Source organism: Thermobia domestica, chromosome 5 (genome assembly GCF_964235325.1).
Source record: "Thermobia domestica chromosome 5, izTheDome1.hap1.1, whole genome shotgun sequence".
NCBI classification, from domain to species: domain Eukaryota; kingdom Metazoa; phylum Arthropoda; class Insecta; order Zygentoma; family Lepismatidae; genus Thermobia; species Thermobia domestica.
In genome coordinates this window covers 281,231,231-281,303,319 of record NC_137458.1, presented here as the reverse complement: position 1 = coordinate 281,303,319, position 72,089 = coordinate 281,231,231, and positions in this window count along the sequence as shown.

Below are 72,089 nucleotides of genomic sequence, written 5' to 3'. Positions count from 1 at the left end.
CAACACAAAACATCAAAGCAGTTCGTGAGAGTGTTGCTAAGACTCCAGGAACATCAATTCAGCACCCTGGTCAAGAAATGGACATTTCGAGAAGCTCTCTACAGCGTATTCTCACGAAAAGATTTGCAATTAAGGAACTCTCTTCCTGTGCGTGGTCAAAAATTGGACATTTCGAGAAGCTCTCTACAGCGTATTCTCACGAAAAGATTTGCAATTAAGGAACTCTCTTCCTGTGCGTGGTCAAGAATTGGACATTTCGAGAAGCTCTCTACAGCGTATTCTCACGAAAAATTTGCAATTAAGGAACTCTCTTCCTGTGCGTGGTCAAGAATTGGACATTTCGAGAAGCTCTCTACAGCGTATTCTCACGAAAAATTTGCAATTAAGGAACTCTCTTCCTGTGCGTGGTCAAAAATTGAACATTTCGAGAAGCTCTCTACAGCGTATTCTCACGAAAAGATTTGCAATTAAGGAACTCTCTTCCTGTGCATGGTCAAGAATTGGACATTTCGAGAAGCTCTCTACAGCGTATTCTCACGAAAAGACTTGCAATTAAGGAACTCTCTTCCTGTGCGTGGTCAAGAATTGGACATTTCGAGAAGCTCTCTACAGCGTATTCTCACGAAAAGATTTGCAATTAAGGAACTCTCTTCCTGTGCGTGGTCAAGAAATGGACATTTCGAGAAGCTCTCTACAGCGTATTCTCACGAAAAGATTTGCAATTAAGGAACTCTCTTCCTGTGCATGGTCAAGAATTGGACATTTCGAGAAGCTCTCTACAGCGTATTCTCACGAAAAGATTTGCCATTAAGGAACTCTCTTCCTGTGCGTGGTCAAGAATTGGACATTTCGAGAAGCTCTCTACAGCGTATTCTCACGAAAAGATTTGCAATTAAGGAACTCTCTTCCTGTGCGTGGTCAAGAAATGGACATTTCGAGAAGCTCTCTACAGCGTATTCTCACGAAAAGATTTGCAATTAAGGAACTCTCTTCCTGTGCATGGTCAAGAATTGGACATTTCGAGAAGCTCTCTACAGCGTATTCTCACGAAAAGATTTGCAATTAAGGAACTCTCTTCCTGTGCGTGGTCAAGAATTGGACATTTCGAGAGGCTCTCTACAGCGTATTCTCACGAAAAGATTTGCAATTAAGGAACTCTCTTCCTGTGCGTGGTCAAGAATTGGACATTTCGAGAAGCTCTCTACAGCGTATTATCACGAAAAGATTTGCAATTAAGGAACTCTCTTCCTGTGCGTGGTCAAGAAATGGACATTTCGAGAGGCTCTCTACAGCGTATTCTCACGAAAAATTTGCAATTAAGGAACTCTCTTCCTGTGCGTGGTCAAGAATTGGACATTTCGAGAAGCTCTCTACAGCGTATTCTCACGAAAAGATTTGCAATTAAGGAACTCTCTTCCTGTGCGTGGTCAAGAAATGGACATTTCGAGAAGCTCTCTACAGCGTATTCTCACGAAAAGATTTGCAATTAAGGAACTCTCTTCCTGTGCGTGGTCAAGAATTGGACATTTCGAGAAGCTCTCTACAGCGTATTCTCACGAAAAATTTGCAATTAAGGAACTCTCTTCCTGTGCGTGGTCAAGAATTGGACATTTCGAGAGGCTCTCTACAGCGTATTCTCACGAAAAGATTTGCAATTAAGGAACTCTCTTCCTGTGCGTGGTCAAGAATTGGACATTTCGAGAAGCTCTCTACAGCGTATTCTCACGAAAAGATTTGCAATTAAGGAACTCTCTTCCTGTGCGTGGTCAAGAAATGGACATTTCGAGAAGCTCTCTACAGCGTATTCTCACGAAAAATTTGCAATTAAGGAACTCTCTTCCTGTGCATGGTCAAGAATTGGACATTTCGAGAAGCTTTCTATAGCGTATTCTCACGAAAAGATTTGCAATTAAGGAACTCTCTTCCTGTGCGTGGTCAAGAATTGGACATTTCGAGAGGCTCTCTACAGCGTATTCTCACGAAAAGATTTGCAATTAAGAAACTCTCTTCCTGTGCGTGGTCAAGAATTGGACATTTCGAGAAGCTTTCTATAGCGTATTCTCACGAAAAGATTTGCAATTAAGGAACTCTCTTCCTGTGCGTGGTCAAGAATTGGACATTTCGAGAAGCTTTCTATAGCGTATTCTCACGAAAAGATTTGCAATTAAGGAACTCTCTTCCTGTGCGTGGTCAAGAAATGGACATTTCGAGAAGCTCTCTACAGCGTATTCTCACGAAAAATTTGCAATTAAGGAACTCTCTTCCTGTGCATGGTCAAGAATTGGACATTTCGAGAAGCTTTCTATAGCGTATTCTCACGAAAAGATTTGCAATTAAGGAACTCTCTTCCTGTGCGTGGTCAAGAATTGGACATTTCGAGAAGCTCTCTACAGCGTATTCTCACGAAAAATTTGCAATTAAGGAACTCTCTTCCTGTGCATGGTCAAGAATTGGACATTTCGAGAAGCTTTCTATAGCGTATTCTCACGAAAAGATTTGCAATTAAGGAACTCTCTTCCTGTGCGTGGTCAAGAATTGGACATTTCGAGAAGCTTTCTATAGCGTATTCTCACGAAAAGATTTGCAATTAAGGAACTCTCTTCCTGTGCGTGGTCAAGAAATGGACATTTCGAGAAGCTCTCTACAGCGTATTCTCACGAAAAATTTGCAATTAAGGAACTCTCTTCCTGTGCATGGTCAAGAATTGGACATTTCGAGAAGCTTTCTATAGCGTATTCTCACGAAAAGATTTGCAATTAAGGAACTCTCTTCCTGTGCGTGGTCAAGAATTGGACATTTCGAGAAGCTCTCTACAGCGTATTCTCACGAAAAGATTTGCAATTAAGAAACTCTCTTCCTGTGCGTGGTCAAGAATTGGACATTTCGAGAAGCTTTCTATAGCGTATTCTCACGAAAAGATTTGCAATTAAGGAACTCTCTTCCTGTGCGTGGTCAAGAAATGGACATTTCGAGAAGCTCTCTACAGCGTATTCTCACGAAAAATTTGCAATTAAGGAACTCTCTTCCTGTGCATGGTCAAGAATTGGACATTTCGAGAGGCTCTCTACAGCGTATTCTCACGAAAAGATTTGCAATTAAGAAACTCTCTTCCTGTGCGTGGTCAAGAATTGGACATTTCGAGAAGCTTTCTATAGCGTATTCTCACGAAAAGATTTGCAATTAAGGAACTCTCTTCCTGTGCGTGGTCAAGAATTGGACATTTCGAGAGGCTCTCTACAGCGTATTCTCACGAAAAGATTTGCAATTAAGGAACTCTCTTCCTGTGCGTGGTCAAGAATTGGACATTTCGAGAAGTTCTCTACAGCGTATTCTCACGAAAAGATTTGCAATTAAGGAACTCTCTTCCTATGCGTAGTCAGCAAGCTTTTAGTACTTGAGTCAATTCAGCTTTGTAAACATGAAGATACAAATCTTTCGTGCAACACCTTACGTCATAAATGGCGCAAAATTCAAATCTTGCATGAAGTTTTGGACACCGATTATTATAAGAAAGTTCTCGAAAACAACCTACTAGTGCGCATTTTGTAAATTGTCAAATAGGGTTTTTATATTGTTTCTTATTATTTGCAAACAATAAACGTAGTTAAGATCCTAAATAATAATAATAATAATAATAATAATAATAATAATAATAATAATAATAATAATAATAATAATAATAATAATAATAATAATAATAAAGAAACGTATAAAGCATTAGAAATTAGTTGATAAATCCCTGTTCTTAACAATGTTTACTTCTATCTATAAACGATTTTACTCATATATATGTTACTTTTTTATAACTATTACTTTACAAGATATGAGTGTTGTAAAGAAATCTCAATAGTAACGATATCAAATCTGATCTTCTACACTATAGCTCGATAAATACTGGCATAATAAGCAAATAAATTATACTAGTAAATAGACTTTCTTTCATTTTGTCGGTATACCTTGTTTTTATTCATTGTGTCAGTTCGTGGGGTCGGGTATGTATGTAATCGCTCGCGCATTCTCATTGAGCGCCTCCGTGCAACGAGTGGTAGTAAAGAGTAGAAAGAAAATCGTTAAGCGTCATACGTGGGGCACGTGTCATATAAAAATTGACCCATGAAGGGAATGTGAGAGTTGGCGGAGTAGGGAGAGCTTTCCAGTACGTATCATTACGTCTAGAGAATCCATTGCTAATGCTCGTAAACAGATCAATCATATCATAAAACACTAGTATTTTCCGAAACTACGTCTTCTAAAGAACATTTCATTTACCTAAACAATCATTACATATTGTAGCCACATTGCTCATTACCTACCTAGCAGAGAACTTGAAAAAAAAAAAAAGTAACATTGTAGAAGGTTCAAGGTTGCTCATATAAAAGCACTTCGTTGTTTACTGACCTGCGCATGTCCTTGTAGCGAAGTGAAATTCATAACTAATGTAGTAGATCAGAGGAGATAAAGAGGGAGACGAAGGGAGGTGAAGCAAGGGTTGATTTCATATATTGTACTTTTGCGTGACACGAGTAAAAATTTCTCCCAAGTATTGATTACCTATGAAAACCTACGCTTTTGCCACTCACATTGGGCAAGGTCAGGACACAGCAATTGGTTTATTTGTGACTCGTGTCAGAATGTTTAGGGAAGAGGTAGGGGGAGGTGAAATAAGCCATTAAAATAGCATGGAGATCAATTTTTCTTTTCTAGCATTTAATAGCTATCCTAAAACCACACGACAATAGTTCTGAAGCGATAAAACTTTTGTAATATACCGGTGTTATAGATTTAGCAGAATACACGTTCAGTATTACACAGAAATATGACTTTCGCTTTGAGAATTGGATTTTATATATATATAACGAAGAATCTACCGTTTAAAGTTTTGTCATGTTGGTATTAGTTTGTTGCAAATGAAATGTTTAATTAAAAAAAAAAGAACTCACCTCAGGAACACATCAGAGCGACGGGCTAAAGTCACGTGTCTTAACGTCACAATCTCACAGCACACGTTATGCAAACAGGCTGGCGTATCCAGACAGTCAGGAGTCAATGCATTGTTGTACAGGGTCGAATAAAAATGCACCATGAAAGAACACGCACTTACAATTGACTTTTCTTTACGAATTTATACTGAAACATTCTGCACACCAACTCGCAAATAGTGTGTTTAGACCAGGAATGCCGAATGAATGCACCATTCGCCACTGGTTACTCAAATTTCGTTTCGCTGACAGTATTGTAATATTAGCCTCATGGGCACCGACCAATATTATTTCGGCATGCGTGTGCCATTACAGATAAGTTAGGCATGCATCCAGGGGCGAATCCAGAATTGTCTTGATCGGGGGGGGGGGCGAAGATATACAGGGTGTTTCGAAACAACACCGACAACGTTGGGGAGGTAATTCCTGACACCAAGATAAGTCAAAAAGTATAGACTAACTTGGGTGCACAAATGCTTCCTTTCGGAGTTATAGGCTGTCGAAAACATGAGAAAATGAAATTTAAAGGTCCATACCTCGAAAACTATGGGACTTGCCGTAATCAAGTCAAGACTTCACTTAGGAACTAATACGTGTGCTATCCTAAAATACAAGTTTCAGAATCCTAAAGTACTCACGCAACAATTTTTATAGAGGGAGTTTGACTACGGACATATAATTTGAAGTGCTCCCCAACTACCGCTATAAAAATTAAAGCGGAAGTACCCCAGGATTCTGAAACGTGGATATTTGGATAGGGCACATATTCATTCCTAAGTGAAGTTTTGACCTGACTACGGTAGATCCCATAGTGTTGGACCTATGGACCTTTAAACTTCATTTTTTTTTCATGTTTTCGGCAGCCTATAAGTCTGAAAGGAAGCATTTATGCACCCAGGTTGGTCTATACTTTTCGTCTTATCTTGGTGTCAGGAATCACCTCCCAAACGTTGTCGGTGTTGTTTTGAAACACCCTGTATATATCAGGTGTTCTAAAAATGGCGTTCACAGAATACAGGGCACTTTTCTACAGGTCAAAATAAAGCGAGCATGTTATATAATGGAATAACCTCTAAGCTTCCTTCAGCCACTGTGTGGATTCAAAATTTCAGTACGTGGTAACGTCGACACGTCATAGATTAATTTGGAACCATTAGCATTGTTCTACAAATCCATCAAACAGTTTCATCGATTGCTACACTCATAAGTGATGCTTGTGTCGAGGTCTATCGACTTTAACTGTAATCTGAAAAGAATCTATGCAACATTTTGATGGATTGATAGATCTTCTCTATGGCTCTTTATCTACGACTTTGCCACATAGTGCAATTCGGGTTTCTAGATGAGGACCCGAAAGGTATACAAATGTGTATATTTTTCGCTTTATTTTGACTTGTTAAATAGTGCCCTGTGGTTCGTGGGTGCCATTTTTAGAACACCATACATATATGCGTGTGTGTGTGTGTCATATTTCTCTTTATGTTGCTATCTTGCTAGGTTCAACTTGCAATATCAACTTTCAAGTTCTGGTATTCCCTATATTCGATATTTGTGTATAATATATCAATTTACTTGCTTCTCTTTTTATGTTATCGCTTGCTAACAGACATGCTTAGGTTTGTTATACTCTGAAAGGAAATATATTTTGAATACATTATGAATTGTAGCTTCCCAAAATTGAAGTCAAGAAATGGAGTAAACATAAGTTGTAGTTTAATACGATTTAAAGAAAAGAGGGAGCTTCTACATTTCAAACGAATCTGTCTCGTATTACCTTAAAATTTCGATCCTTTATATGAATAAAGAATGGGACAAGCATCAAATTGTTCAGTTGCATGCATAACGTGTCCTTAAGTACGTGTCCCAGCGGAAACACTTGTTCCAGCCGAGTAAGTGTCCCAGCGGAGTTAAGTACGTGTCCCAGCGGAAACACGTGTTTAAGTATGTGTCCAAGCGGAAATACGTGTCCCAGCGGAAACACGTGTTTAAGTACGTGTCCAAGCGGAAGTACGTGTCCCAGCGGAAACACGTGTTTAAGTACGTGTCCAAGCGGAAGTACGTGTCCCAGCGGAAACACGTGTTTAAGTACGTGTCCAAGCGGAAGTACGTGTCCCAACGGAAACACGTGTTTAAGTACGTGTCCAAGCGGAAGTACGTGTCCCAGCGGAAACACGTGTTTAAGTACGTGTCCAAGCGGAAGTACGTGTCCAAGCGGAAACACGTGTTTAAGTACGTGTCCCAGCGGAAACAAGAACGATGCCGAGATTTTGAAAGGCGGAAGATAACTGGAGAAAATTGCAAGTTCTCGATTACTTATACTTACTGTATGATAACTTATTTTCTGCAGTTTGTATAAAATCGTCGTTCAATTCAATTTCCAGCCGCTTGCTTTTATTTTGACAAGTATTATTCTTTTATTATAGGTTATGTCTGGCGGACAGTCTGAGAAGGTTTATGATCATTCTCTTTGATGCCGAGAATGACGGGACGCATCATTACAGAAAAACGTCTCGAAAAATTCTCAAAGTTTTCTTGCAAAATTTACACCTTCGGCCTCGGAATGTCTGTATCACTTCATTCTTGAGCAAAATGATGTATAAATATAAGGGGTAGCGCCCAAAATATTACCGATTATAACTCTTAAGGATATTAGCTTGTTTGTAGTAACTGTGAGCAGATTATTGGTTAAATATATACACAGTAAAAAAATGGTTGTGTTAATTCAACTCAATTTTAACACAGGGCAGTGGTTCCAGCGTGCGGTGTTAGTTCAACACATAGCCCGTGGTGTTGGCGCTTAACACAGGGGGTGTGTTACGTCTTTAACACACAACCGGTGTTGAGCCGTGCCGTAAGCGTTCATGAAACACAAAATTACTCCCTCAAAATATGTTAAATCGCCTATATGCGTAACGTGTTTACATTATGCTGAGTCTAAAAAAGACATTTTAAACAAGTAAAAAGAAAATACTGTTATGGCGGGGGGAGGACACGAACCACCAACCTTTCGCTTACTAGCCGCGTGCTATTCGACTTGGCCAAGGAGGCGATGAAGAAAACGTCGCTTGTAGAGAGATAAAATCTTTTTTCCTTTTTTCTCCCAATTTTTTCGCCCCCCCCCCTTCCACATCACGGCCCTGACTACCGGCATTTGACACACAACTCCAAATGGAGAGTGAGTTGTTCTAACCATTTGTTTGTGTTATATTTAAACACAATCGTTTTAACACATAGGCATGTCGTTGAAATAACACAACGATTTTTTTACAGTGTATATATAGAAAAAAGTTATACTTGTTGGCTCGTCTCGCTGAAATAAAACAACAGTAATTATATTTCCTCTTGAAGAGAGAGTGCGCACCCTCCTTCTGGATTCGCCACTGCATACTTCATACCACTGTCGGTGGGTGGCTCTGTGTAATCGGTTAGCTGAAAAAGTTGACATGAGTTGACCCGGCCAACACAAATTGGCGTCTGGAGGTCTGAAGTTCTTTTAGTGTATGGAGTAACTTGGAAGATTTCCTGCATAGGATTATCGCTTCTCATGGAGTACGGCATCGAAAGTGTCATTAGTCATCTCAACAACCACGAAAACTATGAATTCGACACTAATATTGGTCATTTTTAAAAATTATTTTCACATATCACCTCCTTCTCATCCGCACCTAAAGATATATTATACCCACAGTATTTTTTTCCAGCTTGTAAATAGACGGCGAACTTAGTTGGTTTTACTATAATTATGAGTGGGTGAGCATGAAAGAAAATACGCAACAATGAAGCTTATGTACTTCTACCCCGCGTAGCGTAGTCGCTAACACTCTTGTCTTTGGTGCGAGCCGACCCCGGGTTCGATTCCCGGTGGGAACACTCGGTCAAGAAAGTGTAACAGCTTTTCCAGACCAGCCATCCTGAGTGAGGTTTTCTGGGTTTTTCTTATTCAGACCAGGTAAATGATGGGATGGTACCAAATATACAGGTCCCAGGCCACTTCCTTCCTTCCCTTTTCTCGGATAGTATGATCGTCGAGGGTCGTGATCTCTCAAACATGATGGGCTAACATGGCCGTAGATGCCCAGCGCCCAGAAATCTAAATCTTACTTAATAGCCTATTTACTTCAACCTTCACGGTGTCAAGATCTTCTGAAGAGATCTCCAGGTTTTGCTATTTTTTTTCGTCATTCCACATAATCCCCCTTACCTCAAGGATCCTTCTTACATTTTCATTGCACTTTATCCTTACTCTTTCCACTGGGTTTCACTCCCATACTTTTCGCGGTATCTTGTTCTCCATTCTTAGTACGTGTTCTAGCCATCATCGTGTATTTTGTATGTACGTTTTTTGAGCTGTTACTTGTAGTGAGTTCCTGATACTTGTGTTTCTGATTCAATTTATTCTTCGTTTATTCTCTACTCTCCTTACGAGGAGGTATCTCATTTCCATTGCCTGTAGCTGATTTTGTTATGTTGTTCTTAGCGTCTGTATTTCAGAGCTGTATGTTAGGGTGGGATCGAAGGTTCATTTGTACACAGTTATTTTTGTTTTCTTGCTTCTATCTGTCTTTTGGAATGTTGAGAGCCCCGTAGAGTTTTCCTGGTGACCGTATTCTATTTCTTATCTCTACATCGATCATCCCATTTTTGTTTCTTATTGACCACAAACATTTAAATGATAAACTTGTTCTAACTGCTGGTCTCCGCAGGTGATAGTGTGTAGCTTTGGTTTCTTATTGACTATGATTTTTTTTTTTTTTTGTGCTTATGTTAATTTTCATGATTTTCGTTTCTTCAGTTCATCTTTCCTAATGTTTAGGTCAAACTGTAAATCATTTTTGTTCGTCCCTATTATTATAACATTATCTGCAAATATTATATATATATATATATATATATATATATATATATATATATATATATATATATATATATATATATATATATATACCCTTTTTCGATTCACTTATCTTAAATTTAACAACTAATTTAATTTATTTACTGTTTATACGGATTTTTGTCGTAAATTCTTTACACGTGTCTTCCTTTTCCTTAAATGCATGGCTTGTCACTATGGCTGCATTATACAGTATTGTTTCGATTTCCTCGCTAAAATTTTCTCCATTTTTTTTAATTTAACAATTTCTGAAGGTAAACGTGAATTGGAAGATTCTTTCTTCTAATATGCAATTTTTTGGCAAAAACAGATAATAGTTCCTTTCCTTTCCGTTCATCCAATACCACCGTCTTCTGAAGTAACTCTCAGAAATCCAAGAATGAGAGACAGCCTTCTCAACATTGGTCGGTTAAATGTTGATTTAAGAGTGATACACCCTGCGACACGGCTTTAGCGGGATTGGGGTGGTAGACGAGTACAGATTATAAACAGTTCTCTCTCAGAACAGAGCCATCTAGTGAATGAGAAAGCATTTATTATCTACTTTCAAGGCAATTAAGTAAGTATCTACTTTCAAGGCGATTAAGTAAATATCAACTTTCAAGGCGATTAAGTAAGTATCTACTTTCAAGGCGATTAAGTAAGTATCTACTTTCAAGGCGAGTAAGTAAGTATCTATTTTCAAGGCGATTAAGTAAGTATCTACTTTCAAGGCGATTAAGTAAGTATCTACCTTCAAGGCGATTAAGTAAGTATCTACTTTCAAGGCGATTAAGTAAGTATCTACTTTCAAGGCGATTAAGTAAGTATGTACTTACATTGTGGTAATAAAGAGATGCCATAAAATTCCGTCAACTTTTGACGGCCCTTGTATTTTGACCCGAGATACCTTTCACTCAGAATGTTGAATGACATTCCCACATTCTCTCAGCTTAGTAGCTTATTCTAGAAGATGATTTTAGAGGCTTTTTCCCCTAAAATCACAGTACAGCGAGATGGTTGAATGTAGTACGAGCCGAGACCTGAATTTAATTCCCGGTATGAGCTCATGTGGCTTAGACCCCCTGTGAAGTTAGGTCTATGTCTTACATAGCCTCGATGCTGGAAGCGACACTAAACTCAATCTAACCAATAAAATCAACCCAATCCATAGGTATTGAATGGATAGTTATATAAGATTGAAATCGAATTACAAATCTTCCTCTCAAACTTCCCAAACTCCACGTAGGTCACAGTGTACGAAAATACTCAAAAGAAAGTGAAAGCATGAATTTACATGAACAAAGCACTTTCATTTTCTTGTTATTGCTATATTACTATACATAAAATGCCTGTTAGAGTAATATTGATGGTTGATCGACTCCAACACCACGAAAGAAATTGATGAGTTTGCTGAATTTGGCAGCACGTCCTTCAAACGAAAGGGAAGGAGGTGGAGGGTGGAGGAAAAGACAAAATAAAGGCATAAGAAGAGAAAAAAGTATAAGGCTTTCACTGGTGTCTGAGTGAGCGCACAGCTCTCTGGATCGATCCTTCAACACAAAAACACCTACTGCCATTCACTCATCCGATACTGCCAAGGCGGTAGCGAAAGTTGCTGATAGCAAAGTGGGAGACGTGACAGCATGTCCGTTTCATTTCCATAGGCAACTATCAGAGAACTATTGATGTTTTATCGTTACTCTTTTTTTTTTTTGTTAAAAAAGTCAAACACGAACTCTTTTACAAAAGAACTAGTTGGTTATTCTTAGCTTAATATTGATCAAAACATTTTCTTTCTTTCTTTCTTTCTTTCTTCTTGAACAAGTTCATGGTCACATCTAATCATATTTATGCATAATGCTTTTTTTATAAAAAAAAAGAAAATAAGGTAGAATACATTACAATCAAACAACAAATGAAATGAAATGAAATCTTTAAGTTTTAGGTCCCACGGTTATGCCGGCTAGGTTAAAGGAGACGGTGATGATGAGAAAAAGTGGGAGGAAACGAGAGAACTCCGAGAAAATCCATGCACACGGTGTTTGTCCACCACAAAGTTTATTTGGCGCGAGCTGGAATCGAACCCAAGATCCAATGCACCAGAGGTGAACGCTCTACCACTGACCCATCGCGGTCCCACAATCAAACCCAAAGTTTTCCACTTGTCAATTTCTCTTTTAGCTATTCAAATATAAAGGGGAGTCCATAGTCTGGTGGTCTGAGGACCTGGTGGTTAGAGGTCCTCGGTTTGATTTCCGGCCGGTGTTTTTCCAATTTTCGGCGTCACGCAACGTCGTGAGGCAAACTGGGGAGTAAGTTAAAGACAGAGCGAAGCAGCGCGCTGACCACGTGTTTGTTGCTAGGCCTGGACGTAGTTCAATCGGTCGCTAATAGATGGCGTTGAAACGGCTCAAGCCCACAAAGGGCTGTTATGGTAAGTGGTTTCGTTTGGTTTTATTCAAATGTAAATGTCATTCTTTTAAATAGTAACTGTGTCACTTTTAAGACTACATATATCATTGTCAGGAGTATGTAACACTGTTAGAATCGTGCTCCCACTAAGTGAACTTTGTGGTGGACAAACACCGTGTGCGTGGGTTTTCTCGGGGTTCTCCCGTTTCCTCCCACTTTCTTCATTCCACCATTTCGCTCATCTCTCATCATCACCGTCTCCTTTAGCCTAACCAGCATAACTGTGGGACGTAAAACTCAAAAATTTCTTTTTTTTTCTGTTAGGATTAGACAATCTATTATATAAAAGAGAACGCACAAATCCTTTGTTCCCTCATCACGCTAATACGGCTGAACCAATTTCTTTCATTTTTGGGGGGTTATTAGGATTTGGACCCTAGATGGTTTTTATCATATCACTTTAATTTTTAATTACCAGTGTCTTGAGATAATTGACCATTCAAGTGTCCATAACGTACAAATCCTTTGTTAGTTCATCATAGGTATAAAAATAAACGTATTTATATGCAACCCGCATGACCGTGTCACTCGGCGGGTTAACATAAATGACAGGCGCTATAATGTTAACATTTACTGCAATTTGAAAGCGAAAAAGTAAAAATTATCTAAGTAACAAAGTTTATTGCGTTCCGGGGTGACCGCAGCGAAGCGGGGTGAACGCTGCTAGTCAACAATATAGGTTACTCAATATGCTAGTTAACAGCATTTATTGCTTTTTACATATATAGTATATGAACAAATAAAAAGTTTTTCCAGCGAAATAAATACTATCATTTATTAGACTTATTACAGAACAGGCTACTGGCAAGAACAACATACGGTTTAGCGTCATTAAAAAAATACTTTTCTGCGTTTTTTTTTGTTTTTTTTTTAAATTAAGCATGACAATTTACCCTCAACCATTTCATTTTACTCAGCTCAATGTGACCGATTGATTGGTGATATATATATATAAGGAGCCGGAAGTTACTGATTTTTTTTTTTTTTTTTTTAATCGAGGACACAATGTCCATCAAATACACATAATATTACACTTCGTACTGAAACAAAGAAAAAGTAACTCTAACTGCATGCTTTATATATATATATATATATATATATATATATATATATATATATATATATATATATATATATATATATTGCCAATTTTAAACTTTGTCTTTTTTTTTGTGTCATTTTCCCTAAGTATCGATGATTTGTGGTAAGTGGTAATTTTTCAATTTTTCTTTTCTTTTTGACATTGTTTTAATTTTCGTAGTATGCTCCAGACATTGCAGGGAGGTAAATACATTTTCTCATAGAATGACAATTTAAAATACTACTACTACTACTACTACTATTACAACAACAACAACAACAACAACAACAACTACTACTACTACTACTACTACTACTACTACTAATAATAATAATAATAATAATAATAATAATAATAATAATAATAATAATAATAATAATAATAGGAAAATGAAATCTTTCAGTTTTACGCCCCACGGTTATGCCGGTTAGGCTAAAGGAAACGGTGATGATGAGAAATGAATGAAATGGTGGAATGAAGAAAGTGGGAGGAAACGGGAGAACCCGATCTAAAATAATAATAATAATAATAATAATAATAATAATAATAATAATAATAATAATAATAATAATAATAATAATAATAATAATAATAATAATAATAATAATAATAATAATAATAATAATAATAATAACTGAACTGAACTAATAATAAAAAAGATCTGAACTACAGATATGTCTTTGTTCTTAAGTTGTCAAGGCAATTGTTTGATGTACTCTAACCATATATAAAGTAAGCGGAGAAAAAAATATTGGAACTTTCATTTTTATTAAATATTTCCAAAATTAACTTTGCGTGGGTGTATTATTTTTTTTAAATAATTAAATTTGTTATTTATTTTTTGATGGTCTGTATTTTGATGGAAACAGGCAACGTGCAAAGAAAGTTCTCGCGCCCCTCTCATCCGAATGTGTCTCTGATTTTCATTTTCCGATTTTCACATACAATTTGTTTAATTCTAAACAATATTTACATTATTTACGTGGAGACATTATTTGTTTATATTTGCAGTGACACACAAGACACGGAAACACACAATGCCACAAAGTACACAGAGAAAAATCCATTCTCTGGACAGCGGTATATTGTATATACAAATATACCGTATCCTCTTGCTTACTATAGAAATCAGTACGGAACATAGGTTATCCGTATGCTACATAGGCACTGCCCTTAGATGTTACATCATGCCGTTGCAGGGTGTCTGACATCTAACAGTTTCCCGTATATCACATGTATATACTTATGTTACCTTCGTCAACTATATGTTATATACGTCCATTTGTATGTGAGATTCTGACCGCCTACATTGTTTCATACAGAAAGTACGTATAGATGGAACACTTATACAGAAAGTATTATAAAACATGCGTTTTCAGTTATACGTCTGCTGTACGTTGTCTAAAAACTACAGGAATTACGCATGTAATCTATCTTTTTAAGTACACCATCTACAATTTTTATTCTCAATGTAGGTCGAGATGCGGAAAACTAGTGCATTTTATGCTGAATAATGTACTGTATTTATCTTATGCATTAAATTGTTTAAATTTATATATTTTATTATGCTATTTTAATTTAAAATAAAACATATGTTTCAACTGAAGAAACTACGTCACTTTTGTCTGGTATCGTGAAATATGATGCCCATCATTTAGTATATTTGTTGCATATAGATGTTTGGATTTTGAGTTATGTGACATCAAATTTGGGGTTCACTGAACATTGTCACTGTCAATCAGTGCCGTGCCATGGAAAATCAGCGCCCAGGGCGAGAGTATACGACGGCACCCCCATACATATATTCCAAGTAATTTTTCCTTTCTTTTGCCCCTTTTTCTCCCGATTTTTTCGCCTCTTACATCAGCGCCCGGGGCCGTCGCCCCACTCGCCCCCCCATGGCACGGCCCTGCTGTCAATAGATGTGCGTCTGTTATTTTCAATATAATAAATAAACAATAAGCCAGTCAGAGTATGAAAAAGAGTAATACATGATCTGCAAGGACGTACGCAGGAATTTATTTCGGGAGGGGTCTAAAGCGTTTCGGGAGGGGTCTAAAGCGTTTCGGGAGGGGTCCAAATACAATTTGAGGCTAAATTATATGAAAATTTCTAAAATTACTCCTAAAAGTAGACTGCATTTACAAAAAAGCGGGATTTCGGGGGGGGGTCCGGAACCCCAGGACCCACCCTCTGCGTACGCCACTGATGATCTGGAAACATACGATCTTGACCAAATACCATACTTTATCAGTTTTAGCGTCTTGTATTATTAAAGAATTTGTGTTAATTATTTCATGGCCAATCTACAATTTAGAATAAAAGACTAAATCGATCCCTACCTATAAATAGATAAATTTTAAGCACAAAAATTAAAAATTTCAAACGAATTTCGCAGTCTAGCGGATGAACCTTGTACATGAAGGAGATGGATTTTTAAAAACAAGTATATAAACTGTAAAATATAGATGGTGGGAGGACAACTAGGAGAACAATATAGTCCACTATACTCTTACACCAGGCCCGTGTCCACGGGGTCTAGGGGAGCCGCCCCCCTAAATTTTTGCTGGTCCCCTTAAAATTTTCACGGTAGGCTTGCAAATTAACTATAATATGGTGATGAACTACGTATGGTTGGATCGGGTCCTCCAACTTCAGCCGGTCCTCCTACATTTTGGGGCTGGCTACGGGCCTGCCTTACACATCTTGGTATCGAACCAATGATTCTTTGCATCAGTATCTAATTTTAAGAACGAATGTATCAAAGCTATCTATTACTTGATGAGCATTTTAAATTTTCAACTAGCGTGCTTGCTTCTGTGTGTGTCATGGTTTAACGTTCGGTCGCTGAAAACGCAGAATTTTCGATGTTGGTCCAGTAGAGTGAGTTATATAACTGTGAAGGTGTAGCGTCATTGCAGGGTTTACTTCGGGAAGGCAAAGCTCACCGATATAGTTTCATGTTTTACATTAGTATATTATTGATTAAAATATACTATAATCTAACTTAAGGGAGCGTCTCTTGCAGTCCCCAAAAGATGCCCCTGTTCGAAGTTATTCGAATGAAGAAGTGAAGGAATTGTGGATCAAGAGAACCCACAACTAATAGTGTCGGAACATGAAATATTGATTTACGCAACGAAGCTTAGCGTGCGCAATGTAAGTAACTAGGAGTCATTCCTGTGCTGAAAGAGCCAATAATAATAATAATAATAATAATAATAATAATAATAATAATAATAATAATAATAATAATAATAATAATAATAATAATAATAATAATAATAATGCCGATATCGAGTCATACTACAAACACCAGTGAAATCCAGTGCCCATGGTTTTAAGTCTAACAGTCGGCTTTTAAAGTAAGAAATGTGCTGTCAGCACATTACAAATTCCATTGTTGCTGCTGGATTACTTGGCTGATTTATGGTATTCAAAAAGTTTCCCTAATTATCCTCTTTACACTGGGTAAACGGCAGCTATACTACTATTATCATCTAGTCCAGGCGCGCGCTCAGAATTTTTGTTCGGAGGGGTGGGTCCAAGCTTTTTGGGGGGCACAAATACTATAAGCCACTACGTTTATGTAGTATGGAATGGGTATTATTCTACACCCGAAAAGACGGTAAAAAATTGTAAAATACTTTCATCTACAGAAAGAGTATAGACGAAATATAAGATCAAATTTTCATACTACTTCAATTCAGGCCCGTATCCACGGGGGGGGACAAGAGGGGGTTGGGTCCCCCGAAATTTTGGCTGGTCCCCATAAAATTTCACGGTAGGCTTGCAAATGAACTATATAATATGGTGATGAAGTATAATATGATTGGGCCGGGCCCCCCTAACTTCTACCGCCCCCCCCTAAATTTTTGGGCTGGCTACGGGCCTGCTTCAATTGTTTCCGTTAAACAAGTATAGTTTTATTGTGAAAGTGTACAAATGTATGTTGAACTAGGAACCTTTTTGGGGGGGGTGGAGGTCCGGAGCCCGTGTACCCCCCATGGGTGCACCCCTGATCTAATCTTCCTCTAATGATCAAACCACGAAGTCAAGGGAGCCAATTTCTCTGTAAATTGGGGAGGGAAAGCATTCAGATGCAGAAGGTATATATATATATGAGGATTTTAAGACAAATAGTGTATATTCATAAATACGATAGGGGAGTCCACATGAGCTTTAGGGGGACCCGGGCCCCCCAGGATCGGCGCCCTTGCACGAAGTACTGACTTGCTTTCTTAATCTCCAATGAGCAAGTAGTCCTGACCAAACTATGGTGTGAATAAGAAGGTTATCTCCGACTGTCGACAGGTAAAAAACTATAAGAGCAAAAATAGTAAACAAAAATAGTGAGAAGGTGCTTTTAGATATGAATTTAGTCTTGCAATAACGGATTCTATCTTTCTTCTTAACTCCGTATTCAAACCGAAAGTAATAGAAATAAACAATTTCTAATTTTAGCATTGATCACTGTACAACAACTAAGAAACTATATTTTTGAAATGAGTTCAGTGTCTTGCGTATGGATAACACCTCTACCTAACTTGTTTGTATTGGAGGAGGACACGGTGACTCCGTGGTAGAATGCTTATCTCTGGTGTGTGGGGTCTCTGATTCGATCCCCAGCTAAGTAAGATTGTGGTGGACAACATTGTGTGCGTGAATTTTTCTCAGGGTACTCCCGTTTCCTCCTACATTCGCATTCCACAATTCTTCCTTCATTATTCACTTGTCTTAATCATCCGTCTCCCTTAGCTTAATGAACACAACTGAAAAAATCAATTTAATTTCATTACTTAACCTGAACTACAGGCGGAAGTGGAAAAATCTACAATTTCCGGTTTCAAGATTCAATCCCTATCGTTTGAAAATTCATCATACTTTAATAATGAGAATCAAAATTCACTTATTATTATTATTATTATTATTATTATTATTATTATTATTATTATTATTATTATTATTATTATTATTATTATTAAATAAAAGGCCATAGGTAGGTATAGAGAAGACAAAATATGAACCAAATAAGAACCCTCATTGAAAAAGAATAAATATCGATTACAATTCCCGGATATCTGCACATGTACCGTAACGGATAAAAAGAAAAGAGGAACCCTTATGCAATGTGTTACGTTTTATGCCCCTTTTCACCTCAAAGTTCAATAACAATGTACAAACTTGGATGGCACGCAGAATGTGAAGCAGTACTTTGTGCTCGAAATAATCAATGTATGTTTACTCTCTTATCGTAATGTATTGACAAAGTCACGCACCATATATGTTCTTTTTCTCTTTACCTATACTGTGTATAATATGTTGTCATTGTACAGCTGCCATCCATGTTATCACTTCCGACTTCCGGACGCAGCAAGTAGCCCAATCACAGTGGCGGTGATTGACCTGGGGTGACTCAAAAAAACAAGGGTGTTATGCTCAATTGCGCCTATAAAAGTTGCAGGTACCTGCAGTTATTGACTTTTCTCTTTAAACGAAAAAAAAATAACATAAGAAAACATGTTTTTTTTAAAAAAAATCACAAAATATCCAAAAACTTATATAATTTGAGTTAATTGCTGCTCAGTTACGTGTAGAAGATGTATCAGGGCATATTTGTTCTTCGTTTCAGATAACATACCGTAACAACCACTTTTTTTTTTTTTTTTTTTTAAGTGTAAAATATTTGGAAACACCTGCTGATGTGTTGACAAAGACCCAATCCATTCATCTGTTTCGGAAAGAAATGTAGTACGTATACAGAGCGCAAGTGAATGTTAGAATCATCGTTGTGCGCGATATATTGTAAAATAGACAAAAGAATGGATCCAATATATCTTTAAAGCACAGTATAGGGAAGGAAAGACGAGTAAAATAAAATTCTAGTTTGAAGAAAACAAGTAAATTTTAACTTTAATCCAGAATTCTTTTTGTACTCTTAAAGAAGATGATGAAGAAATAACTGGGAAAAGAACTTTCAAAAACAAGGTACAGAAAAGGGGAGACAGGGCGTCTCAAAAGTCCCCTGACATCGGGTAAGTCTGTTATTATCTGAGTTACAACAAAATGTAAGAGAGGAAACCGTCTCCAAATATGATGTTTTCAATCTAAACTAAAGGATTTTTTTAAAAATCGGACGAGCTGTTTGGGCTGTACATTCTTTATGTGCCCAACGTTAAATGAAAATGCAACGTTACCACTTACCGGGAGATGGATAAATTTTGTAAGAGTATGGTGAATGGAGAGTGTTTCAAATGGGGGCTGACCATCGACACGTAGCGTAAAAGACAGTAACTTGATTCACTTACGATATGGGTCCAGGTAAATGGCAACGTTGCGTTTTCATTTAACATTGGCCACATAAAGAGTGCACAACTCAAACGGGTCGTCCGATTAAAAAAAAAAAATCCCTTCAATTTAGATTGAGAACATCATATTTGGAGAGGTTTTCCCTCTTACATTATGTTGTAACTCAAATAATAACAGAGTTGCCCTATGTCAGGGGACTTTTGAGACACCGTGTATGTGTATTTTGGTGCAACAAAATGTAAAAATAGGGTGTAAGCGTATAGAAGCAATGAGCGCTCTAACAGATTGTGCATAAATCCATTAGAATTATTTACTGCTAATGCTTTTACACTCATTTTTTCATTTTACCTCACCAATAAATTTGTTTCTCCTATTTCTTCAGAGTTTATAAATACATTGTTGTTTTAAAGACTTTGTGCGGTTAATTTCTTTTACTTTTTTCTTTCTTTCTTTCTTTCTTTTTTAAATAAGATGTTCTTATATTCAATCAATTTTTGAAGTCTATTGTAGTTCCGTAATTTGAAACGCAATTCACGATATCCTGGAGGCAGTGTTGGGTAAGTTACTTGTAAAAATGTAACGCGTTACAAGTTACTTTACTCTCTCTTAAAATGTAACGCGTTCCTCAAAAAAGTAACTGTTACTTTACTTCGAAAGTAACGCGTTACTAACGCGTTACTTTTAGGTCCGAAACTTTGAATATGTGGAAAAAATCTTATTACTTCAGTTTTCCGTACTGCTATTACTACCGCTATTATTATTATTATTATTATTATTATTATTATTATTATTATTATTATTATTATTATTATTATTATTATTATTATTATTATTATTATTATTATTATTATTATTAGTGCACGTTCTGAATCGATTTATGTAAATGCAATGACAAATTTTTACTTGACAACTATGTGAACATTTTAATGTAATGTAACATTGACTAAAATTCCATACTGTGTTACTCGTAGGGATGGGCACGAGTGAATTCGAGCAAGTTTTCTTTGAAACTTGATTCGACTAGAAACAGACATCTTTGAGCTCGACCCGAGAACTAGGCTTGAAAAATTTCCTCCAACTCGAGTCGAATTCGGGTCGAGTTTCGAGTCGAGTCGAGTCAAATCTGGTGTATAGTTTCGAGTACTCTCTTCAAGTATCTTACATAGACAATATAATTATTATTAATGGTACTACTACTACAACTACAACTTCTTTTTCTTCTTCTTCTTCTTCTTCTTCTTCTTCTTCTTCTTCTATTATTATTATTATTATTATTATTATTATTATTATTATTATTATTATTATTATTATTATTATTATTGTTATTATTATTATTATTATTATTATTATTATTATTATTATTATTATTATTATTATTATTATTATTATAACAACACTGTGTATAAACATGAAAGATAGGCGGTTTATATATGAATACTACAAAAGTAGTTGATTGCCAACCTCGGTAGTCGTGAAGTCTAGGAGTAAAGGACATTGTTCACGAGCTTCTGAATTTGGGTTGAGGGTCTAGGTTGAGTATTCGGGCTCGAGCCAAATGTTGTTAAAAGTTATAGGGCACTGGCCAAATATCTTCAAAACTGCTCGGCTCGGGTTTAGAATTGTCAACGACTCGAGCAGATCGGCTCACAACTCATTCATTATCGACTCAAACCGAGAAGTGAGCTGAGCCAACAACTCACCCAACCGAGCCGGCTAGAGAGAGCCCTTCGCTCAGTTGAGTCGAACCGAGCAGATGGCTTATCCCAACCAAGCCAGCTCAAGCCGATAGTTCACCCCAAGCGAGCCGGCTCGAGCCATCGGCTTAGTTAAGCCGAGCCAAGCTAAGCTTGTTATAAAAAATCTCTTGTAGTCTCGCTATCGAGACGAGAGGAGATGCGAGCAATGTCCCCTCTCGTGAGCAACACTAAAAGTATTCCATATTACTGCTTAGCTTACATTTCTCATGGCTTTCGCTTTCCAGTGTAATCAGGCCATGATTTCAAAACGAGTTAAAACGAGCGAGCCACTTATCAAACTCGACTCGACTCGAAACTCGACGCCAAAAACAGTGAATCGGTTCGGAACTCGACTCGAGAATATTACTTTTGACTCGACTTGGATTCGAGTCGAGTTTTAGCTTGACTCGTGCCCATCCCTATGCGTTAGAAAAAATGGTTGCTTATTATTTTTCTGCTAAAGTAATTATATAATAATAACAATGTTGCTATGTAAAATTAAAAATACAGAATATAGAGAAACATTACACTACAACTGACGAAATGAGAACACATGAACTGGGGGTGAATCAAAATTGCCAATAACTCTAAAATCGATACATGCTTTTTAAAGCTAGTCGTTCCAAACTCTATAATCAACGGGACTTTAGGATATGCAAACTGATCTAAAAGAACCCTAATATTACATACCATCAACATTACATCAATAAAGTAGGCCTGCTCATCAGAAAACCGTTTATTCATATTAAACCCTTACTGAATGTCGTTCATTATAGCACCCTAATTGTTGATAAATACTTCCCGCCGGGACACCACTTTACTTTTAAAAACAACACCATTCAAAGTAAAATAGACTACCAGTACCATTGCACTCGTAGTTCACTCATTGAATGTGTTGATTTGGAGCTGTCAAAATCTAAGACAAAATCTTCCAGGTGCTTGCAATCAGTACACGTGATTTCCCTGAGGTTGTCCTTATCTTCCAAAAGCAGCAAGTGGCACTATATTTTGTTGTGTAAATAAACAAATCAAATTGTATCTATGAATGTATTTGCATCCCTACCAACGTAAAGTTCGTAAGGCGAAACGGGAAAATGCACATCGAGATTTCCCGTTCCGCCTTGCATTAAGATGAAAAGTGAAAACAGGTTTTACATACTAATTTCATTGCTAGAGGTCATAAGGCGAAACGGGAAAAGGCGAACAGTGTAGACATTGTCGGTCACTGACATCGTTCATGCTCCATTGTTCCATTCTGAGAAATTCACTTACAGGAAAGAAACATTTGTTTCCGAAAAAAAATATACATATATTGTAGTTACTCATCCGAAATGTAACGCGAAAAAGTAACGCAAACTAGGTACGTTACTTAAAAATTTGTAACGCGTTACCGTTACAGTTACTTTGGAAAAAATGTAACACGTTACTAGGAAACGTTACTTAAAAAGTAACGCGTTACTTGCGTTACGTTACTTCCCAAGACTGCCTGGAGGTTATACTGAGCATGCCAACTTCAAAGAAATTTTGGTTGCGTAATGGAATAGGATATGCACTTAGTAGTAGAGAACATTAATAACTTAATTATGGCAAAAAAAAAAAAAGTATTTAGCGTATTGAGAGCATGGAGAGAGATAAAGTGACATTACTTAGGCTAAGGACACCTAAGAGTTACGACTGAAACGTTAACTTAAGATGATATTTACTTGGATTATAAGATGTCACACCAAAGAGAAGTGTACACAAGCAGGTGTGTATTTGGGGAAGGGGGGCATGAGGGGAACTAATGGTGGTTCGTGGTTCCTAAACGATCCCCTGTCCCCAAATATATTTAGTAAATGCTTGCATCAAATAATGTTGTTTAATACTTGCATCAAATGAAGTAACAGAATATAACAGAATATGAAAGAAAATTAAAAAAAAAAAAAACACGTTACACTTGTAAAATAATTAAACAACTGAAGTTAATAATCTCCTTTGTACTCTTGTTTGCCTAACTAGATACACACAGTTCTAAATTTATTGCTATACTATTGTATAACATTGTCTGAGTCTGATCTCGTTTTTCGCTAGATTCTTTAAAACCATTTATAACCATATAAACGCAAAGAAAAGGACTTCCTTAACAATGATCGTTTTCTTATGAATTGCTTATTCGTACATTTCCTACAACCTGTAATTATAACTTCATTCACTGACAAAAGTCTATTTCAAAAAGGTAACATACATAAAAATAATAATATATTCGTATATATGTGTGTAATATGTATACATGGTGAGTTGTTAACGCTTTCATAGTCTGAAAGAAGACTTTTGATTTGTTTTTAGTATGTGAAAAACCACTTAACCCCCGAAATAGGCATTCTCCCTCTCTACAACAACTTGCTGGCTACTCCCCTGTAAAGCACAAGAATTAACAGACAAGAAACTACTTGTTGAGAATATACGTAAAGCTTAAACTGAACAGTGTAAGTTTTAAAATTGATTTACTCTCACTAGTTCTTGAATGTATACATTGGAGAACTCGAGTGTGCAAATCCTAAGTTTTAGGAGACTACAATATGGGAAGTAGTTTTAGGAGACTACAATTTGGGAAGTACCCAGGGATGTACTCAGGGGTGGGTCCTGGGGGTCGGACCCATCCCCCCGAAATTTCGATTTTTTATGTAAATTTGGGCTAATTTTAGGGGCAATTTTAGGAATTTTAATATAAAATACCCTCATATTGAGTTTGGACGCCCTCCGAAATAAATTCCTGCGTACGCTACTGACTGAAACTTTTTAAAGATTTTACGCTTTCAGAATTAATGAATGTCACTCGGAATGTCACACTCTTTCAGACAAACGTTATTTTTGTGTATATGCCTTACTATAATAAATGTCTTTTCCTATGATATCTTGCTTAAGGGGGGTATTTTAAACTCCGAAACACGCCACTGGTAGCTGATACACAAGATTAAAAATTAGGCAAGAATAAAAGAAGTATTGCATAATGATTAATAGATATCTGTCCTTTTCGGAACCCAGAACAAGGCCATCACTTTTCTTTTTCTTTATTTTCAGTTGCAAATTCTTCAAATTACAGTTACAATTACGAAATAAAGTTATGAAATTATGGATTTTTTTAATTCTTGTAACCTTTGCAATCATCGTTTTGTTTGAAATTAGCATGACATTATAATAAAGCTTATACGTATGAAATAGTAACCATTTCCTAATTGACTCTTTAACTTAAAGTTGGTTTTTAGTTACTACATATCCAATTTTATGCAACAGCTCAAGGATTACTGGTAGTTTCAAAAGCATCTGTAATAACAAGAAGAGAAGGTAGTATTATGAACATATGAATGAGAGAGGGAAAAAAAAAGTTGTTAGGCATTGATCTTGGGCGTCCTTGTACAGAAAGCCTTTATTACGCAATACAAGAAGTGATTCTAATCCTCTTTCAGTTTCTCCTTCAACTTAAAAAACTTGTTACATCATTATCTACTATTAGTATTGTTACTGCTGGTACTTCTTTCTGGATTATATTAATTTAATTTTAGTACAAATCTTGACTGCAATTTTCACTGTTATTTTTTCAATATCTATATCTATCTATACCTATATATATATATAGGGTGTTTCAAAACAACACCAACAATGTTTGGGAGGTGATTCCTGTCATCAAAATAAGACAAAAAGTATAGACCAACCTGGGTGCACAAATGCTTCCTTTCGGAGTTATAGGCTGCGGAAAACATGAAACAATGAACTTTAAAGGTCCATAGCTCCAAAACTCAGGAAACATTTTTATAGAAGAAATTTTGACTGCGGACATATAATTTGAAATACTCTCCAATTACCTCTATACAAATTGTCACGCAAGTACCACAGAATTTTGAGAAATAGATATTTGGATAGGACACATACTAGTTCCTAAGTGAAGTCTTGACCCGACTACGTTACGTTCCATAGTTTTGGAGCTATGGACCTGTAAAGTTCATTTTTTTCATGTTTTCGGGAGCATTTATGCACCCAGGTTGGTCTATACTTTTTGTCTTATCTTGGTGTCAGGAATCACCTCCCAAACGTTGTTGGTGTTGTCTTGCAACACCCTATATATATATATATATATATATATATATATATATATATATATATATATATATATATATATATATATATATATATATATAGGATAAACCTGGAAGATGTGCACAAACTCCGGGGGGTGATTCACCATAGAGAGAAAAGCAAAACTTTGCATGAAGCAACTATAAGGAGGGGGAGGTCTTTGCACGTATAAAACATAGATACCTAACAGTATTGCCAACTCAATAAAAAGTTATGTTTTTAAAAATTACTCTTCGTCAGATTATTACAATTTTCAAATCAAACAAAAACCTCAAATACCAAATTTGTTATTCAGTGTTACAAACTAAGGATGGAAGCCTGTATCATACATACAACACAACGGAGATGGAAAAGATAACACACATCAAAAGTACCTTAACATTGGATATCATGGTCATGATATGACTTGTTTCGAATGAATAGGAGCGAAATTGCAAGGATTTCAAAATGTAATTTCTTCAGAACGTTTTATTTCAAAAACATGCTCATAAGCATCATATTTAGTTACTTGTATGATTTGCAATTAGCAAATAAATCATTTTGTCATTTACAGCACTTCGATATCTCAAACAGTTTCGGAGATATGAAAAGCATAGCTAATGTTCGCAATACTGTTTAAATCATGTAATTGCAACAGCTTGTTGTAATTGTAGCTACTAAAAACTATTGGTTTAATGCTACAAAAATTAGAAGGAAAGCAAGTATTATTTTAAATATTTTACACAAATACGCCATTTTCAATAATGTTGCGAACTTTATTAATGCTTGTCATAACTCCGGAACGGTTCGAGATATCGAAGTACTGAAAACGACAAAATTATTTATTTTTTACTTCCTAACCACACAAGTAAATATATACTATAGTTATCTACCGATGTTTTCGAAATAAAACGTCTTTAAAAAATAAAATTTCAATCCCTTGTAACTTCGTTCCTTTTCATTCGAAACAAGTCATACTATGACCATGATATCCAACGATAAGGTGCTTTTGATGTGTGTTATCTTCTCCATCTCTGTTGTGCTGTATGTATGATACAGGATTTCAAACTTAGGATATTTGTGATACTATAACATCCTTAGTTTGCAACACTGAATAACAAATGTGGTACTTGAGGTTTTCGTTTGACATATTGATTTGTAATATGTAATAGGAAAAAAAGCGTAACTTTATTTTGAGTTGGCAACACTGTTTGTTATGTGTTTCTGTTTTATACGTGTAAAGATGTCCCCCTCATAATAGTTGCTTTGTGCAAAGTTTCGCTTTTCTTCCTCTTTTGGTTTCTCCGTTATCACGGCTGGACATTAGAAATGATGCACCCTGTATATGTGTTTTTATAATCTTACTATTTTTACTTTTTTTGATATGATACCTGTCGATAGCCAGATGGACGAACAAAGAAGTTCTAGAACACTTTCCATACTAAAAATAGCAAAGTTTGAAAGTCTAGAAGAACAGGTTCTTCTACATGTTAGATACAACTACAGGGTGATTATAAAAATTTTATCAATTTCTGTGAGAAACGGATATTAGAATTAAACCAATAATGATAATGTAACTCCTAGCGCATAATACTCAGAATCCACCCGAATCACTGATAACAATCAGAGCAATACACAACAAAGTTCCCAACTCAGCCTCCTGGTTGATTGTATCATATATATATAATGACAGTCTCTACTTGTTGCATGTCAGCTGACACCCTGGGCGTACAGAAACGTTTCATATCCTGCACTTTGCTAGTGGTTTTGACTTTTAGTATCAGTGGTTTAATATTTCGTCGTTGCACCTCGAAGAACCGCTATGTATTAAAACTACAACTTTCACGCGTTCACCTCTGTTGCTTGGGGTCCCGGGTTCAAACCCTGTTCCCGCCAAGTGAACTTTGTGGTGGACAAACACAGTGTGCATGGGTTTTCTCGGGGTTCTCCCGTTTCCTCCCACTTTCTTCATTCCACCATTTCATTCATCTCTCATCATCACCGTCTCCTTTAGCCTAACCGGCATAAGCGTGGGACGTAAAACTCAAAAATTTCATTACATTTCATTTTCAGGAGAAGCAAAAAACATGCCAAACTCTTAAAGTTTTGCCAAATACAAGGAAGCACTTGAAAAATATAATAAAATTGGTTATGTGTATATTATGCACTGGATATTGTTGTAGCTTGCTTCAACAACATTATGTTATTATTCTAGTGTTTACGCAGCATATGTTGCCTTTTGCGCTTTGTCATCTTTTGCGCCTTTATAAGCACATAGGGGATCAATACGTTGGTGATGAGAACTTGAAACCTTTAATTTCAATCTATTATTTTTTTTCGCAGTTGTGACAAAACAATTGATTATTCACTTACTACATTAAAAGGGGCATTGCCTGATAGCTTTCAGGTTTATTTGCGCGGCGTAACTCATTTTCGACAAAAAAAATGTCACATAGCGATTCTTCGAGGCGCAGCGACGACTGGTAGGAGGAAGTTTATTTTATTTTTAATAGAATTTGCGTTCACATTTCTCTTGAATTTCCCTGTATGTGTCTCCCCTCCCCCCAAAAAACTCATAAATCACAGCTATTTTTCCTTTCTGGATAGTATCTTTATGACCACCTACAAAAGAATATATTACTATGAGTTAGGAATTACATTACCATTATTAGTTTGATTGTGCTGTTTTTTTTAACACAAATGGACCAAAACTTTATAATCACCCTGTAGTTTGGAGATAAATATTTAGATATAGCAAACCGTGATTACATCTTGATTGACACAGTAAAAAAAATAATAAAAATATCCACAGCACAATTCCCTGCTGTACGTATTTATTAGTGTTTATTCCAAGAAGTACTTCATGTATTTTCATTGACGGAATAGAGTGTGAGTCATATCCAGTTGTTATGTTATCACTTGCAAAATGGTAAGGAAGTAGGTCTAACGGAAGAACGGATATCTTCTTAGCCCCGCGTTCAGATCGCTTCCTAATGAAGCAGAAGTAGAACAACGCCAGCGACTGACAATTGCACTGACCAGTGACGTAAAATGCGGTTTTGGATACGTAATTGGTTTATGCGTTACAACAGAAAGAGTGAGAAAGAAAGAACTGACTTGTTTCTTCTTTTCAATTATATTCTGAATGTTTTCTTTTTCCTTCGTAGCATCATCATTAGCGGCAACGTCATACGTATTCTCCCAATAGTGGTACACTGCAACAAAGGTAGTATTGTCGATTTAGGGATAACAATATTCAAATACCTGTCCCCATCTATGCCAAATCTCGGTGGTAATCCTTCCTGCTGGTAGACTGGTTAGCATCCCCTACATTACTGCAAGGAACTCAGGTTTGATTCCCAATGGGAGAGCACTGAACGCAGTGCGAAGGTTTCTGATTCCTCCTTAAACTGTAGGTCCGCGTCTTATATAGCTTTTGTTTTGAAAAAGAGACGCTAAAAGCTTCAGGAAACAACAATAATCTTGGGTTTCAAAAAATGAAACTGTATCACATTTATACAATGCGTTGTGATATTTTGCAATATGGTCACTTGTGCCCGTATACGGAGGTGCTCATTACTCCAAGTACTCTACTTAGACGCCATCCCCTCCAAATATCCATCTTTCTCCCCACTAAAAAGTAATAGAGGAAACAGTCCAGATAACCTGCTTTGAATATTAAATTTTATTCAATTTTACCAAGCGTAGTAACTCAAGTGGTAGAGAGTTGGCTTCACATTCGGGAGGTCGCGGGTTCGTTTTCCGTTGAAGACCCTCCTGACCGAGTTTTTCCAGGGTTTTCCTCAGTCCTACCAGGCAAATGCCGGGAAGTAACCTAAAAAAATAGGCCCTGGTCAATATCTTCCTAAATCCTTTCCATTGTTGTTGTTGTTAAATATTCAGTATAAAATGGCCTCTGAGCTTTCTTCTGGTGATTGTTAAATAAATAAATGAATAATCTATATCATTCGTTCATAAAACCATCATTATGATATATTAAAATTGAATTGTGCTATTTTCTATGAAAAATTATGCTCTCCCCAAAATATCTCATGGGGACAACCTGATATGTAAAACCCGCCTGTGCGCACCCCTGTCTGTACAGGGAAAAGATGAGATTCAACTCCCGCTTTAGATTGTATGTATATATAGACCTATACAATATAGGATATGCCTACATATTGTATGTTATATGTCTATGCCTGGGTGTCATGCCCGAAGCCACATTGTAGCTCACTTACTCTAACGTTGCTAAGTGGAGCCGCTAAGGCAGTTAGCCAGAAATATGGTAGCCAGTTTCTTTCCTTCGAGATTCAAAATGAGATATGACAAATTGAAGGTTCAGAACTAGAGTAAAAAAAAAAAAGGAGTAGTAGGTATCTAGTAGTTACTATCTAACTAACTCTATGGCCTATGGAACCCGGAGGTTCAATGCCTTGTTCACAAAAGTTCTCCACTGACTTCTATCCTTAGCCAACTGATCCAGTTTCTACTTTGTTTTCCTATTTCTGCGAGATCCATCTTAATATTATCCTCCCATCTGCGCCTAGATCTTCCTGATGGTCGTTTTCCGATTGGATTTCCAGTTAAAACTTTCAAAGCGTTCTTATTTTCTTCCATCCTAGCTACATGACCTGCCCACCTAAGCCTCCTAGATTTGATGACCTTAACAATATTTGGTAAACGACATAAATTATGCTGTTCCTAGTTATGAAGTTTCCACCGTTCCCCATTCTCGTTTCTCTTGGGTTCGAATATTAGTCTTAGTATCTTGTTCTCAAACACTTTCAGTCTGCATTCTTCTCTCAGAGTAAGCAACCATGTTTCGCAACTATACAGCACAACAGGCACGATTATCGTTTTACATATTTTAAGCTTCAAATTCCTCGACAATATTCACGATGGCAAAAGTTTTATCATATATCAAGTATAATTATGCCTTCAGTGCTAGTGTTGCCCGTGAGACGAGACGAGACGAGAAATATGAATGTTCTCGTCTCGTCTCGATTCTTGGAAATATTTTCTCATCACGTCTCGATATTGTCTTGATTCGTTTTGTAAATTTACGTGCAAAATTTATGCCCTCATTTTAATTCTTAATTTAATCTTGAAGTTATCAGAATCCCTCTGGGACATTCCATGTCAAATCAACAAGTCATCAGACTTAATCAGCTGAGATTTGTGTAAAAATTGGTGTACAGCTTTATTACAGTGGGAGATGAAAAAATCCCAAATATTACCTCTCCTCCCTTGAAAGTGTCTCCATACAGGGTGTTCAAAAATGTCAAAAAATTGCATTTTTTTCAGTTACAGTGATTATTAAAAATTGTTATAAAATGGTTAATAAGTGCACTAGAGACGTGAAACAAATACCATTGGAAAGCTTAAAGATTGCTCTGCAAGCTGTACTATATTAAAAAACCTGCCAAATAAAAAATAACACTTTAAAAATTCAAATTTAAATTTAAATTTTGAATTTGGCATAGAAATGTCCCTCTGAATTTGTTCAAAATTGTTCAGATTGTAGCCTCATATGTGTACTAAAACACCACAAAGTTGCATTTTGGGCACTCAATGGGATCCGATTCAAAATTCAACATAAACCAAGCATTGCACGATATTGACCATGTGAATATCTGGGTTCAGATCGATAACCATTTGCCTGGAGCTATTTACCTGCAGCTTCAAAGGATTTTATATTCAATTTCACTTGTTTCTTGATGTATTCATTTGAATTTACACAATTATCCACCTTTCGAGTTATTGAGAGAGGTATTACGTTTCCGAACAGTACTCAATACAAGTCATTATTCTTGTTAGTCAGTATGGATGTTTCTAAATTTATATTGGCTACTTTGATACACGTTATTTTCATTCCTTTGTTTCAGGATTGTGGTCACAGATATGTGGAAGTGGATAATTGAAATAGGAAAAAGAATTTATTGACTAATTGTTTGTGCTGAAAGTGTGTGAAGTGATTCTAAGCGGTGTCACTATGTTTCATAACTCATTTGATACAATATTATTAAAGAGATGAAAAAATATCCCTCCCTTTCATAAATAATATGTTCTGTAATAGCTCCTCTACAATACGAGAAGTTCACGAAGAGTGTGATATAACAACATTTAACCCACATTTACTATTGAAATATATTGTCTAATGACTTCCGTATCTTTAAACTTTGATATATAAACTTTAATATGTATATATATTAAACATGTTAAACATATTAAACATATTTAACATATAATAAACTTTAATATATATTAAACATGTTAAACATATTAAACATATTAAACATATATATTAAACAGTGTTTGAGATATTTCTTCTAGTCTCGAAAACGATTCGAGAATTGTCATGTTCCTCGTCTTGTCTTCTCTCAAATTTAAAAGGTTCATTTCGTCTCAACTCTGATCTTGCTTTCGAGACGAGAATCAGGACGATACACGACATACTCTATATCGTCGCATGAGAACTGGAGGAACGTAACTCCAAAAATGCAGTTTTCGTTTTCTTCATGTTTGGACATAATTTTGAAACCTCCACTTGGTGTAAATGGAAGGTAACGCCATCTGTTCTCCTTGTCGATCATCTGTTGTAATGTAGCTCAATTACCATCTTATTAAAAACATATCTTTACAAGAAAATAATATTTTTGTTCTCTCGCCTGTAAACCTACAAAAATGGAGGTACGTCTCTCTGGTTCTCGTGCGATGATATAATACGTTGTGGTATTTCACAATATGGTCACTTGTACGCATACAGGAGGAAACGTGAGGGCTCGATCCCTCACTTTATATATATATTCTACAGGTCAAAATAAAGCAAAAATGTCATATGATGTAATACCCTCCGAGGCCTCCTTCACCCGCTATGGGGAATCAAAATTTCACTATGTGGCAACGTCGCAGATTAATTCGGAACAGTTAGTATTGCTCTACAAATCCATCAAACAGTTTCATAGTTACATTGATTGCTACACTAATAAGTGATGCTGGTGTAAATGTCTATGGACCTTAACTGTCATCTTGAAAGAATCTGCAGTCATCTGGAGTTTATGCAATTTTTAATGTATTCATAGATCTTCTCAATGGTTCTTTATCTGTGACGTTGCCACATGATGCAATTCGGGTCTCCAGATGGTGACAGGAAAGGTGTACAAATGTATATATTTTTTTGCTTTATTTTGACTTGTTGAATAATGCTCTGTGGTTCGTGTGTGACATTTTTAGAACACCCGATACATCTCTCTTTCTCTCTCTCTCTCTCTCTCTCTCTCTCTCTCTCTCTCTATATATATATATATATATATATATATATATATATATATATATATATATATAAGGGCGGATCCAAGGGGAGGCTAAGGAGCTATAGCTATAGCTCAGGTTTACACTGGATAAAACGGCAAATTGTGGTTTAGCCCCTCCCTTGATCATATCCTGGATCCGCCACTGTATATATATAAACCTGAGCGTTCTACCCGAAGAAAGGTTCTAGCCTCACTTACCCTAATGTGTCTAGGTGGATCCACTAAGAAAGTTAGGAATGGGCAAGTTGGCCATTTCTTTTCACCTGTGGTTCAAAAAGGCATATGTTAAAGTGGTAATTAAGAGCCGTAATAGAGGAATAGCTTTAGAACTAGGAATAGAAATACCACGTACGCAAGGAATGTGTACTTATTGCATCACTACACAGGTAGTCGCCATTTAATATTTCTCCAATATGAGGCACTATGATTTCTGTAGCGTCAAGGAGCCAAACTACATAGTATACGCCACTCTAGGTTGAGGATTTAATTCAATTTACTTTTTGTTGATTATGAAACTTCTCTTTTGCTTCTCTACACCATGACAGTAGTGTAACGTTATTTGGATTCCTTCTGGATTTTGACAAATTGATGCCCTTGCATTTAAGTATTATGCTGTTGTTTATTGAAGTTAGCGTTCGTTTCAGCACCAAGGCTGTATGAGATGTGGATATATTAATGTAGAATCCGAATCACACTAATGAATTCAAATTTAATCACTTCCTTTCGGGGATCGAACCCGGGAACCCATGTACAGAAGTAACTTGTGCTAGCCGCTTGACTAGAGAAGAGAACATTAGAATATCGTTGTTACTAAATAAAGAATATGTTTTTTTTTCCCTAATTTCGATCATTTCCAAAATATATGATCTTATGTTAACTAGTCTCTTCGTCTTTCATGTCATCCGTAAATTATAGTATTTTCATGTCTTTCCTCTTTGCTTTTTTTGTATTCTTTATATTTAAAAATACAATTTCTTTTCAAATTGAGAACTAAAATACATACAAGGTGTCTCAAAAGTCCCCTGACATAGGGTATTAATGTTATTATCAGAGTTACAACAAAATGTAAGAGAGGAAACCGTCTTCAAATATGATGTTTTCAATCTCACGTGAAGGATGCAACGTTACCATTTACCGGGAGGTGGATAAATCTTGTGAGAGTATAGTAAATGGGGCGTGTTTGAAATGGGGGCTGGATATCGACACGTTAGCCTAAAAGACAGTAACTTTATTCACTTAAGTTGTGGGTCCAGGTAAATGGCAACGTTGCATTTTCATTTAACATGGGACACATAACGAGAGTACAGTTCAAACGGGTCGTCCGATTTAAAAAAAAAAAAGTCCCTTTAATTTAGATTGAAAGCATCACATTTGGAGACGGTTTGCCCTCCTACATTTTGTTGTAACTAAGAGAGTTATCCTATGTCCGGGGACTTTTGAGACACCCTGTATATTGGATATCCCGGGATTAAATTTCGTCCCTTTGGGAAGAAATATGGATGGTCATTCTAAGCCAAAAATAAAGTTCCTATGACAAAGTGTCATATTCTCAACGGTTTGAGAGCTACAGAGTGTTAACAATTTTTGATCTTATGTCAGATGAAAGAATTTATTGCTCATTCTGTAATTGTCTACAGAGGTAAGACATAGCACATTTGAATTGTGATGAAAGGGCTTCCCAGGGATATGTAGCATGTGGCTGTCGTATCTTTGGAAGGTAGTTATTGAGGGAAATTAGATGGCGACCCTCAAAAATTTCCCTTTTCAAGATTATTTAATGGAATTGGATTGCAATACCTGAGGCAGGTCCAGAAGTTTCTTAAGCCTGGAGCACAAATCTGAGAATAGAGATTTTTTTTCATGTATAAATAAACAAAAACTAAAATATAATGCCTTCAGGGGACACGCACCCCTTTCTGAATCTCACACGGAAGGTTTATATCTCTTCATTATTGAGCAAAAGAATGAAAGAAGCTCAGAGGAAACGCAAAATATTACCTATTGTAACGCTTAGGGATATCAACTAATTCGTACAAACAATAAAACAAGATACATTATTGGGCTAATATATTGATCAGAATACATACTTTTGTCGTATTTTCTCGTTGAAATAACACACAGAGTTATATTTTGCTTTCAAGAGGCACCCCTGTTCCCTTCAGGAGCCGCCACTGGGCAACATTGCCTCCGAGTAGTATATGATTATCGATGTGGACTATACTAACTTCGGACTATATGATTAGTAAAGTTGTATACTATTCAAATTTACGAGAAAACAGCTAGAGATTAAAATAGCGTTTCTATTGCAGTTACTTCTAGAAAAAATATGTGAAATTTCTAGTCTAAGCTCTCTCGGTTATGCCTTTAGGCTAAAGAAGACGGATAGTTAAAGGAAGTGAATCGTTATGAAATAACTGGTAGAATGATTATGTGCGAGGAAACTGGAGAACTCCAACAAGACCCGCGGACACAATGTTATTTACTACAAACTCACATGACCTGGAATCGAACCAGGAGCAGTTAAATCTACATTATGAAGCTCTTAACCCGTGTAGCTTTCCGATTGTCTTCTAATGTTGGGTTAATACCGTAAATTCGTGTTTTTACAGATTTGCATCAAGATCGAAAATACCCTGTTACATATACAACACTCCGAATCATACAGTTAGTAAGGTTGCATAATGTTCAGGCTATCGAGAAAATAGACATTTCTGTAGGTAAAGTGCTGTTAATACATTGTTTGCGAACCGCTGAAGTATATAAATATTAGGATGGTGAAGCCATGGTATATGTGTTTTTACAGATTTGCATAAAGATCGAAAATACCTTGTTACATATACAACGCTCCGAATCATACAGTTAGTAAGGTTGCATAATGTTCAGGCTATCGAGAAAATAGACATTTCTGTAGGAAAGTGCTGTTAATACATTGTTTGCGAACCGCTGAAGTATATAAATAATAGGATGGTGAAGCCATGGTATATGTGTTTTTACAGATTTGCATAAAGATCGAAAATACCTTGTTACATATACAACGCTCCGAATCATACAGTTTGTAAGGTTGCATAATGTTCAGGCTATCGAGAAAATAGACATTTCTGTAGGTAAAGTGCTGTTAATACATTGTTTGCGAACCGCTGAAGTATATAAATATTAGGATGGTGAAGCCATGGTATATGTGTTTTTACAGATTTGCATAAAGATCGAAAATACCTTGTTACATATACAACGCTCCGAATCATACAATTAGTAAGGTTGCATAATGTTCAGGCTATCGAGAAAATAGACATTTCTGTAGGTAAAGTGCTGTTAATACATTGTTTGCGAACCGCTGAAGTATATAAATATTAGGATGGTGAAGCATGGTGTTTTTTTTTTTTTTTTTAGATTTGCATTATCGAAAATATCCTGTTGCATATACAACACTCCGAACCACACAGTTAGTAAGGTTGCATAATGTTCAGGCTATCGAGAAAATAGACATTTCTGTAGGTAAAGTGCTGTTAATACATTGTTTGCAAAGCGCTGCAGTAGATAAATATTAGGATGATGAAGTCATGGTATATGTATATAAAAGCATAATGTTTAAGCAAACGTTTTTACTCCATTATCGTTTTCAATGAAATATATGTTTTCCAATAAGATTTCTCATTCCGAAAGAAAATGCCTAGAAATCGAAATTGCTTATGAAAGTGAGGATTGGATTCTCTAATTAACAACAGTAGCAATGATCCGTGCTAATACATCTTCATGCCTCGTTTATAATGTTTAAGAGTTGTCCCTTCGTGCGCTATTAATACTTTCATAAATCATATAATAACCTTTTGCTCTCGTTTAAAAGATGTTAGAAACAACAATATTTTTACTTCATAATCCAGACTATAGGTTCCAAAATTTGGCCTACTAGTACAATGAAAAGTCCGTTATCTGAAGAGTATGTAGAGAGTGTTTTCCACTGGTTACTAACATCTTCAGAAGTGGGCAAAGAGAAAGGAATTCATCGAAAATTCCAGAGAATACGAGAACGAAAAAAGGGAAACACATCAACGGCAGGTTCATGTGTCACTGTGTGTGTATGTGTGTGTGTATGTGTGTGAAGAGTCTGAACGAAAGACCGAGTACCCTACATTAATGTTCCATCTCTAGATATTATCATAAAGCTCCTATATTAGTTGGTCACCTTATTGACTTTTTGATTCTAAGGATTTGGCGTTTATGGTTCATGACGAAATTGCTTCATTCAATCATTTGCAGATGAAAACAAAAAAAGTGTAAACATTTTCAATGAAAATGCATAATAATCTTTGTGGCCTGGGGTAGATGGTAATTTGTATGTATATAAAACCATGAGGCTTTGAGAACATTACGTTCGCTGAAGCTTTTCAAAAGTTACCGTCTGCTTTTGGCCTAGAACTTGAAGCCATCCACACTCGCATCAGCAGTCGAGGTCGCAGGAAGCACAGCAGCGCTCAACGGTGTGGCTGGCTAGCTGGCCTCGAAAGAAGCAGCGACCCTGTAACTCAAGGTAGAGGCTCTACACTTGAAACCCGGCTGTGGATCGGTATGGAGAGCGTTGCGTTGTAGGCTGCGGAAGACTGAACGGCGTGCTACACGTGGTTAGGTGTTTCTCGCAGTGACAGTAAATACTCATCCAGTGTTTTGTTGATTTTCGGTGGGGGAGAGCACTGGATCACCGTGACAATTGCAGTGCCTATTTTGTGTGGTGGATCTTACTTCAATTAACCATTAGTGAGACAGTGCATGGATACTGAAGTGGCAGTTTTGTTGTGTGTTTTTTTCGAAAAGTTTCTTGGAATTGTTTTCCTTTTGGAAAGTTCGCAAGTGTACCGAGGATTTCAGTGAATATTAAAACAAAATAAGTTTTATAATTGGTGTTCTGACTTAGAAGGAAAAAATAGTTTAAACAAAGATAATCTGTGTGGCATTTGTTTTTGTTTTTTTACATATCTATGTGAACAAAAAGGAACGAGGAATTTTTAATTGTGAATCGAAGTTGTATCAAGTGTTAATTTTGGTGACTTATTTTTGGATTATTTGCACTCTGACGGTGAGTACTGACATTTATTATTACCATTACTTTTTTAAAAAAATTACTTGTTCCTCTGTCATTCCGCCCAGATGAAATGTCCAGTGTAATTTTTTTTGTGTTTCTGGCTATCATTCAACATAATCCACTCACTCACTTATCATACACCTTGAATAATGTCTTTCTACTGTGTTTTGATCGTTTCTTCCTGAAAATTTAATCGTCTTTCCATACATGTCCATGCCTGGTGGATGATCACAGAAACTTTGGGATAAAATTGATGTTTTTTTTTTTTTATTCAAAAATTTTCTAGTTTCTAAATTTGCCTCTTTCTGTAATTTCTAAATGATCATAGAATTTCTCAATTTCAACAATCTGCATCAGGCTTAAACTTGTTTGAATTCTCGAACAAAAATATGATTCAATTAAGGAAATGTAAGCTTCCAGTTCCCTTTTCACATTGAAAACTAATACATAACAGTCCCATCAGGGATTCAAACCTGGATAAATGTTGTAAATCAAAATCTATTGGATTAGGTCGTTGGATAATATTTATTTGCCTTACTTATGACCAAGCTTTTATGACAATGCTTTAATAAACCCCGTTGATTTTTTTAAAAAATAATTAGGTTTGGTTTAATAACACGGAAGAATCAAAGGATAACTCTTTGATATCCACAAAAGACAGTATTTGGCTATTGGCTCTCTTTTCAATAGTATTAGCTATTGAAATGAAGATAGATAATTTCTCACGACTCCTAAGACAAGTTTCCGTTGAAAGCGGAAGGGAAATGGTAGCCTATACAGCTTATTTTAATCAATTGAAATCAATAGAGTGACTCGACGTGTCATTGCTCTGATACGTGTCATTAACTACCGATAGAAGGGGAAAATGATTCATCTTGTAGGGAAAATTGTCATTACGAAAAACTTTAAGAGAAACAAAAGAGAAGTTCATGATAACGCTATTATTGTTTCGAATGATACGTCAATATTTATTTCCTAAACTAAAGAAAGGTTAATGGCTATTTCCACTTTCCTTTTGGAAGCAATTAATGGATTTTCTATTAAAGTAGAAAAGAAAGAAAGAAAGAAAAAAAGATTTTTAGGCAGTTAAAGACTAATGTTGAAGTGAGTGTGTGTGTGGAGCATAGGATACAGGCCTCACGGAACCAACATCACCGTTAGGTAGGACACGAGATGCTTCAAGTTCAATGTCCGGACGCTGCCAGGTTGTGCAATGAGCGAAGAATGTGGGGCGCGCCTGAATCAATGCCTTTTCCAACTCTTCTCTTCCTTTAGAACAGAATTAAAAATTATTCTTCGTTGCCGTTTCTTGAAAATTCTATTTCCCTTCTCCTGCATTTTGGTATTAGGAAAATGAAATTATGGTACGCGCGTACTCGTATACAATTTGTTTTCATTCTTCTGTCATTCTTTGTACCTAAGCTTCCTACATGTGTCTTCCTCTGTGTTTTTGTTTCGTCTTGCCTGTTCGGAGATTTCAACTCCTTCGTTGCTGCGTAAGACAGTAACAATACTAGTTCTCATATTGAAGTAACGGGACAAGATGAAACTAAAATAACAATATTGTTACTACAAATACATAATCAAGACTTCCTTTTTTAGCTATTCTCAAGCTCTTTTTTCAGTATCCAGTACTAAACTAAAACTAACACACACACACACAAAAAGATATAGCCGATCTCTTTCAGTTGTGTGGTCAGCACTTCTGCACCAATGACCACTGTTTTTGGTTTCCTAGACTTGATTTAATTCAAAAATTACACCAATGATCATGTCGTGCTCGGCACCGAGTACGTTTCGGATCAACTTCGGCAATTCTGTACTCTCGCTAGCGTTCGAACCTGGGACAAGGTGCACCAAAGGATGCTGTGCTAAATGGGGATATTTTTTTTTATCGTTACCACTGTTTTTTTTTCCTCAAACTTTCTGAAACACTTGTCTACATGCATAATCAAATTTCACCGATTAGCTTAACTAACAATGTAGTTAGTTAACTTGACTGATATGTAATGTGTATCCAGATCAGCTGCGTCTGGTGGATGTGAATATTTACCCCCAACCTTTGGACTCGGTGTATACTGGTTTGACGGTCGTTTGTTAATTGTGCACTGACCAAACCTTGCAAAATTTCTACCCTTGAATCTCTTCTTCAGAAGAAAATTCTTTGGTATCAAACAGAAACTATGCGAATAAAACTCGGTATTATAGAAGAAAATTTTAAAATTTTAATGATGTGTTTTACGTTTAAGCGTTCTTATCATATTATGAATTTTAATTTTCTTTATTTGCATAGTCAATTGTTTTCAATTCGTATTACTATAAGGAAGACTTTGCTTAGGCATTGAAATAAGGATACTTTGATGTTTATATATTTTGTTGTTGTTTTCATGACTTGGTTCATGTTTATTTGAAAAGATAAAACATTTACCTGTTTAACAAGAAGTTTTATTAGATTTTTGTATGATTTTTTGACATAAATGTCGAATGGCGCTAGAAACCTATAGAAAGTTAAGAAAATTTTTATCATCATTGACTCTTGAGTGTGAATCTCATGCAATGGTTTTTGAATCTAAAACCAGTTTCCATTTTGTCATCTCGTCCAGTAACGGAATAACATATTCAAACCCATTACCAATCTACTTTATTCAATATTCTCTATACTTAAGGTCGTTTGATCATCAAATGTTAAATTATTTACTTTGTTTTACATTATATATATGAATATCAACATATTATATTGAGACTACTCTCTGAGATTACGCCTCTTATTTGCCAACAATTTTTTTTTTTTTTTTTGTCAACCTCAGTTTTCTCGTGCCATCTCGTGATCTTCAACCTTACATATTGAATAGAGTAGCGTTTCTCAAACTGTGATTCCTCGAGGTTTGCCTTGTGATCCTTAGAGTCAATATTAATCCAAAAGGGATAAGAAAAATAGGATTCAAATGATTTGCGTATCAGATACTATAGTTGAGATATAGATGTGGATTATAGTACAATTAATGTATTATCCAATTTAAGAAGGTAAATATTATGCAAAGATTTCAATTGTTGTAAAAAAAAAACTAACATGAATTATCATCTAGTAACTTAATATAAAATGAAGACAATTTTAATTAATACAATTTTTGAAACATAAGTATACATCTTTTAATCTTAAGCCATGTAGGTTTATGGTGAACAACTCATATACGTGGTTCTTTCTCGGGATTTCTCAGTTTCCTTTTACATTCTCATTCTATTAATCCATTCATAAGCATTTATTTCCATTAATCAACTGCGTTTAGCCTAAAGGACATAACAGTGGAAAGTAAATACAAAAATATCATTTCATTTTATATAGGTATACTGCTACACCAGTATATGTTCAATTTTTTTAAACAATAAATTTCCTTTTGAAAGAGATAAGAGCAAGGTGGTCAATAAAACATTTTGACCAACAACAGTAGCCCCCACTTGAAGAAAGTTTGAAAAACTCTGGAACACGAGAGTGTTCCCTTATTGTGCTAGAAAAAAAAAACAACATCCGCATTGAGGGATAAATAAAGCAAATATGATTCATTGATCTTAAGGTGAACAACCTCTTTAATCTTTTGCTAATAGAGAACACTAATCCACCCAAGGTTTGGCATTTATTCACTGGGCCAGAGATAATAAAAGGAGCATATAGTTGAATCAGAATCACAAGGTAGGGAAAGGTCTTTGACCTTCTCTGTGTGGTGAAGAATGCCCAGTAGTAGCAAAAGCGCGTAAACTAACTCAGGTAAGGAAGAGACCTTGGTGTCAAGCGATGCAAGACATAATATGCAAGGGCAATGTGCAAACTAAAGAACGAAAAGGGGAAAAAAAAAAGAAGAAGCTGCCAATTTACAAAAGAAAGGTGCAAAACAGAATACTTTATATAGACCTGAAATTCCTTTTAAAATAACACAGGTAGTCAGTTCACAGAAGGTAAAAGTGTAAGCTTTTAAGGGGAGGTGGTCAAAAGCATGTACTAAATTTATTTATTTATTTATTTATTGGGAGAGCCAATTGGTGTTGTTAGGGGGTGGTGGTGAAATGGAGTGCAATTATTTGGCCTTGAAACCTATGTTCTTTTGAGGGTTGAGAATCTTTCAACACAAAAGTTTAGGGGTTACTGACTGCTTTAGGGCTTTCGCCTTTTGCAATTTGCAATCTGAAATAGTTCTTAGTACATGATAAGAAATATGCTTCGTGTCAGTGACCCTCCCTCCCCACTCTTTTACTTATTGTATTTACTAAGGTCGAGTTTAATGGTTTTTATATGTGTTTTCCTAACGAGAATTGAACCAGTGACCTTGACAGAGGAAAGGTTAATAGCCAGAAAGCTGTTTAGAATTGCTCGGTGAGGGCATCAAATTTTCGATGGTGTCTTCGTCGTATTCTTTACATTTAAAATAGCATTTCCTTCTATTTTAACCTTTACCAAATATGATCCTTTGTTCTATTCTCATGTCCGCTCTCCCATCAGATTTATCGCCTTCGGTGCCCGAGGTCTTGAACACACAAACAAATAGTCATATGTCCCTACCTACAAAATATAAAGATTTTATGTATTACGCTTACGCAAAAATGGTGGAAAATGACTGGAAGCTTTCGAAATGTAGGTGTGGAGAAGAATGGAAAGAAGTAGCTGGGTCGAGCAGAAAACGAATGAGAGAGTGTGAGAAATGGTGGGAGGAAAGGAACAATTTTAGATATTATTGGGGCATTGGCTAAGAAGAAACTGTATCATGAGAGACGTGCTAGAGGGTATGGTGGCAGGAAAGAAAGGGAGGGGGCGAAGGAGGCTAAAATTAATGGACGATATCAAAAGAGAAAAACATTACGTGAAGACGAAGAGGTTAGCGGAAGATCGTGGAGCATGGAAGTGACCTGCCAATAATGGCAGAATACCTATGATGATAATGTATTACGCTGTCTTATAAGACACAATATCACAAAGTAGAGTTGATTTTTAACATTCTAATTAACATTTCAATGAATTTATACAAAAATAATGAACGTGTAGCATGCATTATATATACGTATTGTATGTGTAATCAAAATGAGTTGACCTTTGGCGTGGAAGCCCCGTGTTCGATTCCCGACGGGAACTCATGTGGTTCGGATTCCACGTTAATCATTATTAATTAGGTCTCGCTGCTGAAAAAGGCGTTAAACTCAAAAATCAAATCAAAACGAGTTGATTTGTTATTTTTTCCAGACTTCTTAAATCATGTGAGAACTCTAATGCTACGGTATTCCTATAGGATATAGCCACTCTACAAAAAAAAAAAAAAAAAAAAAAATCTTTCCTACGATTAAAGAAATCTTTTCATCATGATTATTCTGTAAGTACTATAAATCTACAATCTTCGATGTTAGGACCCTCAGGTAAACCACATCACCTTGATGTAAAAGTTATCCTCTAGCAAACGTAATCTTCGTATTTCTTCCTTATTTTATATTTTGCCACATCTTCCATCACATCCCCCAAAATATAATTTATTGTCAAATAATGTCTTAACAAGCTCCTTTTCCTTATCAGATCTGTTTTCAGTTTTATTGCCTCTCTTTAACTTTTGCTAATACATTCTCATTTGATGCTAGTTTTATTCATCTCTATTTTCTCATAGTATTTGCAATACTTCCAGTTGTTTAGTTGTTATTCATATAACGTCTGTGCTTCTAATTTGTACGGCACAATTCTTTACTTAAAATGTTTCGTAAAGTATTTAGAATTTTTTTTCATGATAATCAATACAATTTCTAGAACTTCCATGTATAAAAAAAAAGTGGTTGTCATTTTTTTAAAAATATATATAATTATACAAAATTAGATCTTATTTAATAAATCTAATTTTCTAGTATCGGAACGTAAAATTATATGACAGTATAGAAATTATTGAGTCATTTTAAATTTTTGTAGTTCAAAAATAAATTCTAAAAGACAACCTCGTGTAGTGCATTTTTTGATTTGGTATTTTTAAATAGTGCGCATGCGCAAACACAAACTAATTTTTTGCCAATCGCAAAATGTGATGAAGGAAGTAGAGTTCATGTGTCCTCCATATTGGATACTCGCATGTTTGCTTCTTTGTACACATTGCAAGCATGCGATTCTCAGATTGGTTCCCTCTTACACATATGGGTCAGGCCACATGCATACAGCACCTCTAGCGAGTGTACTGATCATCACCAAAATCTTTCATTTTAATACTGTATCCCTCAAACAACAACTATTATTATTATTATTATTATTATTATTATTATTATTATTATTATTATTATTATTATTATTATTATTATTATTATTATTATTATTACTACTACTATTATTATTATTATTAAAGTGACAAAGCTGATGTGAACTTTGGATCTAACATAAATGAGAAACCATATTGATTCATCCAAAGATCGAACTCGGTATCTTAGTATCTACAAGCTGTCTTTGTGCTTACTCAAGATCTAGGAAACAATTCTTTTGTATACGCATTTGAAAGAATTAGCAAAACACATGATATTTTAAGATCTTAAATTTGACCACTTCATTAAAAATGACTTCTTGAAATTGACTATTTTGGAAGTTTAAAAATATTTGCTTATATATCTATAGGTGGTTACACACTGCAAGTAACTGAAATATTCTTAGAAGAAAATTTAATGAAAAATGTTAATCCTGTGACATTATGTGTATCGTGGATTTCTGTTCTAGGTTTTAAATGTAAGGTTCATTCTTTGGGTAATTAACTGAGCTTAGAGAGTTTTTTTTTTTTTAAGAAAAAAGTTCAAAGTCAATGATTGGCCAATCGTCTCGATTTGGATTTTTTTTTTTTTTTTTTTTAGCACGCTAGAAGATTACTAGATTGGTACATTTCAGTGCCTAAACAATAGTTGAATGATTTTTGAAGATTTCTTTCCACTGTATATCAAGGTTAACATTTCAAATCTGCAATATCCTCGCACTCATCTGCATTTATCTGGAACTTCGTCACTAAAAAATTAATAAATTTACGGGGATTAGGACTTAATGATAGATTTCTGGGCTTTCGGCATTTATGGCCATGTTAGCCCGTTGCACACACATGGGAGATGATGACGTCCCTCGGCGATTACACTGCCCGGAGAATTGGAGGGATGGATAGAAAGGAGTGGGAAGGAAGGAAGAGGCCTGGGACCATTGTTAAGTACCAACCCGGCATTTGCCTGGTGTGAAAATGAGGAAAACCTAGAAAATACCTCACTCAGGATGGCTGATCTGAAAAAGCTCTTACACATTTTTGACCGAATATCTCCACCGGGAACGAACCCATCGTACCAATAAATAAATTTACAATACAGATGAATTCAATAGTGACATTTCAAGCATTAGATTTTCTTTTTATCAGGCCGGACTTTCTATTAATTGGGAAGAAGGTGCACAGTGAGTAGAACACTTGCCTCTGGTGTATAAGGTTACTAGCTGGATCCTAGGCGACGCGAGTTTGAGGTGGACAACATTGTGTTCGTGAGTTTTCTCGAGGTTTATCTATTTTCTTCCACGTTTTCATTTCACCAATTATTTCACAATTATTTTCTTTCCTTAATCATCCGTCACCTTTATCCTGAACTGTTGCAAATTTCATTTATTATTATTATTATTATTATTATTATTATTATTATTATTATTATTATTATTATTATTATTATTATTATTATTATTATTATTATTATTATTATTATTATTATTATTATTTGTATGAATTTCGGGACTTCTGGACATACAGAGAACTCCTCACAATTTCGTTTAAAAGAACAGAGAAAGTGAAAAAGCCAGTGATAAAGTTCAAGTTAGCAAAAGATATTTTGTTTTTCACTTTTAAAATTCCGTGTACAAAATCAGTATCTACAGTAAAAGAAAAACGGGAAAAGGTGACGCAGACAAAATATCTGTATGTAGGAAAGGACTCCTGGTGATATCAGCGTTGTCGCCTCTTCTGGTCGTTTATTGACTTTTGGCCCGTATCTTAGCTTCCTAGTTTTTCCGGTTTTTGCTCAACTATAAACAATGACTTCTTCAGGTGCTTCTGTTTATCATAAATTTCTGTTGTTTCTTTCGTATTCCTAAAGTTATCTACTTTGTTATGCTTCTTGCATTGAATATGTTGTCACTTTTAAACAGATTGACTTTACTTATTACCGGTGAATGCATGAACTACACATTTGCTTTACTTGAACTCAACTCACATGAGTTTTCTGTAATATATGTAGGAAGTGGGCGTGGTAATAATAGTTAATTAAAAACCATGAGAAGTCAAAGAACTCTAATATACACAATTTTAAACTAATGCATTTCACATGTTGTATTTGTTATATCGCAAACTTACCTATTACTAAGAAGTCATAGATGATAAAGACAAATTTGACGTCAAGATTAATGACTAGTTAAATGGCAACACATTGAACTAGGTGGTGTGTGGTTAGCACAGCAGCTCTCATTACCTGGCTCCGTAAATTGAAATTCCTTCATTGATTATGAATTGCGTCACTAAACAATGAAGAAAATTATTTACTCTTACCAGGACAGAACCCAGAACCACAAATGTGATAATCGTAGCACCTTACGTTGTATGTTTTCAAACTTATATCCATATCGCTGAAATCTACTGTGTCCCCGTCTTTGATGAAGTAATTTGTTATAGTAGTGTAGTGTTTTTTTCCTTTAAGTTATGCACCCTATGATTGTGCCTTTTCTGGCTAATAGTAAACAACAATTCACGGTATCCATGCTATGAGCGGAATTTGAATATGTGACAGACAGGCTGTAAGATCGCCAGCCTATTTAATGTCTTAGTCCAGGCTTTATGAGCCTACTTCATTTTTTAAAAAGATGATTTGATTTTAGTTTACTGTCCCTTTCAGCAGCTAGGCTATTTGAGACGTGGACCTACAACTTAACGTGGGATCCTCACCACATAAGCGTCCACGGAAGTATGAAAATAAAGAAAAACATATCTATCAAAACAATAAGCTCAAAATAATGCTTAGAACATGTTTTTCTCTACTAGATTCTAATTAAGTTTTATCTTTTTTAACCCGTTTTTGCGACCCCAAGTTGAGAAACCCAACTTTATACCACTTGATCATGTCAATTGATTATTGTGATTCAGACTGTAGGTCCACACCTCATATCGCCTTGCTGTTGAAAATGACATTAATCAAGCAATTAACAATTAATAATTAATATAATCAATTAAATAACAAACTGGTTTGATTGAGTGATATATCGTTAGCATTGACTCCCATCGCTGCTATTTCCAATTTTGTAGAACTGAATTTGTCACAGAACTAGTTTTATAAAGCTGAATTTATCGTAAAAGTAGTTTTGTAGAACTGAGTTTATCATAGACTTAGGACTAGTTTTGTAGAGCTGAATTTATTATAGAACTAGAACTAGTTTTGTAGAACTGAATTTATGGTAGGACTATGACTAGTTTGTCGTAGAAGTAGTTTTGTAGAAGTGAGTTTATTATAGACTTAGGACTAGTTTTGTAGAACCGAGTTTATTGTAGAAATAAGACTAATTCGTCATAGAACAAGTCTTATAGAACTGAATCTATTTTGATTTGTTGGTTTTGACTTTAACGACCTTTTTAGCACCAATGCTATCTGATACATGAATCAACAGCTTAATGGGATCCAAGTTGCTTGAATTTCTACCAGAAATCAAAAGCGGGGCTCCTGTATTTAAAGCGCGTAAGCTAACCTTTTAATCACGTAGGAGCTTTGAGTTCGGTACAACCAGAGTTCAAGTAAATATCCAATTTACACACGATGTCTTCAACACTCCATTGTATAAACCTATAATAGAGACATTTGAATAGGCAATAAATTCAATACTTATAGAACTTTGTTCCCTGTCCAACCATGTAAACTGAACTACCAGTATATATTAATGACCAGTGATATACTGATTTCCGCGAGCACTTATAAACAATCTTTCTTAATTTTCTTAAGCTCCCTTATTTCTCAGCAAAGTAGATGATAAAGCTCTACTATTAATACGTTATCTCCAACCCTGAACTCTGTAAAGTAAACGCAATAGTAGTCAACATGGACATATTTTACTATCTTGTAACAGACATATTGATTAATGAAGGAAGCATTAATGTTGAATTGTGGATTTCAAGAATGGAGGGCAGATCATTACCAAGATCAGGTATGCAGATGATACGGTTATTATAGCTAGAACCGAAGAAGGAATACAGTTGATAATTGACAAAACAGTTGAAGTGGGAAACTATATGGAATGGAAATTAACATGAGAAAATCGAAAGTCACTAGAATATTCCGTGGAAACGCGCCCTTGCGGGTCCGAGTAGAACAAAGAGAACTTGCAGAGGTCGATAATTTCAAGTATCTGGGAAGTATTTTGACGACAGACGCTCACTGCACCAAAGACATCAGGTTAAGAATTGCTATAGTCAAAGAAGCATTCAACAAGAAAAAAATCACTCTTAACTAGCAGGGTCAATACTGGACTTAGGAAGAAGTTAATCAAGTGCTGTATAGGGAGTATTGGACTGTATGGTTCAGAGACTTGGACATTACGGAAGTTAGAGAAGAAATATTTAGAGAGCTTCGAAATGTGGTATTGGAGGACGATGAGGAAGATAAAATGGACAGAGAGAGCAACAAACGAAGATGTTTTAAAACGGATAGGAGAGAAGAGGACACTTTTAGCCACCATCCTTCGTAGGAAGGCCAAATTGAATTGGACACATCTTGCAAACAAATTGTCATTTTTATACCGCCATTGCAGGAAAGATGGAAGGAATAGGAAGAAAACGAAGAACTGTAACTGATCAATAATTTGAAAAATAGAAGAAAATATTTTGAGTTAAAAGAGGAAGCTGAAGATCGAGAAATGTGGGAGAAACATTTCCAGTCTCAAATCTAAAATTTAAAAAAAAAAAAAAAAATAGTCTCAGGATCTGCCGAAAGGAAGAATACTTAATAATAGTAACACACATATTTCACTGTTCAGTTGTAGCAAATAGGATAATTAATATTGTTTTCCCATTATAAAAATTGTGACCGTTTGTTTCTGTGTAAGGCTCTGTTCGGCAGTTTGATCTTCCAATCCACTGAAATTTATCTTTGACAGCTACAGATTGTGAGAATATTTACAGAACTTGTTCTGCTTGACACAGCTTCTTTTTTGTCTTTTCTTTTTTCTATTTATTTAAAAATATAATCCTAACGGGACTAACAACACGTAATTTGAAATGTCTTGTGCAATAGGTGTAAAAGATGTCCTGTTAGATTAATATTTCATCGTGAAGCATCATCACGTTGGAAAAATTTAAGCGTTTTTTTTTTTTTTTTTTTTTTTAATCTTATTCCCTTGAGTATGCTGCAAACTAATTTTAGTTCTTTGTTTCGCAAGCTTTTAGCCTGTTCTGTGTGCTTGTTTTGTTTATTTGGAGTTCAATATTCCTTTTCGGTACCGAAATTCGAACTTTTGAACTCACACAGGGAATTGGATCCAAGTTTCCCACTCCAAATGCGAGAATGTTAGGTATATGATTATGATTGATACTTGTGTGAATAACCTTTTCATCACCAATCTCATTTCAATATCCTTGAAAGTCCTTCATGACTATATGGTTAGTATGCCTACCTTTGGTTCAGGAGAGTGGGTTCGATTTCCAGGGAAGTCGTGTTGTTCGAATTCCACTCAAAGGTGTGGGTACATGTCTCATATAGCCTTGTTAGTGAAAGGGCACTTCTTATGTTATTGATTGATTGTATTTGAATTCTGGACATTTCAGGACATTGCTGTGAGACGTGAAGCTACAGCTAGAGAATATGGTAGCTGAATGTTAGCCGATATGGTGCAGTCGAGCGATCTGAAGTGTTAGATTGATTATCCTTGTTAGGCGAAAGGTGTTAAGTGTTAGGTTTAGACGAAAACTATCATCATAAATTCGTGTCCCACTGAAAAGCATAGCATTTTTAAGTCTTTGGTGCACGGTCATATAGGCTTAAGTCAAAAAAATTATTTGTTTAAATGAGCCCAAATAACCTTCATTATAAGGCCTTGTAACCGACAAAATCTTATGAAAATTAATTGATCGGGGAGGGGGGATACTGGGGATAGTTTTTATGAAATATGGTTAAAGACCCATTCCTCATGTTACCCAGATATACTCCCATAGTACCAAATGAAAGATAGTGTTTTTTTCTGGCTAAAATGTATGACAAATTGCAAACAACCAAAAGGTGACTCAAGTCCTGATGACCCTGCATCAAAGAACTTTTTTTTTCATGTCCCTCTGTATTCTCACTCCACCAGATCATTCAAAATAACAATTAAAGATTTCATTTAGGGATGGCGGTGGCTCAATGGTACAATGTTTACCAATGATGTGTGGCGTTTCTGGTTCAATTCCAGCTCGGGCCAAGTGAACTTTGTGGTGGACAAACACCGTGTGCGTGGATTTTTTCGGAATTTTCCTTTTTCCCCCCATTTTCGTCATTCCAGCATCTCATCATCACCGTCTCCTGGAGGACACGGTGTCTCAGTGGTAAAGCGCTTACCTCTGAAGCGTGGGGTCCCTGATTCGATCCCCCAGCCAAGTAAATTTGTGGTGGACAACATCGTGTTCGTGGGTTTTCTCGGGGTACTCCCGTTTCCTCCCACAATCACATTCTACCAATTGTACCATCATCATTCGCTTGCCTAAGTCATCGTTTCCATTAGCGTAATGGGCATAAACGTGGGACGTTAAACTAAAAGATCACCTTTAGCCTGGACGTATAATTGTGTGACGTTAAACTAAAAAGAAATAATAAAGATTTATTTGACTTTTACCCAGCACGATATTGAATAGAAGATTTTTTATTTCATTAATATTTCTCCATTCTTCATTTTTTTTAAAAAAAAAAAAAGAATGTTTTGCTTTCCGCTACTTATTTCAGTATACTTCTGTTGCAATTGTTTTACAGATGTTTTACAAATGGTTGCTTACTACAATAATTCATGCTTTGCGGCAGAGAGGCGAACGTTGTCTTTGTTGGGTTGTATCGTGGTCGGTTCTGAAGCTTGGTTTACCACCAACTCAACTAAAGAAAGAAAAAACATATCTTGTCATAGTTGCCAGCTGGTGATGTTAATACGTTAAATTTTGTGAATGAAATAAGTGATTTGGAATTCTAATCAGTATGGTTCGTCTACGAAATTCCTCGTAAAGAAAAAGAAAGAGAAACATCTAGCCTTTTTGGTCAATTGGAATCTTCATCTTTTTCTTCATATTTTAGCTTCTACTATTTTTTAGTATGCTAAGGGATAGTGTTCATGACTTTTGAAAAAGGCGCTCCGAGTTCCCTTTAAACGCTGTTAGCAAATGAGAAGGCTGCGGTGTTGCCATGTCTTCATATACAATGAGGTCATCTGCTCGCTCTGTAGTGCGTCTGCTTAGCTACATTTTTTTTTTACCGCACGGCAACCTCGCATCACGGCCTTCTTCCATTCGCCTAGCCCATACGCCATCGGTTGTATTCTACGCTATCACAGCCTTCGTTTCATTCACCTAGCCCATATGCCATCGGTTGTATTCTACGCTATCACAGCCTTCGTTTCATTCACCTAGCCCATGTGCCATTGGTTGTATTCTACGCTATCACAGCCTTCGTTTCATTCACCTAGCCCATATGCCATCAGTTGTATTCTACGCTATCACAGCCTTCGTTTCATTCACCTAGCCCATACGCCATCGGTTGTATTCTACGTTATCACAGCCTTCGTTTCATTCGCCTAGCCCATATGCCATCGGTTGTATTCTACGCTATCACAGCCTTCGTTTCATTCACCTAGCCCATATGCCATCGGTTGTATTCTACGCTATCACAGCCTTCGTCTCATTCACCTAGCCCATGTGCCATCGGTTGTATTCTACGCTATCACAGCCTTCGTTTCATTCACCTAGCCCATATGCCATCGGTTGTATTTTACGCTTTAGTCAGAATGCTCCAACACCATATTCTTGTCCCGTACGAAAGCAAATTTAAAATATGTTTTTTAAATAATTGTTCTGAGCGCATAGAAGTACTAATATTAAAATACTATACTTTAAAAATAGTACTAATATTAAAATTCCCAAAATTTTTTACCATGTTTTTTTTAAATAATTAAAGTTATCAAGAATATTTTATAATAACACAACTATGTAAGCTATTACTCTGTAGAATTTATACAGGGCAAGTCAAAATGATGGATCCGATTTCAGAAATTTATTCTGTAAAATCTAATAAACATTATATTATTGTGAGACTTTCGCTTCGAAAAGTTAACTTTCAAAGTTTATTTTGTACCGAATGTTTCACTTTCCACCGCGAAGAATCAGCAGCGAGAATGGAATGAATTGCTGAGATTGACCCTGCAACATGCTACAAAAAGGTTTGACAGAAGATAGACCGGCTTGATGTGTGTTATGTTACGCAAGATTCTAACAGAGAACATTTGTGATAATTATGTTTAGAACATTTGTGATAATTATGATTGAAGCAAACTTCGACAGTTTACCTTTATTAGCACATGTCTCACCATAATATATCTATTATATTTCACAGAATAAATTCCTGAAATTGAGTCTATCATTTTGATTTGCCCTATATAATCTAAATCTTATCAAATTATAAAATATATTATTTGTATAATGCGTACTTGTTAGAAATCCCATAGTGTGTTACACGCAATTCACTTGAAGTTTTATTTTCTCTGTCCTTTTCGAAATAATGTTTATCAAAGTGGACCACAGCATTATTCCTTAAAGGACAGAGAAAATAAAAATTCAAGTGAATTGCGTATAACATACTATGGTTGACAGTCTCTAAGAGGTATTTATTATACAAATAATAGATCACAGTTTGAGAAACACTACCTTCCAATAGGAGACTTTCTTCTCAAATATTGTCTTTAACAGGTTCTTTTTTTTTTCTTTTTTAAAAAGAAAGGAAAAAAACATTATTACTTTTTCCTCTCCTATTTCTGTTAACATATTGCTTTTTGAATCAATATCTTAACTAGAGTTTACAAACCAATATTTTCACAACGAGTTCAATGTCTCGTTCAATAGTTGTGATTTATGGCTAAAAACTTATTTGACGAGGAAAAAAGTATGGGTAAATAAAAGCATTACTTTCCCTTTTATCCTTTAAGATTTTAGGTTGAATTTCCTAAACTATGCTCCAAATATGTCTATTTTAGACATACAAAAATCAAATTTATTTAAAGATCAAATACCTAATCTAGTCCAATTACGTTGAGAAACCTGAAGAAAAAAAAAAAGATGTTGGTCGCCACAAACTCACATCGCCTGGGATCGAATTTAGAACTCGTCACACAAAAGGGCAGCGCTCTATCAATGAGCATTGATGCCCTGTCTAAAATGAAATCTTTGAAGTTTTACGTCCTACGAATATGCAGTGTCGGCTAAAGGAGACGGCGAAGATTTAAAAAAATGAAGGAAATGGTGGAATGAAGAAAGTGGGAGTAAATAGTACCCGAGGAAACCCACGCACACGGTAATTGTCAACCACAAAGACCATCTGGTGCGAGCTGGGATCAAATCAGGAACCCTTCACACCAGAGATGAACGCTCCACCATTGAGCCACTGCGGCTCCCTTGTTCCTGTTTAATACAAATACAACACTGATCTTCATCTCTGGTAGAAGGGGATTGGTTTGATTCCAGGCCAAATCATTTTGTGGTGTACAACACCATCTCCGTGGGTTTTCTCCCACATTCTTATTCCACTAATTCTCTCATTATCATCCACTCACATTAACTATCCATTTTCTTTAGCCTAAAAGGTATAACCGTGGAAAGTTTAATTAGTAATTTCATTTAAAAAACTGATTTTAGAAATCCCTTATATGGATTTATCCTTGTATGGATTTTTGCTTTTTATACGGTTTGTGTACCAAAACTCCTTTGTATGCTCTATCTGTCAGTTAGAGAGACGCAAAATCTCCTTTAAATATTTACCTTGTCTTCTCGTGTGTCCGTATGAGAGACACAAAATCTCCTTTATGTATTTATCCTGTCTCCCCGTGTGTTCGTCTGAGAGACTCAAAATTTCCTTTAAATATTTACCCTGTCTCCCCGTGTGCCCGTCTGAGAGACGCAAAATCTCCTTTAAATATTTACCTTGTCTTCTCGTGTGTCCGTCCGAAAGACCCAAAATCTCCTTTAAATATTTGCCATGTCTTCCCGTGTGTCCGTCTAAGAGACACAAAATCTCCTTTAAATATTTACCATGTCTTCCCGTGTGTCCGTCTAAGAGACACAAAATCTCCTTTATGTATTTATCCTGTCTCCTCGTGTGTCCGTCTGATAGACACAAAATCTCCTTTATATATGTACCCTGTTTCCCCATGTGTCCGTCCGGGAGACAACAAATCTCAAGAACTACTTGATGATTTACCATTAATTTTGGCCAGAATGTAGAGTCAAACGCTAGGATTCGAGTTCATTAAAAGAGTTGATTCCAAGATATGGGCCATCAAAAATTGGTTCCCTAGTGTATTACAAACATACTTAATTGCGTCTTTCTATTATACAACACAACTGCACTTAAACGTCAGGTTGGTTGCAAACTATTCACTTATTTTCAATATAAGCAAACTTATTTACGTGGTATACACATGAGACTGCTAGTTGTTTTTTTAATAGTCTATAATCACTGCTTTTCGCTGTTATGCAGGAAGTTGTGAGCTCGATTCTTTGTCGAGGTTCGCGTCAATGGTACGAGTTTCCACCAATCAAGAGCAGAGCACGTTAGCTCTGGTTAGCCTCTGAAGCGGAAAAATAAATTGGATGAAAGAAAATACAAACATCTAACTGTCCCTTAGGTTTCTTTATATCTGACGGCCATTTATATATAGGCTACCTCCCATAAGTTTCACTGAATCATGTATAGCTGTTGTATTATTATTTCCAAACGCAATGTTTGGTAGAAATTGTAGTATTATTTCATTGAATACGTTTACTTATGGTGAATTAATTTTAGCTTTAAAATTGTTCGAAGAGGAATATCCTCATTTATTATATACTAGCAAAATACTCGTTTTTCGCACGGGGAGAATATGTTTCATTTTGGACATAAAGGGCTTTATTTGGATTTAAACTGCATCGGAAGAGTCACTGTTCGTCTCAGTGACCCCGCAAGCTATGGATTTGACACTAATACTGGTAATTTTTGATCATTTTTTATATATCTCCCCCTCTCCCTCTCCTAAGGTGCACGATCAAAGTGAAATGATAAAAAATATCCCAGACCTGAACCTCATTTATGTTGAAAATTTCATCGAAATCGGTTGCGTGATTCAAGAGTTATTAAGTCAGAATGGACCCTAGCTCTTAGCGAACATGAGTCCAATAAGGATAGTGAACGCGATAACAAGGGAGCACAAGGAGCAAACATTTGTAGAAAGAAAACGGAATATCTCGGGTTTAATGGAGAAAGAAATGAGGAAGTAAAGCTGCAAGAAGTGAAAAGTAAATAAAGTGTGTGTATTTTTTTTTTTAAATACTTTCCTCATCTGTTGCCAAGAATGGCGATTTGAACTTGGAAATAACACACAGAATGCAAGAAGGATGGCGAAATTCGATTAAGACGTGTGATGTTCTGTGAGACCGCAGAATGACGACAAAGAATATAGGGATGATGCCAACAACAATGATATACGAAGGAGAAACATGACCAATGAAAAAGTACAGGAAAAGAAATTCAATATACCAAAGTGAGAATGCTGCGCTGGCTGTGTGGGATAACAGGAAGAGACAAAGTGAGAACTGAGAGAGTAAGAGGAACAACCAGGTTATAGATATATATAAGATCTAAGAAAAATGACTGCAATGGTGTGCATATTTAATGAGAAGAACAAACGACTATGTGGTCAGAAGAGTGAGGACGATGGAAGTGCATGGCACTAGGGGTAGAGGGAGACCAAGAAGGAATTGGATGAACACAGTTAAAAGTGGCTTCAAGCAGAAAGTCTAACAGCAAAATAATTCCGAGACAAAGTTTTATGGAGAACACTCATCACAAAGTCTACCCAACGTAACTGGGAAAATAGGGAAAGAAAGAATAAGAAGTTATGTATCAGGTACAAGACGATACTTCTACCAAATTCACGAGACGAGAAATTCTTATTCGTTGTCTCGTCTCATTTTGCTAACAACACTAATCTGAAACCATACGGCGAAATCTCGGATTCAATACTCGATAGAGAAACAGCATTTTCAGTATTAAAACAGCATCGTAGGGCAAGTGTGGATCTACTTGAATTTAAAAAAAAAAAGTAGCTGAGTCCGGTCTGGAGTGGCACAATTAACAAACAAGCATCGTCTAATTGAACGTAAGTCATATGACAGGTCATAGCCCTTAGAGCAAGATAATTTAATTTTTAATACATTCTTGAGAACAACTCAACGGAAAATTATAACAATATTTGGTCCAATTATTATCCAGCTGGCAACACTTGATTAAAGCTTATGTGCGAGTGGCCGACCTTGGATAAGCTAGATAGAACAATCCCGTTACTCCCTGCGGCTTCCGTGTTAGAAGGCACGGAACAAAAGCACACCGCGCTCTTCAACGGGACTTGCTACGCCAGACGCGTGATGGTACACTTATACAAAATTGTTCGTATTTCGCTTCATAATTTCAGTTCGTGAAGCTTCAGTTACTAAGATAAACAATTTGGTAAGATGGTGCAGTTATGTAGAGGAATGACTAGTCCTACTCGTATTAGTGGCCGGCGAACGTATAAGAACCTCAAGAAAGAATTTGTCAACAGTACTCCATCGTATATTTCACCTTCATTATCATGTATACTATCCTAAGGACCAAGGACAAAGTGTTGTTTTCTTCTATCCTATCATTGCCTTTTCTCATTACATTTTGGTAAGCCCTATTGTTCTACAGATAGCCACTTTGGAGTTCATTCGAGCTCGCATGGGTTCAGGCTCAAATTAGCTCGGGCTCGCGGTTGATTAAACTCCGACTCACTATTCTCAATGAGACACGCAATAGCTGAATTTTAAACTCATTTCTTAAGCTCATTATCCACCATGAGATTCGAACTCACTTGCGCTCACACTCAGTAGCCTCATTGCGGCTCAAGCTTGCTCAAACTCAGACTCAAGCTCGTTATCTACTTATAGGACTCAAGTTTGAGCCCTATTGAGAACGAGAGTCGAGATAAGAACTTGGCCATGTAAACCGCTGGTTCCCGGGAGATCAATGAAGTCAACCACTACAAGGTCTGGCTAGTATTTGATGACCACTTGGGAAACTTAGATAGTGTTGGCAGTGGAACGTTCAACTAATGCCGTAAGTACGATTGGAGGCCTGCTAAAAATGTAAAAATGTAACGTACTCCCGTCAAGAGGATCAGCATGGAACGATGAATGGTAATGGGATACGCGGTATGCTTACCACATGTATCCCGACTTAAAATCGGCCGGTTGGTCTACATTAGCCCTTCTGGATTATGTGTCATCAACCTTAAAACACGCAACACAGAGATATTTCTTGAACAATAGTCCCGGGATATTAGGATGGGCACGCGAGGTCAAATTTTTGTCTCTGGATATTTTGTAGAGATCCAGGTGTCCTGGAAACGGAACTTCCTGAAGGACATTTTTGGGTTCTTTGTAGGGTAATCGCAGGACTACTTTTGGACATCCTATCTTGTTGTCTCTTTCAGATCCCACTGAAATTCAAAGGGAAATCTCATGGATATTTTCATTATCCTTAAAGTTTCTACTGTGACAGGCATATCCCATTGAAATCCAATGGAAATCCCGGGGATATTTCAAACATCCTTAAAGTTTTTTTTTTTTTTTTTTTTTTTTTTTTTTTTTTTTTTTTTTTTTTTTTTTAATTGTAAGTGCCTTGGAACAAGTATAGGATCTATGAGACGTCCGACGTTTTGTAAACATGTTGTGCTGTATGGGAATTCCCAAATTTATTCACTCAAAAATGATATGTGGAGGAAACTGAAAGAAAAGCCGAGAGAAATGTTACACAATTGGAATGGTTGTGAAGAATGTGGGAGGAAAATAAAAGAGATGAAAAGGAAGGGAGTAGCCAAAGAAGAAAAACTTACTCTGGATTCATAAATATAGAGTTAAGGAAAATATCTATTAATTGTATCTTATAGAGTACTATTGTGCTGCCAAAATGTCTTGAGCCGTGGCAAAAATGCGAACTAAAGCTCACACCCTCACACACCCACGCGTTGAGCCAATAAGGATTCAGCTGTTGATAAGCGAGAGAAAACGAGTGGAATTCCTTCAGCCGATAGCAGCGCTTGCAACGGAAGACTAGGGATCAAGTCAATGTGGTATATCTATAGTTTTTGCAGAGTAGAAACATGAGCATTACAAAAGAACGAAAAAAACTGAAAGCGATGGAAAATGTAGGTATAGAGAAGAACGAAGGAAATTGAATGAAACGTAAAACCAATTAGTACCGGTAAATGTTAACAAAAATATGGTAGACAAACCATTGTTCACCTTGCAATGTGTCACAATTAATGTTGTGTCATCAGTCTCATTACACAGTATTTGGGAAAGCCTGCTATGACTAGTATCTTGCGGACGAGTTTCATGTTATTGAAGACCACTTTTGTCAGAAAGGAAAAAGACCATTGCCTTTGAATTAGGCTAATTTTGACATCAAAACGAAGATGGAAGCTTTACAATTTGTATTACCAGTAATTGATCACAGAATATTTCTCATGAATATGATAGAAAATGTACAGTGCATATTGGACAGAAGTTACAAAACCTCTCTATAAACACTATACGCAAGAGAGGCATAATAACCGTTTGAGGAAACTTTGAGCGTTCAATATTGTTTCCTCCTATTTTCCCTCAAAACCCAGAGAAATTTAAGTGCCTCTTACATGTTAAAATAATACTAAAAAAGGTCGCTAGAGCTGGTGGAACAAATAAGAACTAGAGATACGAGTACATTCTCAACCAAGAAGTGGAACCTCTTATCTTTGCATACTCATGGACAATCAGGTCTTATAAAGCCTGGAGGAAACGGTCATCCGAATGGGGACCATCGGGAAACATAATCAAGTCCATTCAATTGCTCAGGGCACGGGAAGAAACTACGGTATAGAATGATTTGCAACTGTAAAACAAGCCACTTACATTCTCCTTGATACGAGGATTATTAACATTCAAGAAGACCTAAAGTCCAGCAATGTGCTCGATGATGCTAGTTTTTTTTTCGTTGGGATACCATAGGGGAAACTAAGTAAATTCGTATTCATTTGATTATCCTCTAAGGCAATTTAATTAGCTCTGAAAGTGCGATAGCACGCGATACTGTATGTTGGTCAATTAGGCATCGCCATTCCTTTAGTTAAGAATATACAAACATGTTCTCGAGGTAGTGTTCATCATCATTGAAAATCACTACCATAAAATAAATATATTTGTTTTTTTCTCCGTTAGGTCTTTGGTACTACAATATGAGTTCTTATTGCAGCTTAGAGTTGTCTGTCAACACTTAGAAGAAATCACCATAATACTGCTGTATTATTCTTAATTTTGTGGCATCATTTTCTTTAGAGGCCGAATTTTGAAAGTGTGGTTGATCCACCATTGTTTGCTAGGACTTATTTACATACGACATTATACTGAGTCAGTAACTTTGGCTTGTGGAGGTCAAGTGGTACCGAGCACTACTTGGACTGGTCAATATTATTAGAGTTTCCAAGGTTCTTTTCTTGGCTGTTCAATGCAATGTTTCGTTCGACCTTAAATCCAGACTCTGCTCAATTCCATACTTTGTTTATCGTCAAAGGAGAGTAGTCACTTTGCAATTCTAGTTCACTTGCGCTCAGGCTCACTAATCGCAATGAGGTTTAAGCTAGCTCAAACTTGCACTAACTTGAGCTTGCTATTCTTAGTGTGGTGCGAGCTTATTAAGAGTCTTCATCCCGGCGAAATTAAAATACCGCTAATTTTACAGTAATTATGTGATATCTTCAAATAGATAAAAGATAATCGAAATGTGGAACAAAAGCGCCCTAGACAATATTATTTTACATGAGAAACCGTTATCACGACTCACTTATCTGCTTTCGATTTCGAGCCATTTTGAAAATCGGCATTTATTTTCGCGTTTCTAAACAGCTGAAAACGGAAAGCCACTAGGTGACTTGTGATAACGGTACTTCACGCAAAATAATATTGTCTAGGGCGCTCTTGTTCCATATTTCAATTATCTTTTATCTATTTGAAGATATTACATAATTACTGTAAAATTAGCGGTATTTTAATTTCGCCGGGATGAAGACTCTTAAGGGTTTAGGTTTGCTTTCCTCAATGAAGCTCGTACTCACTAAGAACCCAATTTTGCTTTCCTCAATAAACTTGCTGCCGGTTAGGTTTCAACTATTATTCCTTCCTACCATCAGTCTGAATTTCATCGTCCACCCTCCTTACATGCAGAAATCTAGAAATTAGGGAGCTTTATCTCCACCCAGCCTTAGAACTTCCATAGTCTGCCGCAAATGGAACAGGTGCCCTGTAGCAAATCTCGATATTTTACCATGTCAATGTACCTTTCATTCCTACTAATCGCTTGTGCTAATAATACAGTTTCTGAGTTCACTTTTGGATACAAACATAATGCGACGGTCTTTTAATAACTTATATATATAAGGGCGGATCCAAGGGGAGCTATAGGGGCTATATCCCTCCTTGATCCTCAGGTAAACACTGGATAAAATGGACTTCAATCCTGTTTTACACTGGATAAAGCGGCAAACTATGGTTTAGTCCCTCCCTTGATCATATCCTGGATCCGCCACTGTATATATATATATATATATATATATATATATATATATATATATATATATATATATATATATATATATATATATATATATATATATATATGCTTTTTAAAAGAATTTCTATCTGTAAATTGACATTTTCTTAAAGAAAGTTCAAGGTTACTTTTGTACATTTTTTTAGATTCTCCCATTTTTCTAGTCTACCTGGCAGAGAAAACGTCAGACACATTAGTCGATTCACATATGGTAAAAAATGAGGCCAGCGCGTAATACATTTGCGTCATCAAAAGTTTTGTCTCTTTCCAAGATACATCACAATGGAATGAATGACGTCATAACATTTTAGGCGAATTCTAGGACGCTTTACAGGGAAGGACTAAGTATTCAATAATGAATACGGATATTCGTGTTGAGTAATATGAGTAATATACTCAGTATTTGTGCTGATCATGCAGTTTCAGTTCCGGATATCAATTTATGAAAATAATGGGGCGGATTTTTTTATTTTTTATTTTTTTTTAATGTGACAGTATTAATAATGTTGACAGAAGTGCCGTGAAAACAATTGGATTTTTCGTACTACTTTTGATTTTCTTTTTTCAAAAAAAGAAAATCAATCGCAAATACAGAACAGTTTATATCATATTCGATCTACAAAACTTATCAGATTTTGAGCAAACTTGAAACGGAGAAACCTTAACTTGATTAGTCCGCAAGTAGGCTACATTATTTTCTTGTGCAAATTTTTGGTTCTCCAGTGATGAATCATTAAATTCGAGGTTTGTGCTTCGTTATTTTTTTCAAAAAAAGAAAAAACGCTAATTTCTATACAGAACAACAATTAGGCATGCAGGAAGTACATGAAACAATCTCATTAAACGTTAGAGATTAAACGTTTAATCATGAAGTAAATGCAGTGTGTACTTATAGTGTGTGCTCAAATCAATAAGGAAAACGTTTTGAGTTTAACGTCCCATGCTTTATGTCCTTTAGGCTAACGGAGATGATGATTAAAGCAAATGAATGATGATGGAATAGTTGGTGTAATGAAAAAGTGGGAGGAAACGGCAGTACCCCGAGAAAACCCACGGGCACGATGTTGTCCACCTCAAGCTTACTTAGTCGGGGGATAGAACCAGGGATCCCAAGCAAGAGATGTAAGTTATTTACCACTGAGCTACTGTGAGCCTCAAATCAATAAAGGATGAATTATTCCTGCAGACGAGAAACTCAATAGAAGTTTAACTTGGGGATAATCTTAATAACAACGAATTCTAAACACTGGAAAGTGAGAAAAAGAGAAATAAGTTACCATGAGCACATTCATAGAAGGAGCAGTACAGAATCTGAAGAAAGTTTTATTATCATTATTACAATATTATTACTATTAAGTATTCTGCATTTTGGCAAGTCCTGGAACTAATGAGTTTTTTTCTTCTTAGTTTTCAATTTGGGCCTAGAAATGTTTCTTCCATGTTTCTCGATTTTCGGCTTCCTCTTTTAACTCACAATATTTTCTTTTATTTTTCAAATCACCCATTACTTGTGTTCTTCTTATTATTAGCCCTCACTTTCCTTCTATAGTGGTATGAAGAAGACAATTTCTTCACAAGATGTGTCCAATCCAATTGGCATTTCTGCAAATCATGGTGGCTAGAAGCCTCCTCTTCTCTCCTATCCGTTTTAAAACATCTTCCTTTGTTACTCTTTCTGTCCATTTTATCTTCTCCATCTTCCTCCAACAACATATATCGAAGCTCTACCTAAATATATTTAAATACCTTTGTTTCACTGTGAATAAGAACAAGAGTTTAAAAGCACTGAATTAAGATGGGATGAATGAGCCAAAAGATGATCTCAGGTAATCTTTGTGATAAAAGAAGTGTCAAGGTGAAAGGGAGAGCTTACAAGACCGTGGTGAGACCTGCTACAATGCTGTACGGAGCAGAAACTTGGGTAATATTTTCCATAAATAGAAGCTTTGCTTTGTATATACTTAAACACAAACAAACTATTTGCTGAGCAAAACAATATATTCATATAAAAAACTACATACGCGTTACAGTTTCGCCAACTAACACTTTGGCTTCATCAGACACGTGTGTAGTTTTTTTTTTTTCTTAATGTGAATATATTGTTTTGCTCAGCAAATTGTTTGTGTTTAAGAAACTTGGGGAATCAAGAAAGAGCACGAGAAGAAACTAAACAATGTAGAGATGGCTGAGCGCACGAAATGAGACGAGAAAAAAATCCTGACAAATTTCGAGTCGAGACACAGCTCTTCTAATAGAGAAACATATATTTATCGAGTCAAGACATCACTTTTAAGCACATTTTCGAGACGAGACAGCCTCAAACCTTGTCTCGCGCACACCCCTAGCTGAAATGAAAATGCTGAGATAGATGTGTGGTGTTGTACTAGCCTAGATAAGATCAAAAACGAAATAAAAGGCTGAAATGTCGAAGAAAGTACAAGAGATCAGATTATAGTGGTATGGTCATGTTATGAATAGAAATGTTGATTATATCGGCAAAAGAGTAGAAAAAATGGAAGTAGAAGGCAGAAGAGGAAGAGGAAGATCAAAATGAAGATGGACAAATTGTGTGACTACGAACTTAGAAGAAAACAGGTTAATAGAAGATTATGTTTAGAACTGAACAAGATGGAAGTGAACCATCGAAAATGTTGACCAGACGTAAGCGAACTTCCACATTTTTTAAATAACTTGAATTTGTTCCTTACTTCCTAAGTTCGAGTCTCGTGATCGATCATAACGATTGACTTCTTTCTAGTCTTAGACGACCTCTTTCCTTCCCCTCGATTGTTAATATTTTCAGTAAAAAGTATCTTCCTAAATAAAAACATTTTACGTGTTTGATTTTGGCTGATTAAACAGAAGTTGATGCGGTAAGCATAATTAAAACTTGCACTTTGCTTGCAAAATTAAACTATTGTTTCTATGTGTTATCTTAAATTCTATTCCTCGTGGTAATAATTCAACGCAATCTTACCTAAACACAAGCATTAGTTATGAATGAACTGATTCAAACAGAGAAACTGTTAGACCAAGAATAGTCATTATGGGAAGTCCATTATGGTACACCTAACTCTGACGTGAATCAGGGTAATGCAAAAATGTGCAAAATTATTATCAAACAATTGCGTTATTTAACGTATATACTCGTGGAGTATCTGTTTGCGGTTCTGAGTCTGTCTTAGTTTAAAAACGAGATCATGCATTGGACAGATGCCCTACATTCTGTGAAGGATGTTACTTCGCAAGTGCATTCCAGCACTGATTGCGTTTTGAAAGCTGCTATGGGCCATAAAATTGCATTTTGAAAGTTTATTCTTATAACTGCTCGCTAAATCCCCCGTTCCGAATATATTAATTATTTTTGTTTCAAGTAAATTCAGCATTTCTTCATTAGTGTTATACTCTCGTCTATAGACAGATTATCCATTATACTCACAAGAAACAAAAGTGTAGTCTTTGTGGCTTTTAAAGCATTATCGAAACATCAAGATATAAAGGGATATGAAATAATGTGCATTAGCAATCTTTTCATTTATTTATTTATTACAAACATCATGTTTAGTACTCAGACATTTAGTGTTCAGTTCCTAACAATCCTTTTCCATATTACTTGATTTCAGTTCTTGATATTTATTTATTTTATCTATGTGGCTTCAGTTCCTAATAAAATTCTTAGATATCACTTGGCTTCAGTTCTTTATGTGTGTAATTTACCTTGTCCATGAGTCCAGTTTTCCATAATACTCTTCTGTATCAATTGACTTCAGTTCTTGGTATGATTTGATCTGTCTATGTTACTTCAGTTCTTACTAATACTCTTGCATATCAGTTGGTTTCAGTTCTTCACGTTATTTACTTTGCCTATGTAGCTTCAGTGCCTAATAATAGTCTTATATATTTCTCTCTTTCAATTCTTGACATGATTTATTTTGTATATGTGGCTTCAGTTCTTGATATAATCAGTTCTTGATATTTATTTATTTTATCTATGTGGCTTCAGTTCCTAATAATATTCTTAGATATCACTTGGCTTCAGTTCTTGATGTGTGTAATTTACCCTGTCCATGAGTCCAGTTCTCCATAATACTCTTCTGTGTCAGTTGGCTTCAGTTCTTGGTATGATTTGATCTATTTTACTTCAGTTCTTACTAATACTCTGGCATATCACTTGGTTTCAGTTCTTCACATTAATTACTTTGCCTATGTAGCTTCAGTGCCTAATAATAGTCTTATATATTACCTACTTTCAATTCTTGACATGATTTATTTTGTATATGTGGCTTCAGTTCTTGATATAATTTACCCTGCTCATGTGAGGTGTTCTTAATAATACTCTTGTATGTCATTTGGTTTCAGTTCTTGACATAATTTGCTCTATTTAGGTAATTTCAATTCCGAGTAATACTCTTGGATATTACTTTGGTTTCAGTTTTTACTATAATTTACTCTATCTATGTGAATTCAATTCCAAATTGTACACTTGCAGTTCACCTGGTTTCCGTTCATATAATATAATTTGCTCTGTCGATCTGATTCCAGTTCACAATGATACTCTTGGAGATTACTTGGCTTCAATTCTTGACATCATTTATCCTATATTTATAACATCAGTTCTTAATATAATTTGCTTTGTCCCTGTGAACTCAGTTACTGACATCGTTTACTCTGTTTATGTGGTTTCAGTTTCTAATAATATTTTTGATGTAACTTGGTCCTATTTATTGAAATAATTCACTTTACTTTGACTCCCATGTGAGTTAAGTTCAAAACACAAAACTACTTCAGGTTTCAATATCATTGATGCCGACCAAATGCAGAACCTTAGGAAAGAGATTTTCGAGCGAAGTAAGGAGAATAATGTGAAACAGGCTATTGGTAGAAATCATCCTGACTATATAGACTACCGCACCAAATAGTTATTAACAAATAGTAGAGTGAAGTTCATGCTACTTAAACCATTGGTTCAATTAGTTATTAATCACAACTTTTAACAAAAACCTTCTAGAATAATAAGGGTAATAAAAGAGAATATGTCTATAGGTGATAAAAACAAAAATAAGTACAGGTATTAAGTTGCATTCGTTCCATCTGTATATCTGTTGCAAGTTTTCAGTTCGCAAGTTTTTATTTTTATTTTTTTTAAAATATATTTTTATTATTTTAAAATGTGTTTGTTTATATAAATCTACATCAGTTAAATAAAATCAAACGAGAATCACGGGCGGTTGCTTTCCCATCGAATAGCAACAGATCGCAGAATGTTTTTCCTTCCTTTTAAAAAAAAAAAAAAAAAAGTAAAATTTTAAGTTTGAACTCTATTTAAATAAACCTAATCCATATTTATAAAATAATTTCCATTAAGTAAACAATGAAACTGAAATTATTATGCTTTTTCTGAATAACTTACATAATAAATAGGTGTTTGATAAAAAAAATCTGATTTAACTATATTAACTATTTAACTTTTTTAACTATTTGTTGAAGTTCGTTTAGGATATGGAGAATTCTTGTTGCTGTTGTCAAAAATCCAACATTAATACGATGATCATGTGCTAATGTTCGATTTTCGACATAACAGCAAAAAGAAATCATTATGAATAATAAAATTTAAAAAAATAAATATCACAAAGCTTCCTATTTAAAAAAAAAAAATAATAATAATTTCTTTCGTAGAGAAGGAACCTAGAAAGGGAAACATGTACAATAGCCGCGAGTTTTCTTAAGTTTGTCAAGAAGAAGCAAAAGATCCCTTCAAAAGGTCAACAACCACCTGAGTCAACCTGAAAATTAATTTCACTATTTCATCTTTCGCAGCTGGATGACTTTTTTTTCTTTTCACCGTATTAAACCCTCTACCACTACTACTACACTGCTGCTGGTAATGGGAGAAAGGGGGATTTCTTAGTAATAGAACTGAACAAGGGGAGATATACGTCGAAAGGGAGTGTGTATACAACAGGTTACTGAAACCCAACAGGAAAATAACTAACTAACACGGAAGGGACGGTCAGGATAACGGTATATGGATGATATAGATTTTTTTCCAAGAGGGGTTTTCATATTTGGAAGTTTTCTTTCCCACCCTCAACTCCAATAAGGAAATACCTAGTGAGGGTGTTTTGTGAACCTTTTTTTTACCAACCCTCTACTGAAGGGGAAAAATGGTCCCTTCTTCCTTAACCACGGGCACAAAAGAAAGATCTAGAACTACGGAACTAGATGAAACGGTATAATACGTATTTTGTTGGGAAGTTTTTATCCTTCTCTCCCCCTGTTTGACTGTGGAGGTTGGTGGGTGGTAGTATAGGGGAACCCAATTGGATTCTCTTTGTGTTGGTTGTAGATCGAAGAAGGCAAACGCTGGCTTGCAGAGGCAAAGCAGGTACATGTATAAAGTGAATGGCCTGGGCGCCCATAACGGTACTTGTCGCCTCGGTATGCCGAAACCGCCCGATAACGGTGCAACACGTGTGGGGAACAACTATGGAGAGAAGAAGGCTTGGAAATGGAAGGTAGAAGAAAGAAAAAAAGCACCGTTTGTTCTTTGTTTCTCATCACTTATACTTTTCTTGTATTTACGTCATCCTTTTGACTTTCAAGAACAAAACACCAAAAATTGTACCATGAATGGTGGAGCAATACAATTGGTTATGCTGTACTAATACAGAAACTAGATTTGACATGTTTATCAAGTCATGTGGTTGATTTGACCAGTGAAGAACAATTGTTGACAATATTCAGGATCCTGCGAATATGTTTCCTGGTTCTAGAGCCCCCAAGAATGCTTTTGAATGGATTTTGCTGCTGTAAACCCCGAAAGACTTTTGTATATACTGTGTCCTCACCATAAAGACATTGTAAATGAAACTTCCTGATTTGTAATCCCTACCATAAAGAAATTACACAACAACCTTCTGTTTTGGTAACTGTTTCAGAGCAATATACTTTCACCTTTATTCTGCAAAATTTGTTTTGGTCGATTTCTTGTCCTAAAGGAAATCGAAAGAAAAAATTGCCCACCGAGAGGGAAATTGACTTTTTTTTTGTCTCATTAATAAATGGTAGAAAATATACTAATAGAAGTGAAGCTACCCCCTGCCTACACTTTTCTTTTTAAGTCATTGATAAGGTCTGTATATATAATATATGGCGGGGATGTCTGTAGGAGTTAAATTGGCCAAAGAGTAAAGTTTTTTGTTTCGTTCCATTTGAGACACTGTAAAACATGACCATTTGACCTGACCTAACCATCCACACGCGATATGTTGAAGGATTTGTATGCAATGGAATTTCATAAGGGGAAAAAAATGACAATGTCAATGGCACAATATTTTACATTTCTTTCTAAAGTGTCAGTTTAAAAGAAGGAAGGTTCTATATCGATGCAATAAAAGTCGACCGTATGACCTAACCTAGATCCACGGCATTGTAGCACAAAGGTTGTGTGTTATGTATGCATTAATTTTTGCAACATTGACATACCAACGCAGTTAGCCATTGTTCATGTAAGTCTATAGCATAAAATGATAGTTAAATACACACCTCCTGTAATTGCCGGGCGGAACAATAAGAATTTAGGTAATTCGAAACCTTTGGGTTCATCTTGACTTTTTTGGTATCGTATATCCTGTTTCTTATGGATTCAACAACGCCGTGTTTTAGTATACAGGTGGCCATTTTGTTTCGTTGTCCACTCGGGTTGATGCAAGCTCAGGCTTGCTATTCTCAATGGGGGTTCGCACTTACTAATTTCAACGAGCTCACCCTAACTTAGACACTCAAACGAGCTTAACCTCGTTACCCTCAAAGAGATTCAGGCTCGCGCTTGCTCGGATTTGGGCTTTTGGTCTGGTTCGCTATCCATTTATAGAATTCCTAACCACATAGGCTCACGCTTATTTAACGAGCCCAGCTCGAGTGTTTGGACACCTTTGCCCACTACCAGATAAAGAAAGCTACTTCGTCTTCATTTAGTTCGGTTAAAATATCCATCTAGACTATGGAAACCAGAATTTTAACTTGCAAATCCATATGAATCGGGCGGGAAAGAGCAAGCTTCTGGTTCACTCATTACATTTTGATCACCAGCAGTGTTTTCAAGTTACAAAATACACAAACAAGAGTGATATCAATAGTATTCAAAAAGTTCCCAACATTCAAAGTTATTCAAAAGTTCCAGGAACGGTCTAAAAGTTCCCAATGAGTGTTGGTAACAAAAATAGCTCTACAAGTAGTCATTTTAACGAAAAAAAAATGTAAAATTTGATCTGATAATTCATATTTTGAATAACAATTACGGGACACTTTGTACATTTTTGCTTAAAAGCAGGGAGTATCTCGGATAAAAGGGATGTCTGGTCACCTTAATCACCGATTTTTATTTTTTTTTTAAACTACGTAGTATACTGATAAATAAATTAGATTTTAATCTTGGGATTTTAAGTTATTCATTATTGAATGTAATTTGTGTGACCCAGGTTTTCTCGTCTCGTAAAATTATTGAAGTCTCATTTAGTCTCGTCTCGAATATTAAGAACCATTTAAACTATATTTATTAATTGGAGTATATTATGAAAATACCATGCTAAGGCAGTAGGTAGAGCAATTAACACACAGGATTTTGGACTTTTCCCCCAACCTTTTACTATTAAAATTTAGTTGTATACAAATATAACATAAATTATTATAATTGTGGTTTAAAGACCTATTTTTACAGGTTTTTCTGATGAATGGATGGTTTTTAGGCTCAGACAGCCAAGGGAAAGGTGCTCTAGAAATATATTATTTCACTGAACACTGAAACACCAGCACTAGGTGAACACTAATACTGTTGTGATAAAGGGAGGGACTTATATTGAGATATGTTGTAAGAAGCATTAAACAGTATTTAGACAATATATCCCATGTTAAAGATTATTATTATTATTATTATTATTATTATTATTATTATTATTATTATTATTATTATTATTATTATTATTATTATTATTTGATGCATCAAAAAATTTAATATATTTCAATAAAAATTTTCTTGTACGCCTTATATCTGGAGATCTACATATATTGTAGCCAAACCCAAACTATTACTTAACTCAGTATGATGTACTTATTCCATAGAAAATACGAAAACTCGATTTAGGGGCTGTTCAAAAATTTTGTGGCCCCTGATCGAAAAACTAATTACAGAGTATTGGCCAAGATCGGAATCTTTTGATCCATTTTTTCTTGATCATTCCTAAAATTCTTGTTTAAATAATAAGTTAACTTTCAATATCTTATGAGTGAAGAATTGATTTCCTTAAGTAAGTGTTTTCTGTAATAATTTTTGATAAATAATAATCTTTGTTCAATTGACCTGACACATTTTATTACCTGCTTCATTCTCCTTTAACATAACTTACGTAATGTATTTTATGAAGAGATTGATTTGTTTAGCGATTCTATTCTGTTCACTAATATTTTTTTCTTGACACAACTTATCTTCTGACATTAGTCATGTTGCAGTAGTTTCCGTTTTTAAGGCAATCTTTTCACTTATCGTAGCTTATAAATAAATTGAAGTTTCCGATATAGTGTCCACTATATTTTGTCCTGGCTCAATAGCTCCAATATCTTCTAAGTTGATATATTTGTTTCGGTAATGCTCTCTGTGACAATATTTCTCTGACACAACTGATCTACTGATTCAATTAATCTGCCACACTATAATATTCCTTGTGTTAAGAATAATAAGTCACCTTTGACAAAACTTAGCTTTCATTATTTTATGCTTGATCTTCTCTTGAGACAACTTATCTTTTGAATAAATTGATGTGACACGGTCTAGTATTTCCTGAATTAAAGATAATTTCTCACCTAACATATCTTGTTTTATGAATAAATTGATTTTCACAGTGTAGGGCCTCCTGTGTCAGATATTACTTTATCTTTTCATTTGACACAAGTTAGTTTTTAATATCTTGCGAATTAATTCATCTGTTATAGTAAAATGTTCCCTGTAAATATTCTTCCCCTGACACAACTTATCTTTTGAATAAATTAATCTGTCAGAACGTTGTGCACCATGTATTAATCTCTCATCCTGATAAAATTTACCCTGTTAGAAGAAATTTTATCAACTTCTCAAACTCGTAGACTTGCAATCGCATTCAGATTATGATAGTATGAAACATTTGTGAGTAATACTCAATAATATACTGTCTAACGTAGACACCGTTTCAAATAAGCATAATTTATGGCTGCAGTAGCCATGTACACTCGAAAGTTAACATTTCGCAACTAAATTATTGTACAGGTAAAGAAATTCATACGTCGTAGAACTTCACAGCTGTGCTTTCTTTTCTTTCTTTTTCTAAATAAGCATTGAATAAATATATAATCATGAACGCAAAATGCTCGTATGTAATGAGAGAGCACCTGCAGGAAGTCAGTAAAAAGTCTTCAAGAATTTCCACACTGCCTTGTGAACCCATTTTTGATTCAAACGCAATAGTAGCCAGTGAAGAAGTATTTTATTTCTACTTTTCCTGACCTTTTTTTTTTTTTTTAGCAGTCTTCCTTCGGTATTTTTTCATAAACGAATCAAAATATAAATTGATACTTTGGCTTCAGTCATTTAATTTTCATTGGAGGCGTGCCCTGTTGCAGATATATTAGCACTTTACAATAACTGAAAAAAAAAGTTAAACATCTCTATTGCGCTGAAAGAGTTCTTTATGTTCGATACAAGCAAAAAAAAAAAAAAAAAAAAAAAAATACAGGACAGTTCTTTTGAGGGATATAATAAAACCGAATAATTGGATGATTAACAACTGTGTCTTTTGACTTTTCGGTGTGAATTACAGGGTATATCATTAATAATACTTCTTCGCTGCCACTTATTTCACCACCATAGACATTTTGTCGGTATAATTTCATCCCCAAATTACAGTACTTTGTCTACTCATCGACATTGATAATAATTTATCGAATTCAATTTTATTATGTAGTCGATAAATAGTCGAATTACAAACAAAACCAACTCTTTTTATCAGCAGTAAAACTGTCAGAAGGGCATTAGAGTCATGTGTGGACTACCAATGAGTCAATTCTTGTCACCGTTAGAAAGCGTATGCAACCTAGTATTGTCACCAGAAGGCAGATGAAGATTAATATGCTCTTCCCTTGAATAATACCGTGTGTAGTTCTTGGCCTTTAAGGGGAAAAAAGTTGGTTTTGTTTGTGTGTAAACTATAAAAATA